Source organism: Seriola aureovittata, chromosome 2, assembly GCF_021018895.1.
Source record: "Seriola aureovittata isolate HTS-2021-v1 ecotype China chromosome 2, ASM2101889v1, whole genome shotgun sequence".
Taxonomy (NCBI): Eukaryota; Metazoa; Chordata; class Actinopteri; order Carangiformes; family Carangidae; genus Seriola; species Seriola aureovittata.
In genome coordinates this window covers 30,794,682-30,866,770 of record NC_079365.1, presented here as the reverse complement: position 1 = coordinate 30,866,770, position 72,089 = coordinate 30,794,682, and the positions used below count along the sequence as shown (strand labels likewise).

Sequence of the window (72,089 nt, the reverse complement as noted above, 5' to 3'; positions counted from 1 at the left end):
AAAATGTTTAATCACAATGTATTCAGTGGAGGAAATTCTGGAAGGTCACTTTCACCTGTGGGCGGAGCCTATTTCATCTCACCTGTGGCGGAGCCTGTGTGTTTATAAACGTGGGGAGGATCGAAGGTTTTAACAGGAGGGACTCAGTTTGCGCACGCTACCAGACCAGAGACCAGAGATACTCAGATGACATCACACACAGAGGGGGTGTGGCTTCCTCAGGATGTCATCACTCCACTATATCTTTACTTAGAAAACAGTTGTTTACTGATGTTTTATTGTTTAAAATCTAATTTACAGAAACTTTAAACCAGTTTCTAAAAACTTTAAAACCACCTATGAATACTTGTGCATGTGTATAAACAGTTAGTAAATGTTGTACTGTGTTGTACAGATGTAAGAAACTGCGACATGCAGGTCAGGGCTGTTCTGGAAGACGTTCTCAGATTGAACCCAAAGTGGCTCATAAAAAGTTAATGACACGAGTGGAAATGAAGAGACGTGTTTTCACCCTGAGTGACACAAACTTAGACCAAAAACCACATCTGCAGAAATGAAAAAAATAAAAATGTGGCGCTTTTGTAGATGTGTAAAAATGAAAACTTGAGAGAGGCCTTCACGTTACACCTGCACACACCTGGTCAGGTATTGTGTCAAGTCTTGGCTTGATTGTGGAACAGCTGTGGGAGAGACGCTCGTCAGTATCGTGGCGGCCGACACCTCGCCTGCAGCCGCCGAGGGAGACCGAGCGCCGTCGCCTCCATCTTCTGTTTCCTGCTGTTTTCTTGTTAATCTGAACTTTTTGAAGCTGCTGTTTTCGTGTCTTTATCCAGGGGAGAAGAAAAGCTGATGTAACTCTGTGTTTGGACGCATTGAAATGCAGCTGCATCCTTCTGCTGAGGGAATCGATAAAAGGACATTTTAAGATTCAATTATCTTTTCTTTTTTTTAATCCTCCTTTCCCTTCTCACTCTCACTCCCTTACCACTTTCTCTCTCTCCCTCTCTCATCTAGAGCTCATTTCCTTTTCCCCCTCCATCCCTCTCTGGCTCTCCGCTCACCCCCACCTTTACCCCACTACCAGCTCCACACACACACACACACACACAGACACACACACACACACAAACACACACACACACAGCTCTTATCCTCTGTGATATTGCTGAGCTCTGGCTTATGTAGTGGAACTTGCAGCAGGATTTTGGAGTGTAATGGAGAGAGGGTGTAGCAGAGGAGCGGCGGGGAAGATGCTGCAGTAAACACCGGCGGGTCTTCACACGCTCTCATTCACCAAACACTTTAGAAACTGGAGCCGAGTCCAAACTCAAGGGGCCGCGTCTCGACCAAGGTGTGGCCCTTCGTAGCCGTCGTAGACCGTGAAGGCCGAACCCAAATGAGACAACAAGTAACCTTTTCACAATTAGTTGTAATCCTTTCCGTCGGTGTCGTTAGCTGCCATATATTTTTTATTAATGGTGTGCGATGAACCTTGGGATAGGTCGGACCACGGAGGATCCACCTGCTGGAGTCTTTGTTGCCAAGGGAACGAAGGTCGCCTTTGAAGGAAGTTGCACAATCACTCCTCACATGCAGCCCCTGAACTCAAACTCAGTTTATGTTACTAAACTGTCAGGGATCAGATTTTGGATCAGTCCATGAGGTTCACGTCGGGAGAAGAGACTCATGTCGTGAGGCTGAAGATGAAGAATCAAAATGTTGATGGAGCATCGAGTGGATGCAGTTGTGACGTCAGACATCAGCGTCTCCATCTCATCTCATAACCGTGATCTTTCCCTGAGCTCTGTGTTGTGGTCAGGACGGGCAGAAACTGAGACCTTTGGAAACGATGACGTAGACACACACCTTTGCAACCTTGCCGTTGTTGTCCAGTTAAATTCTGTATTTTAACATCACAGCTGTCTTTGCCGTTTCCTCGACTGCAGGCAGCTCGTGTGTGTGTGTGTGTGTGTGTGTGTGGGGGGGACTAATATGTGCAGAGTAGAGACAGGAATGCTCTGTGCTTATATTTGTATTGTAATAGATCATTTTCAAACACGTTCACCTTCAACGTTCTTAAACATCATCCCTCAACTCGACTGAATCCTGGGTTTTGATGAAATCATCCAATATCAACTTCCTGTGTGGAGCCGGGGCGTGGGAGGGGTTTGATGCTGTGGCAGGACAGCGCAGAGGGGTGGCATCAGGTGTAGCCAAGCACCTGAGCAGGTAATGCTCGGTGCAACAGCAGAGCAGACGGGTTTACAGGACGATGGCGGGACATGAGAGGCGGCACGGAGCTCAGTTACAAGTCGCTTTGTCACTTCTGATATTTATTTTTTTTCAGCCTCACAATCGAGACACTTTGATCAGTTATTTCGGGTTGGCGCAGCCACTGGGATCGGCAGCTGTCAACCACTTTCACAAACACTCCTCATCAGCAGCCCATCAACCCCTCATCAAACAGCATGCATTACACATGCTGTTATTCAGAAACCAGGTAGTTACGGGGGGGGGGGGGGGACAATGGGTGGGTGTATCCGGGGTTCAACAGAGCAGAGGACAGGGTGCAGCAGAACAGGAGGTTTATCAGATAATTACAGGGTGTAGAAGCAGGACGTGTGGAAGCAGCACGAGGCGGGAAGGTGTGATAGAGGGCACTGCAGAAAAGTGGCGTGGACGTGGCAGGATATTGCTTTAAAACAGAGAGGGTACAATAGGGTAGAGCGGGGCAGCGGCGGAGGAGGAGGAAGAGGAGGAGGGTGTGCACCAATTTAAATTTGGGACACAGCGAGGACGAAGCACCCGCTCAAGACAAATGATTGTCTCTTCCAGAAGATAATGACAGCAGAGATGCAGATAGACTGAGAGGCACACAGAGATACAGGCTGAGAGCAGTGTGTGTGTGTGTGGGGGGGACTAATATGTGCAGAGTAGAGACAGGAATGCTCTGTGCTTATATTTGTATTGTAATAGATCATTTTCAAACACGTTCACCTTCAACGTTCTTAAACATCATCCCTCAACTCGACTGAATCCTGGGTTTTGATGAAATCATCCAATATCAACTTCCTGTGTGGAGCCGGGGCGTGGGAGGGGTTTGACGCTGTGGCAGGACAGCGCAGAGGGGTGGCATCAGGTGTAGCCAAGCACCTGAGCAGGTAATGCTCGGTGCAACAGCAGAGCAGACGGGTTTACAGGACGATGGCGGGACATGAGAGGCGGCACGGAGCTCAGTTACAAGTCGCTTTGTCACTTCTGATATTTATTTTTTTTCAGCCTCACAATCGAGACACTTTGATCAGTTATTTCGGGTTGGCGCGGCCACTGGGATCGGCAGCTGTCAACCACTTTCACAAACACTCCTCATCAGCAGCCCATCAACCCCTCATCAAACAGCATGCATTACACATGCTGTTATTCAGAAACCAGGTAGTTACGGGGGGGGGGGGACAATGGGTGGGTGTATCCGGGGTTCAACAGAGCAGAGGACAGGGTGCAGCAGAACAGGAGGTTTATCAGATAATTACAGGGTGTAGAAGCAGGACGTGTGGAAGCAGCACGAGGCGGGGAGGTGTGATAGAGGGCACTGCAGAAAAGTGGCGTGGACGTGGCAGGATATTGCTTTAAAACAGAGAGGGTACAATAGGGTAGAGCGGGGCAGCGGCGGAGGAGGAGGAAGAGGAGGAGGGTGTGCAGCAATTTAAATTTGGGACACAGCGAGGACGAAGCACCCGCTCAAGACAAATGATTGTCTCTTCCAGAAGATAATGACAGCAGAGATGCAGATAGACTGAGAGGCACACAGAGATACAGGCTGAGAGCAGTGTGTGTGTGTGTGTCTGTGTGTGTGTGTGTGGTGTGTGTGTGTGTGTGTGTGTGTGTGTGTGTGTGTGTGTGTTGTGTGTGTGTGTGTGTGTGTGGGGGGGACTAATATGTGCAGAGTAGAGACAGGAATGCTCTGTGCTTATATTTGTATTGTAATAGATCATTTTCAAACACGTTCACCTTCAACGTTCTTAAACATCATCCCTCAACTCGACTGAATCCTGGGTTTTGATGAAATCATCCAATATCAACTTCCTGTGTGGAGCCGGGGCGTGGGAGGGGTTTGATGCTGTGGCAGGACAGCGCAGAGGGGTGGCATCAGGTGTAGCCAAGCACCTGAGCAGGTAATGCTCGGTGCAACAGCAGAGCAGACGGGTTTACAGGACGATGGCGGGACATGAGAGGCGGCACGGAGCTCAGTTACAAGTCGCTTTGTCACTTCTGATATTTATTTTTTTTCAGCCTCACAATCGAGACACTTTGATCAGTTATTTCGGGTTGGCGCGGCCACTGGGATCGGCAGCTGTCAACCACTTTCACAAACACTCCTCATCAGCAGCCCATCAACCCCTCATCAAACAGCATGCATTACACATGCTGTTATTCAGAAACCAGGTAGTTACGGGGGGGGGGGGGGGACAATGGGTGGGTGTATCCGGGGTTCAACAGAGCAGAGGACAGGGTGCAGCAGAACAGGAGGTTTATCAGATAATTACAGGGTGTAGAAGCAGGACGTGTGGAAGCAGCACGAGGCGGGGAGGTGTGATAGAGGGCACTGCAGAAAAGTGGCGTGGACGTGGCAGGATATTGCTTTAAAACAGAGAGGGTACAATAGGGTAGAGCGGGGCAGCGGCGGAGGAGGAGGAAGAGGAGGAGGGTGTGCAGCAATTTAAATTTGGGACACAGCGAGGACGAAGCACCCGCTCAAGACAAATGATTGTCTCTTCCAGAAGATAATGACAGCAGAGATGCAGATAGACTGAGAGGCACACAGAGATACAGGCTGAGAGCAGTGTGTGTGTGTGTGTGTGTGTGTGTGTGTGTGTGTGTGTGTGTGTGTGTCTGTGTGTGTGTGTGCGTGTGCAGGAGATGAGGACAAAGAGCAGTGTGTGTTTGTTGTGGTTATGCAGTAGAAAGAGAAAAAAACAACAGGGAGAGGGGAGGGCTACTGAGTGTGTGTGTGTGTGTGTGTGTGTGTGTGTGTGTGTGTGTGTGTGTGTGTGTGTGTGTGTTAAAATGACAGAAAGCTGGAGCAGGTAGCAAAGCAATGACACAGAAATAAGATTGATCAATAGAAGCGTCTCCCGGGGGCGGCGTTCCTCTGGGTCGCAAAACTTGGGTCCTAATCTGTCATTACCCGTCATTATAATTTACATATTTAATGATAATGAGGTGTTTCCTATTTAAAGGCATTTAATTGTCAGAAACAATGAGGATTATTGTGATTAAGCGGCTCAGAGAGAAAAGCAGCGACAGCGGAGGAAACTGAAACTGTGTGAATATGAACAATTTAACTAAATTAAACAATTACAATTAAAATTTGAACAAATTATTGACAGGAAATTAAGCTGAACTCAGTTGACCTGCTGTTGTTCAGACCTTCCTCCGTGGATTTAAACTGGGTGCAAGCGTCACTGGAAATGGCCGCCAGGGTTCCCGCCCTTTTGTAGAGATCATTTCCAGTGACGGACAGGAATCTCAACATACACCTGGAACACGTATCTATGACATCATCTCTTATATTATATGAAGCTGCCGCCTGAGCACCAATCACACAAACAGCGGGCCTACAAGTTTCCCTAGCAACAGGAAGTGACGTCTTTGACGAGGTTAACCACACCCACTGTGAGCTACTGCTACAACAGTTAAACATGTCACGTCATATTATGGTCTGTTTTACATGAACGACGCAGCATCGGGTTTGAAGTGTACGCTAACAAAAGATGCTAGCAAAGTAAAAACAGCCGTTAGCGAGTGTTTAGCCGGTGTTTGGCTAACACACAGTCGGGCTGCATTCAGCATGTTGACCCCGGCTTCACATTTATTATCATCAAAGGAGAATGTTAAAATTCTTTTCCAGGACATTTTACTTTTACTCTCATTTTCCAGGTTTTCTGGTCGACTGTTTTCCAGTTTTTCCAGGACGCCGTCTGCAGAGGGGTCGCGGTCAGAGACCTTCTGTTCCCGTCGGCACCCGGACGGCGTGACGCGCTGGCTCTCAGGGGAGTTCAGTTGCCTCACAGTGACAGACGGCCTCCAGATTTTTCCCTCATTGTTTAAAAGAATTCAGACAGAAAACATTCAGTTAACGCGACTCCTGCCCTGGAAGTTGATCGGTTTAACCAAACCCGTTCCTCTCCGTCACTCTTTACTACGTGTCCGTCTGTAGAAGACAGACGCCGATGTGGAAAGAGGTAAGAAAGACAGAGGAGCAGAGATGAGGCTGGGAGATTGATGAGTGGATGACCTTGTCGACAGGATAAACCGGGGCCTCAGTCTGCGCCGTGCAAGGACTTGAAATGTCTGCAAAGCAAATGGAAAGGGCTCGGTGAACCCGGGCCGCTTGATGAGGAGTCTTTAGTCACGGAACAATGCTTTACACCGCTTTTAAAAAGCTGCCATCTCGGTCATGCGCTGACAAAAAACCTCATTCTGAGACTCATAAATCTCTCGTCCGCGGGGACGAGGCTAATCTCGGTGTGGCGAAGGAAAAACCACATACCTCTGCAGAATTTTTTCTTAGAATAAAAAAAGAAAAGAAACTTGCAGACGGCAGTGTGTTTGTAAGATTCGACAATATGACTCAAATAGGTTTCAAGGGCCCGAGGATGATGAAACAAATCAACAAAACTGCAGCTGCTGTTTCTACAAGCGGCGCTGAGGTGACCGAGCAGCGCCGCAGAAAGCAATCAGCCCAGGACAAGCACAACAAACTTTAATCAACAACGGGGGCGCAGAGACAGACAGTGGGTCAGCTGTGGCGTTACATCAACACAGCATGTGTGTGTGTGTGTGTGTGTGTGTGTGTGTGTGTGTGTGTGTGTGCAGGTGAGCAGCACGTGCAGACGTGATGGAGAGCAGGCGTCTGTCTCATCCTTGTATAATTGTCCCTGCAGCGTCCTACTTGGGTTTTAAATGTGGGCCAGTCAGTGTGAACAGAGGGAATGTAAAGACGACCGAACCACAACCTGCTTCCAGACCTCAAGAGCAGCTGTAGTGTTGCGTTCACTGACGGCTGTTAATACTGTAAAACACTAACCCTGTAGAAACGTCATACGGTCGTTATAGTTGTTGTATGACGCGGTTCAGGTTGAACTATTTGTAAAACATGAATGTCTTTTTTTTATTATCTAATTTATCTATCAATTATAAAAGAAATAAATAGACTTATTGTCCTCACCCACAAAATTAAAGCGGACTTTCCAGTCTAAACTACTGCCACACTGTTGTCATGTTGTTAACAGCCAGAGATCAGTTCTTCTTCTTCACTGCTCTAAACCAGCGGCACAACTTCCAGTGAAGGCTGCAGCAAAGAAGAACTGATTTGTGGGAAACTGGTGTTTTATCCAGGTGTATGTAGGGGGAACATACACCTGCCTATTGGCCGATTCCAGATCCAGTATTTTGCGTAGTATCAGAGGCATTTCTGACGGCAGTCTCTGTATCACAACAACTCTGTTGGAGAAACAGTCGGACAATCAGAGAAAAATGGTCACAAAAGTAGATGATGTCGAGACTGTGCTGCATTTCGACCAACAGATAAGAGCTTCTGTAACAACTACTACTCTCCTCAGCTGTCAGTGAACTTTATTTGCTGACGGGAAACAGGACATGAGGTCAAACGACCGAACGCTCGATAACGAATCAGCCAAAATCAATCGTTTCAAAACAAGAGACGGGACACGATGTCAGACTAAACGAATGAAGTGAGATGAAATCCCGCCAGATTGTTAAGCCAAGATGATCCCAACAGACAAATATCATCCAGCTCTGATGCATCAGAAAGAAGCGAGAGGTTGTTTGATTAATGACAGGAAATAAAAGTCCCTAAGCGACGATTCGTCCATCCAAGTTCAGCGAAACAGAGTTTGGGTGGTGACGATGATAACAGCAGAATACACTACATTTTGTTTTGCTTAAAGTAATCTCTTGGCGCTCGATGTATTTATGGTTCTATACCACTGGACATATATTTGCTGACTCAATCAGACTCTTTGGCAGAGAATGAGGCATCATCGAGACATTCCTCCTAATTCCAAGAATGAATTTTGGCTGGTGAAACACTGAACGAGGCAAAACAGCCGCTATCTGCTGTGGGCAGGAGAGTTAGTGTGCAGCGATAAGAACAGAATCAAAACCACGGGGGATTAAAAGAGAAGTAATACAAACGGAGAGGAGGAAACAAAGTATGAAGACGGCAAAATAATCTGCCACAGGAGAAGAAAGGGAAAAAAAAAAAAAAAAAAACGTGGGAAGAAGCAATGAGACAGGAAGAAGACAGGAAACACGAGAGAGAAGAAAAGAAGAGACAAAAGTAAAGCAACTAGAGGCGAACAGATAAGATGCAAGAGGGAATGTTGCATGATGAGATAAGAAAAGAGAAAGATGAGGAGGTGGAAAGACGATAAAAAAAAAGGGAGAGGACAGAAAAAAAGAAAAGAAAAAGGAATCAAAGGAGACGAGGAAAAAAACAGAGAAGAAAAGGGAGAGTGAGAGGAGACAGTAAAGAGGAAGAGATGATGAGAGGAGGGCAGAGAAGAGCGTTTGTTGTTTTTGCTCTGCATGAGTCATCGTCAGATCCTATTATGACTGAAACAGCGTTACCGCTCTCGCCCACTGCTAACCTACGGCTACATGCCTTCTACACACACACACACACACACACACACACACACACACACACACACACACACACACACACACACACACACAGAGAGAGCTTACCACTGCTGTTTTCATGAGGACATCTCTCGGTGTTTTCTCATCACAAAATGCCAAGGTAACAGCTTCTTCTTTCAGGGTCCACAAAAACACATTAACGAGATTACAATTTACAGATACACTGCACTACAAATAAGATTAGGACTCATAATACATCGCATTGTGCAACGTTCAACACTTTGAAATATTTCCTGTCACTTTCATTTGTTTTTTTTTTTCACCCTCGAGCCTCACGATCCGATCGATGCGTTGACCTACACCAACCGATTCAGCGTTACAGTCGACGTATGTGAGCCAGAGTCAGACACACTCAGATGGGAAGCAGCCGTTACAGAGGGTGTTTGAAATGAAAGTTGCATTGTGGGAAGTGTAAAGGACCTAAAGGTCTCGGAGGTTTAACCCAAACCAGGGCCTGAAAGTCGGGGACAGCTCGACCTGGGGCCGGTTTCACAAAGATAATTCAGACTAGAGATGTTAATAATTATTATTGAGAGAGCAACGAGACGGGAAAGAGTTTTTCTTTTTGTTGTTTCACTCTGAATTTCCAAAGTAAAACATCTTGGTAACTGTTCAATTCTTCTGAAACACCGACACACAGTTGAGCAATCGGCTGCGGTTCCTCTGTCGGCCATCTTTTATTTTGAAATAAGTCTGAATTCATTGTGCCACAGTCCGGCTTAAGATAGTCAGGAACTAAACTGCTTCGTGCAACAGATGAATTCAGTCAGTCCATCTGAAGTCTGACTATTTGTCGTACGCCACAATCAAAGTCTGTCTTTGTGAAACTGTCCCCTGATCATTCTTCATGTTTCTTAATCAACTTTAGGTTATTATGACATCATAGCTAGGTTTTGTTGCTAGGCGACATCTAGTGGTCGTCCAATGACGGGAGCGAAGGGGAAAAGTGTCGGTGACGTAGTATAAAGAGAGACAGAGTCCACGTCAGGAGGAGGTGGTGGATGGATGAATGTGACAAAGGAGAGCCGTGTGTTCGATTCCAACGTGAAACCAGCTGTTTATGTTGTTACTATGACGACAAAGATCGTCTAATGTTGAGGAAGTTACTTATTTTAACCGAAATCATCATCTCACGAACCTAACTAAGCCATGACCGTTATCATAGTAACCATGGCGACGAAGGTAAGGCACGCCACTGTCGGTGCAGTCCGCCTGTTTATTACTGTAACCATGACAACCAAGGTCCAGTACGCCTGCCGCCAAAGCGGCGCTAAATCAGGAGATGCTCCTGTGGGTCGTTTCAGAGGGTTGGAACAAACGACCTGTTCCGGTTGGAGGACTGGTTGCCCCAGTAACAAGCATGACTCCCTTCAGGAGGAGGTCGGGGGGGATTGTTCGACTTTCAAACAAGAGTCTGTGGTTTTCATCCCGTCTCCTTCCAACACTGGTTTATTTTTAACCACAATGACGGTCTCTTACTCTTTTTCTAAACTCAGTCGTTTCAGTTGCCTGAACTTCACCAGATCAGAAGGAGCTCATACGGTTTTGGATAAGGATTATGGGTATTTGTGGAAGGTGCTGACAAAACAAACTATTAGTCATTCAGCTGGGTCACGCAGACCTTTGAGGTAAATCTGTAGATTCATCAGGTAGAGTTCGGAAATAAGACTCGTAAGGTCGGAGAACCGTTTCTCACCTGGTCACACTGAAATAAACACATTATTTTAATCTTTACCTTCTCACCTCCTACCTTTCTCTTATTCCTTTATGAAATTACAAGTTTCTCACAGATTGATCGCCAATTACACACACACACACACACACACACACTTTTGAACCCCCCCCATGCAAAACATTCAGGAGAAGCATGGACACAAGCTGTCTCACTGCAGAGACACTACAGGGACAGATATGATGAAGCCATGTGCCTACAGGCGGCCTGCAGATGACAGGCAGTGTGAGCTGCTCTCCTCTGGTTGAGGCCAGGGTCAGAGCAGGGAGCTCTGCTCAAAGCAGATGCGTCACTGTAAAGCTCAGGAACAAGAACAGATACAAATCTGCTGAAGGAGAGCAGCCACCACCGCAACGCACCCTTCTAGGCTTCGTGGTCGAGTGTACGCCCGGCTCACCATGCGAAAGGTCGGCAGTTTTAAAGATTGAATACTGGATGTGCGACACTGAAGGTGTTGCCGTCGCAAGTTTCATTGTCACCTTCTCCACAGGAAAACACTTCTATAGACACTACGTTGTCTGCTCTTTGGTGTCAGAGTAAATACCATTTCACTCCCCTTCACACAAGTACACTGAAGGATGACAGTAAGCCATCTTGAATCTTTAACAACCCACACACACACACACACACACACAAGTGCCAACGAGATACCCTCCGTCTACTCTCCGATGCTTGAGATTTTTCCATCACACAGCAACACTCTTTATTCCTCCGCCACTGTAACACAGAGCTGCCTCATTCAAATCCCCTTCTGATCTGATGTCACACAACATTTTGTGTTTGTGTTGCAGCGTTTCTGATCCTGACGCTTAAGAACAAACGCAGACACACAAAGAGCGTGTGAAGCCGCTCAAACAACTTCGCCGTTTCATCCCTTCATTTAAAAAGGAGAGTTCAGATGAACCATGGTTGCTTTCTTTGCCATGTCTATGTAAGTACATTTCAGCATGTACAAACAGTGGGAGCATTCATGTGACCTTTACAGCAGAAGGTGCTGCATGTGGCATTTTCAGACATCGATATATTATTGGAAAATTGATTGTTATATGATGAGATATGACTGCTGCAAACATGAGATGTGGGAGGGGTCAGGGTATCCAGTCCTGCTTTACATGGACGATTTCAGGGTCCTGAGGATCGGTTCGGTGTGATGTGAAACAGCTTGAAGTCCGAGGTCGATCTTAAGAACTCGTTCAGCTTCTTGAAAGCTGCTCGAGCTTTCAGATCCTGGATCAGTCTGATCAATTCACTAACTATTGTGCAGTGTTAAATTACTGACTATAAAAAAAAAGTCTCTGTGAATATTCTACAAAGAAATAAAATTCAATGGAAGTAGTTTTCTTCATAGTGATATCCAGTCTCGCTCAGGGGTACTGCAGCTCTCGTCATTTCAGATCCTGTCAGTCCCATCTGCCCCGCAGTACCCCCGGCCTTTCCTGCCCGCCCACCTACTCACCCGTTCCTACTCCCCCTTTTACTTCCTGGTAAAGATACCTCTCCATTTCCACCTACACTCTGCCAGATTGTCTATTGTGTCCTCGCTGCTGCAGCTTTCCAGTCTTACTCACCTGTTTCCGCCTGTTTCCACCTCCTGCTTGTCTTTTTGGCAACGGAAACGAGTGAATAAAAGTATACTCCTGCATGAGGCGGACTATTCGACAAAGCTTTTTCCACATTTAAGTCACATGACATGACATGTAGTCACACCACATCCCCAAAACACTGCATTATCTCCCAAAAACCCCTGATACATGGGCGCTGCCTTCGCAGTCGTCCCAATACTGAGCGCCATGTTTAATTGGATATCATGAGGAGAAAACTCAACTTTATTTATATAATATCACTCAATGGAAACACAGACTATTCACAAGTGTGTTTTATTGATTTTTTGAAATAAATAAAATAACAAATCACTTGTATTTTGCGTTCAACTGCTATGGAAACCTACCGAGTCGTGCATTTCCCCTTCAGGCCTGACCCAGAACTGGAAGCCAGAATCTAATTATCTGAAACTGAAAAAAGCAGCAATTACTCTCATTTGAGAATCTGCAACCAGAAGCTGTTTGACATGTTTGCTGATAAATTACTTTAACGATTAATCAGTTAATCGAAACTGTTGTTCTCACTTTTCCGTCAGGCTTTTTCCTCCTTTAGTGAGGAAGTATTGAGAAAGCAGGGAGCAGGTGTCTCACATCAGAGCAGCCTTATTTTCTGTTTGTGTCTCAGAATAATAAATGATGAATTAATTATAAATGATTTATTAAATGAGCAGGTCGCTAAAGGAAAGATCAGCTTGGGCCTCGTGTTTGCAGTTAGCTAATGTTGCAGGTAGCACCTTGAGTGGTGGGTCCTGGACTCTCCTCCTCCTCCTCTTTCTTCATCCTCTCCTGTCTCCTCCTCTGACCTCCCTCTCTCCTCCTCACTCCTCTCCCCCGTCCATCAGCGATAACACAACTAAGCCTTATTAAAAAGGGTTTTTTAGAGGGTTGGAGCTCAATCACACGCTCAGTTTATTACACACTTGCTCTCCACTAACCAGCGCATTATTTGATCTTCTACTTTCCTGATTAATGGGATCTCCCCCTTCAACTGATAAGGACTCAGAACCAGAGCTTTCTATCTCTCTCCTTCACTCTCTCCTCTGGTTTTTATTTTTTTTATATCCTTCTCTTATGGTTTTTCCCTCTCAATCTTTTCATTTTGCCTTTTTGTCCTCTCTCGTTCTCTTTTCCTTCTTTCTCCACGTCTTTCATGCAGATCACGGCGGCCATTATTATTTGTGCCCTTAAATTTCCCCCCATCGTCAGTGTGATGGATGAGTGTTCTCCAGCACGCGCACGCACATACATACACACACACACACACACACACACACACACACACACACACATTGCTTATCCACTATCTGTCCTTCAACAGGGGAATGAGATGTTTTGATCAAACAACTGTTACACATCGGTGGTGAAGCTACTTATAAATGCATTACACGGTGGTGGTTATTTCCTTCTAACTACACACACACAAAGACACACACAATGTCCTTTGTATCATAAATTTTATTTATCTCTCTGTGTCTCCATCTATGTAATTTTTATGTTTGGCAGTGGCTCAGGAGTTAAATAGCCGTCCATGAACCACAACGCTGTCGGGACTCATCGCTCTTCCCTCACTTCCTGTCGTCTACCTACCATTTACAATCTCTCGTAAAGACGTGAAAATGTCCTCCAAAATACAACGTTAGCTCGTGTACAAAATACAAACAACGAACTGAGAGCCGAGAGTTGCTTTTTACACTGAGGTGAAGACAATGAGGATTTAAAACTAGAATCACTTCCTCGTGGTTGTATCCCTCCGCCAACCAGCCGAGTTGCAGAAAACATGGCCACAATCCCTCCCTCCTGACTTACAGCACGAGTGTTTTCGCAGAACGTTATGATGTCACAATGAAGTCGACCTTTTGGATATAAAATGTCATCACTTCATTTTATCCTTATAGACATGTGAGTTTAATTGTGTCACAACTGGTGTATGAATTCGTTAGTTATGGCCAAAAACGTGTTTTGTGAAGTCACAGTGACTTTGACCTTTGACCTTTGACCATCAAAGTCTAATCAGTTCATCTTTGAGTCCTAGTGAATGTTTGTGCCAAATTTGAAGAAGTTCCCTCAAGGCATTACAGAGATATCACAAGAATGGGACGGAGAGACGGACAACCTGAAAACCAAACATCTCCGGCTCCGACTGTCGGCGGCGCAGAGACATAAACATCGATCAGAGACATCAAAGGTCGGCGCCAAAATCAACAGGGTTAAAAAATAAAGAAAGGTGTTTAGAGTAAAACTGTAAAATGTGAAAGAAGCCAGTCGACCGAGGAGAGGAGACCAGGAAGTCATTTACACGGTGGAGAACGACCCCTGTAGTGAGTCCAGACGCTCGTCCAGGAAGTGGGCGGACATCTTTCTTTGTCAACAATCAAGACTACAACCTCAGAGGATTCACCACCAGACGTAACCCCCCCCACCCCCACCCGCATGGTGAGTCCAGGCCGCAGTTCACAAAAACACACAAAAAGAAACCGATAGAGTCGACCCAAAGCCTCCACCTCATCGGTCAAACGCGGTGCTGGTTCCGTTCCGGCCCGGGTTTGCACGGCTGCCCCGGTGGAGCTGGCATTTACTGATGAGTTCGCCGCCGAATAAAACAGCAACGTGACGAACGCAGAGGTCGGCGGGATCAGGTCTGAGGCTCGGGGTCGGACAAACACGTCGAAACTCATCGCACGACATTTCATCTTTCAGCGGGACAGAGATCTGAAACATAAGGTCAACGCAAGCAGAGAGCGTCTCAGGGCGAGGAGGCGGAACGAGTCAGTCACCTGACCTGGACCCACCTGCTGAAGACCAGACTGATGACCAGACCTCGCTACGAGCAGCAGCTGAAGGAGGCAAAGCATCAGCAGGGAGGATAGAAAAGGTCTGAAACCACCGATATTCACAATAAATATTAATTATGACTCTGTCTTCTATCTATATTGATCAAGCTGAGTTTGTTCTAGCTGCTGATGCTCAATCAATACCTACAGATCAGGTCTGGAGGCGTTAACCTCTGACGGAGCATCAGTCGAGTAAAGTATTATAATTAACTAATGTACTTTAATTTCAAAATCTGATCAGATAATCGCAAAATGATCGAGGCACAAACCGACATTTAAAATAAACACACTCCTTAAGACTTTTACTTTGGAAAACTGATCGATCATGGAGCCGATACCTGCAGCGGCGGCCGCACAATCTTACTAAGAGCTTTGATTTTAGCCTCGTCAGGAGAAGTAAAATGAGATGCTTTAATTTACTGGAAACTAAAACAACTTGGCCAACAACAGGAAGTTCTTCCACACACACCTTCAGTGTCACACTTTCATCTGTCTGTTCTGAGGTTTGTGTCGTTTCTTATTGATGAGGTTGATTCAGTTTCTTTTCTACAGCTTCATTTATTTATTCATTTATTCAGGGCAGGTTTACATTATGAATCTTTATCGACTCTCGCTGTCACGTTCTGCACACTCACACCCCTGGAGTAACGTTTCCTTTTCCTGCCGCTGCACAGCTGGCGGGTCGGTGCCTTGCTCAAGAGCAGGGCATCAGGTGCTTCAGGCAGGAGAGGACGCATTCACCTCCTCCACACGGATGTTTTTACCCCGTGCAGTCGGTGGAGTGTCTGCCATTAAAAATGAAGGACTGGTGCAATTAGTTCTCTCAAAGCAGCCACTCACGGGTCCATAAGGCCGTTATCATTGGACAGCAGGGTCACTGCGTCTCCGGCATACTGATTTAAAAGCTGCATCTGTCGCTCAAACACAAACACGCCGTGAGCAAACACTGTTCTCACACCACTTCTCTCTCTCTAACATCATTCTTACTCTGTCACCTCCTCTCTCTCTCTCTCTCTCTCTCACACACACACTCGTCTTTTCCACTTAGTCGCACACACATTAATACAGCCTTGCATCTCACACAAACACCTGCATTAACACACACACACACACACACACAAGCTCTGGCATCAATGCTGCACATCTATTCTGACTTCACCATTCTCCCTCTCTCTCTCTCTCTCTCTCACAGATGAAGTCAGCAGAGGATTCAGTCAGAAGACAAACAGGCTCCCAGGGTTAGGATGGAGGTCTGATCGCTCTCTTCCTGCAGCCATGATGGAATAAATCTCTTCAACTGCTCCGAGGCTTCAGCTTCAATAACGACACAGTGATACTCGCACCTGAACGTAGCACCTCATGTGACTATTGAACATCTCATTCAGCACCTCTGGTATTCACCAGCAGCCCCCGCTCCCCCGAGGCGGTCGGCTGCAGGGAGCATCGGCGAGCTCGGCCTCGATGTTGCGTGATGAGACCTGGAGCCTGCGGCTGGTTTTCCCGCTTCATGCCAAAGATCTTTGCTAAGTTCTTCCACAACAAGCCGAGGAAACCATTTGTTCATGGACCCGGCTTCGTGCACAGGGGGCGTTCAAGAAACTGTCTGAAGTGTTACGGTGTGCTGCAGCATGAAGAGTCCCAAACGTCCCTGGTGTGGACAGTAGTGTCCAAACCCAGGCCACATGACAAAGCTACACATCCATTATGTCGACACACGAATCTGAATCAATCTGGTTTTAAAATAAACGTCACATTCACAAATGGTTTCCTGCTGCAAAAAAACCTTCATAGTTATTCAGTTATTAACGCAGCTCAGAAAAACTTTGGTTTAAGCTTTTAAAGAGTGAAGAGAACTGTGGGAAGAAAATGCAAATGAGGTGGAGAGATTCTCTTCCAGAAGGTTAAAATAAGGAATTTATAATAAGGATTTTCACATGAAGGTTTGTATTTTATCTTATTTTCAAGTGTTTTTTTTTTTTTTTAAACACACGTTTTTTTTTGACAAATATTACAAATAAGCAAATAATTATCTCATAAAAACAGAAAATAAATAAGATGCCACAATAAAAGTTGTGTGCCGACTTTAACCCACAGAAACACCGGAAGGTGTTAATGTAGAAAAACACTCCCGTCCCTCTGTCAGCACCACTCTGTCTCTGTCACACGCGGACACACAGTTTCTCAGCTGCACGAGCACATTCACATATGCGCACCATCACGCACGCACGTGCACACTGTAGCTGACCAACATCATCACTGTCTCCCTCCTCCTGTGTTCATGCTGCAGGACCGACACGCAGCCTCTCTCTTGTTCTCTTTCTCTCTCCCACACACACACACGCATGCACACACGCACACGCACACTCTGACCTGCCAGCATCAGTAGCCTCGCGCAATCTCTGCTGAAACGGCGGAACAAACCCGTGGTGACACGTGTGCGCATAGCGCGCAGCTCCAACAGACCAAGCGTGTCCACGCACACTCATAAGCTACACACACACGTAGAACGCATGCACGCACGCACGCGCGTACACACACACACACACACACACACACACACACAATCACCAAAGCTGCAGGTGCTTCTCAATCAGCTCAGTGAGCACATGCGCAAACAAGGCGCGCGCACTCTTCTAGTGATCCAGAAAACTCCAAACACATGAAGCAGAAAACACAGAGATCCAAAGTGTCTCCACAAACAAACTGCTCACATCCAGACCGCGGCAAACACACACTGCCCGTGCGCGCACGCGCACACGCACCGGGGCAAACATTTTTACAAGCGCACATTTAATTTATTTGTGTTTTTCCTACCTTCCTCGTGCATCCTCTGCAGACAGAAAGTGAGGTTCCTCCGCCAGCCCGGCATGGTGATGAAGGAGAGGAGGAAGAGGAGGAGAGGTCTAGATGATGAGGAGGATGAGGGTGATGATGATGATGGTGAGGGATGATGAAGAGGAGTGATGATGATGATGGGGAGGGCAGTAGATCCTGTCCGAGTCGAGGTGATGACACGAAGGCGACAGCAGCAAATATAACGACTCCCCCTCTTTCTTCTTCTTCTCCTTCTTCTCCCTCTTTCCTCCTCCTCTGGGTTCCTTCCTCCCCCGGTGTGTCTGTCGGTAAACGGCGGGTAGCGGCTGCTCTCTCCGGTAACGACCCCGCTGACAGTCCGTGTGACAGTCGGTCCCGCTGCGGCACCAATGGTCTCTCTCTCCCCCTCTCTCTCTCTCTCCCTCTCTCTCTTACTGTCTGCTAACAGAGTCCAGTCACCCCTCTTTCTTTCTGTCTCTCTGTATTTGCCTCTCTCTCTGTCACCCTCTCTCTCCCTCTCTCTCTCCCTATTTTCTTTCATTTCCTCTGTCTCTCTGTGTCCCTCACTATTTTGTCCCCCTCCCTCCCTCCCTCTTCTTTTCCTCTGAGTTCATTTTCAGTTCAAAGTTTTTTTTTTGTTTTTTGTGTTTTGCTGTCAAGACAAAACGTTTCAGTTTCGCACCAATTTATATAAAAACATTTGACCTGTGTGTGCGCGTGGACACACACACCTGCGTTTCTCAACCTTTAAACGAGCAGCACCCGCACAGGTGATTTGAGGTGTTTCAAATGCCCCCCCCCTCGCCCCCCCGCTAAGGTTGAAGTGGGGGCGGAGCTACGCGGGTAGTCCCGTGACTAACGCTGCGTTCAGGACGAGAGAAAAAAGTTACTTGTTGTCAAGGTTGCTAGGCAACAGGAGGGCAGGGCACAGCTAACGTAAACCGTCTCCCGCTGCAGTTGTTGTCTTTACCAGGAACACAGAAACAAGTGAGAGCCTCTGCCTGAGAACAGAGAAGTGAACCAAGTCTGGTGACTTCACTAATATATTAAAACATATCACATGTATGTCAACATACCACATCACAATCATAAATGAGTTGCCTAATTAAATGCTGTTTGTAATATTACCGCCCTTACCAGCCATGATGGACGACGCCATGATTGTAGCTGTTATCACGTTAAGTTTGGGACCTGAACTTCTGCACGAGTTTACAAGCATAAAAATAAAGTGACCTGTTCATGCGTTCAGATGATTTCTTTCAGAGTCAGAGCTTGGAATTTCCAACTTTTCGACGTGTCATGAACGCAGCATAATAATGACATGAAAGTTGTCCAACCCAAACAAATGCAACAAGAGGTGTTCTGGTGAGAGGAGGTCACCTGTGTGGACCATGACTGTAATTAGCTGGGTTTAGACACAGGTGTAGTCTGGTTCTCACAGACGGGCCTCCTGCCCTTATATGATGAATATTATTGATATTTCTTCTTTAAACTGTACATCCACTTCTCTCTCTCTCTTTGTCTCCCATCCAGTGAATATTTTCTCCTTTGACAGAATCACATGAAATAAAAATAAAAAAAACCTCTTACCTATTAAACCAGAACGGTATTCATAGAGCGCAGACCTCTGTCAAGGCCACTGTCAAACAACGTGCACCAGACTTTATAGAAAAAAATTAAAAGTCATAGTAAATGATCCGGATCTGCCCCAAAAATTAAGGGGCTCTTCCCTGACCCATGTCCCCTCCCTCCACCAAGTTCGGTGTAATTCGGCTTGGTACTTTTTGCGTAATCCAAATAAACACAGGTGAAAACATATCCCCCTTGATGGAAGCAATTACTGTTTCATTTTTACCTGCTGTAATTCAGAAACTTGACATTTATCAGGTCTGAATTACAAATCCCTAAAAGTGCAAAAAAAGAAAAACACACACGATATAAAACCTGAATACTGCACGGACACGGTGAATGAGTGTGAAACCAGAGAGTGGTTCGTAGAAGTGACACCACAGTAAATGTCCTTGACTGTTCCCATGCAATTAAAGGGAAGCGGTGCTGTTGACCTTGTGCCATATGTGACAGCGTCTTGTGCTTGTTTTGTTAATTGAATTGTCAGAGTTCTTACAAAAGTGTCACCAAGACTAATTCCCAATGTTGTCCCTTAAAATATAATTAAACGAGTGCAAACTGTGGCGTGCGGGTCGCACAGCGTGGACACTGAGAAAAGACACATTGCTTCGTCTGTCCAGCATTAATGGGGTTCATTGAAAATAGCCTGTAGTGGACAAGTGGTCGGTGTCAACTGTCTGAAACATGAAACGTCAGCTGATACACGTTTGGAAAGTCGTTAAAAAGTTTTGGCCAGTCACTAAAACTTTCTGTTTTCATAGTGTTTTGGCATTTAGAATGAGCTACGACTGTTGCTACGTAGCTAACGTTAGCATTAACAGCTATTCATTTACCAGTCTAGAAGAAAACATTGTGAGTTCAGCATCAAACTTCTTTCCTTTACTCACCAACAGCTTTCTCCAGAGGTGGAAACAACTATTGTTTTGCTTCTATTTCAAATCACTACTACTGAAGTTAGCATACTAACCAGCTAGCCCCAGCCTGTCTGGCCCGCCTCGTCACTTTCCGATACCGAGTCACTGTAGCATCTGGACTTTCCTGAAGATGTAGCTGCTTACAGGACGTGTTATAACCTCTTGTCTTGTAAATGCAATAGTTGCAGTTATCGGCAAGCTTGGTAAGATGCTAACGTTTGCTATGTAGCATAGCATAACTTACAAATAGCTCTTTTAACTGCACTTACGTTTAGGCAGGTTGAATTAACTTCTTTTAAGTTGCACATCTGCCAAATGAATGTGATGCAAAGTTTTGGAAATGTTTTCTGATGGTTTTCAACAGTGTAACTTGGATAATTAGGGTATTGCAGGTGCTATATATTTTAATATTTGATTCATTATTTCTGTTCACTGAACCGACAGGTAGTTACATAATTAACGCAGCTCCAAGAACGTGAATCAACCTCCTGGAGAAGGGAGTACTAAGTGAAAGGCAAATGCATTTTCTGTTTTAGTTTTGAAGACGTTCTGCCTCAGTGAATCACAACTGATATCGACTTGTCAACTACTGAAAGAAATGGTCTTCGTACTGCCAGAGAACTTCATGTACCTCCCAGAGAACGTGCAGTTTAACCCAGTTGTTTTGGCAGCGAACACCGTGTTGAAGGATACAGTGAAATCTTCTGGAAAACCTTCCCAGATGTGGAAGTATACGGGCCAGACTTGGCCCGAGGACCCAGGCCAGAAGTTTCTTTAAAGTTTCATATTCACCAGGAACTCCTTTTACTGTACAAAGTTATTCTGACTGACAGACACAGACAGTTTCTGTAACTTTCCAAAACTGAAAATCTCGACACTCGATGCAGAAACTTGCCAGGTGTGAAAAGGTGTGAAAAGGTGTGAAAAGGTGTGAAAAGGTGTGAAAAGGTGTGAAAGAAACATTTGCGCTCCCTCTCTTCCGTCCAGTCATCCACCAAAATCTCAGCGGTGGTCAGTCCAACACACGCGGTCTCACATTCCTGTTGGATTACCGAGTGACGAGAACGACATTCAGTTTTAGGCCTGAACTCTGGACGAATCGCAGCGTTGGTGCTTCATCTGATCTGTTGTCAAAACAAAACAATATTGATTTCTGACACTTTAAGCTTTTTTTTTTTTTACCATTTAAGGCTCAGAAGCAGAAAACAACCTTCAGCCGTCAGTCATCTACTGTGTGTTCCCTAATTCAGTCTCTGGAGCTTCAGGGTGACATCAGAGTGACATCACAGAGGAGGCGGCGGACCGGGCAAATCTCCTTCCCCATTTGGTGATAGCAGACTGAAGACCGGTACGAAGCGGACTGCACTGAGGCGTAGGAAGAGCACATCCGAATGCACATTTCCCTCTCAGTGGCTTCAGCTGGGGGCTCATACTGTAACATGACAAAGCACACACACTATAAAACACACACACACACAGTCACACATGCTGGAGTGTTTCATGTTCTCTGTCTCACACACACACTCTCAGTTCGGTGGCTGTGGATCAGGACGTAGAGGGGGTCGAATCAGAAGGTCGGTGGTTCGATCCCGGGCTGTGGAAGTGTTCTTGGGTCGGGTTGGGAAAGATACTGAACCATCAGATCAGTGCGAGTTTGGCTTGTAGTATATAGTACTTAATAATCCACTCAGAGGGACGTTAACCATCAGTGAAGACACAGACGGAGGGTGTGTTTTCTTCACAGTCCATTGAAGACGAAGTGTCTGCTTCGTTAATCACGGCACTTGTTGCTGTTCGTTTAGGTTGATTGATAACTGAACATTAGCTGATATTATTAGCGACATGAAGCTAATTCTCCCATTTTTTTCCCCCTTTACTCCGTTAGCAACAGACTGGATTCACATTTATGTATCCTGCTAACCATGCTAGCCTAGCAGCATGGCTCAAGGGATGAGTGTTGGTTTACTGGTTCACCACTTCACCACATATGTCTGGACTGACATATCATCAACTATTGATTGGATTTCCATTACATTTCATACATTCATGGTTCCAAGACAATAATGATTCATTTTTCATATAGTGCCATCACAAGATCAACATTTTAATTTGTCCAATACTTGGATTTGTGAGTGAAAACCTGCAAACATCTGAACATGTAAACAAACCAACACTGGGCATTAAAACCTTCAAACATCCACCACAGGACTGTAACTGCCCACAGGAGACCAGAGTCAGCAGCTCGCTCAGGCTGGTTCTGTGGCGGGTGAAATCTTCTTCCTGGTTGGACACAAAACACACACACACACACAAAAACAAGATATCATGAACCTATCAGAATAATGCATTAACCATTAACTGAACCACCAAATCTTATTGTTTTCCAACTTCCACTAAAAAAAGACAAAACATCCAGTTTCATTGACCAGGCTCAATTCTTGTAGTACTGTTATAGCCTCGGCATAATGAGGGGATACACACACACACACACACACACACACACACACACACACACACACACACACAGACACACACACACAACCTCATACAGATGCTGTGTATGAAAGTGGGAGTGCTGTTTGATGGAGGAGTGTGACCTCTTGTGGTCAGTCATTGGAGGTGCAGTGCAACCTTTTTTCGCCTCTCAGTGTGACTTCAGTCAGAGCTACCTGCATCACAAACCGCTGACTTCATCAAACACACACACACACACACACACACACACACACACACACACAACACACACACACACACACACACTCTTTACTGCAGTATTCCCTCTGAACACACACACATTTTCACCTGCAGTCTCTAATTTTATGGAAAATAACTGAAAATTTTACAGTAATTTTCAGTTTAAAAAAAAAAAATATGGTTAACAAAAGTCTGTAAAATGACAGAAATGATCTGTGAATTAGCAGCCAAGCTATTTTAAGCATCATGCCAACAATAATGAATTACATTTATTTACCATTTCTATAAAGACAAAATACTGTATCATTTATACAGTATTTTTTCTGCTTTCTTAAATTACATACAAATCTATGTAAAATGACAGTAATTATCTGTAATTAAAAATGTAGCTTGTTATTATAAAAGTTAATGTCCATACGAACAATTTAAATCTTCTCTGTAATTTCAGGGTAAATCTTATTAATTTTATATTTATGTGACTTCTACATTCAAACTTTGTGATTCTGGATGAAATGTAACAAACTTTTTTTCATCACATCAAACATTCAAACTTCAAACAAACAAGTTTGAAGTACTGGAATGTATCCCAGCATGCACTGGAAGGAAAGCACATGCCCTAACAGAAGTTGATCTGCCACAGGAGTTTCAGGTCACCTTCCTCTTCCTGTAGGCTCTGGTCCTGGGTACAGGTAGTCCAGGCAGAGGAGGTGATGAACAGAGGAGGGGAGTGGTGCTGGAGCGAGGGGAGGACCAACAGCACTGGATGAGGGGCCATGCTGTTCATCGTCTGAAGGAAGAGGAGGAGGAGGCAGATCCCTGCTCCTCCGGGACATTGAAGTTAAAGGACTGTCCTTGTCCCACCTGGACCAAGGACAGACCCTTTGCTGAAGGGAGAGTCTGGCCAGCACCTCGAACACACAGACAAACACAGAATGTTTTAGGATTTTCAGCTTTCATTAAAAGATAAATCACAGAACAGATTCCAACACACCAACAGCTTCATGACAAACTCTTACCACTGAGTCCTCAATTCAATTCAAAGAGCTGGATGTTGGTCTGAGCCTCATCCTGGGGCCGGCCAGCACTGCCTCTCTGATGCCACAAGATCCTTGAGAATGAATGACCAGCGAGTCCTCACGGTCCCTCTGGACCACATGGCCACCGGGTGAAGACGCAGAGCCGGTTGCAAACGGCCTCCACCAGGCGGCTAACACTGGCCCAGTTTGCAGGGCCCGAGTTCAGTCCAAGAAGACAGCTGAAAGATAATCAGAGAGCAGTGTGTGTTAATGTAGATCTGATATTCATTAGAGGAAACAGTGATATCTGAAGTGAATCTCACCTCTGGAGACTCTCCTTCCCAGGACAGGAGGTGTTCTTCCCCGTCGCTGCCTTGAACTGTCACCTGGGCTGCCTCTCCTGGTCTCTGGGAGTGAAGACAACTCGCTCTTCCTCCTGCTCTGTCTGGCAGGTGTTGCCAGGAGCTTGGAAGTACTTGGCACTGGCTTGAGGAAAAAGGTTCTGGATCAAAAATTAATGCATGAAATGATAATACACAATATACTTAATCACAAGCTCTGAGACACACGCATGTACCTGGGCTGAAGTGGTTAAGGTGGAAACCAGAAGGCTGACCCCGCCCCTTGTCAGTCTACCAGTCTCTGTACAGCTGCACCTGCTGGGTCCTGGATGCAGGTGAGGCGGCTCCTCTGTGTCTCCATGTGTCCTGGATGCAGAGAGAATCCAGCAAAGAGACGTCCTGGGTGACGTGGAGATCCTGGATGAGGAGGAGGACGTCTCCTCTGCCCCATGTGTCCTCCTCCAACAGTGGAGCCTCCACTCCTCCCAGGAGATCCTCTGGATCACCTTGGCAACAGTCAGGCCGAACATCCTGTGCTTCCCCTCCAGTGAGGACCACTATGCCTCAGTGAGAGAACAGGAACCTCCGGGGGTCCACCTCGAAGATGTGGCGTCATCAATCCGGCCGCCATCCTGGAAAGCCAACACACCAACATTGGTAACCAAGGCAACTGTTTCAGAAGCAGCATCAGCAGCTTCTTTGTCACCTGGAGAGAGAGAGAGACAGAAAGGTTTCAAATGTTAATATTAATATTTGTGTGTGAATTTAGTACACACACAGCCGTGGTGTGAAAGCAGCTGTAAGAACATGTACTGAATTACACCTCATCCTAGAGAAACTCCCTGGTGGGAAAGAAAAGAGATGGCTGTTGGACAGATCGATCAGTTAGACATACAGTGCATTTAGAAAGTTTGCACTTTTTTACATTGTTTTAGTTTGAACAATCTCACAAATTGTTAAATTCATTCTTCAATGACCAATCCCAGCAAGCTAGCTGCTAATGGTAGCGCTGAAGAAAATGGGGGGCAGCTCTATGTACTGTACATGCACACGTTCATTGCTGCCATTATCATCATTATCATTTATTGCATCATTTATTATAATATATCATTGTAAGCATTATAATTGTTATCAATAGTCTTGATTGATAAAATATGATTTTTACAATTATAATTATTATTTTTGCTATTATTGTCATTATTATATACAGTCAAACAAAATGTGACTTCATATACACTTTATCACTTGTCTATCGTGCTTCATGGTTAAAATTTAAACCTTCTGTTTGCCCGTTTATCACCAGTGAAGACGTTAGCTATCCCCCACCTGTTTTGCATTTTTATGAAATTGTTAAATTCATTCGTCAATGAACAATGCCAACAAGCTAGCTGCAAATGCTAATGAACTACCCCCCATGTTGCCTTCGGCTTGTCCGCTTTTTTTCACCAATTTAAAAAAAAAAAGAAAAAAAGAAAAGATATTAGGCTTGGTGTAGTATCCAATTAACGTATTCATAGGAGAGACTGAAAAATAAATAAATAAATAAAATACTGCAACAGTCAAATGTAAATATACATATAACACAATGAAAACAATACTACACAACTATGTACAAAAGTGTTTTAGAATGACAAAACTCCTGCTGGGCAAGATGTGCAAAAGCTATTGATTAGGGGATGTGCAAAATATCACAGTAAAGACAACATCTGTCGTGTGCAGGGATAATACCTCAATGTGTTGATGTAATGTGGTTGATGATTGATGAGGCCAGATGCAGAAGAAAAGGCAGGTGCTGGTCCATCACTGGTGATTAGACTGGACTTCTGGTCCTGATACAGACAAACATGTGATAGCACAATTCCTTTAGATCATACAAGTTCTTCATATTCAAACATGTTAGGTCTGTTGTGCAAGTATATTAAATTGTGAGGATAGATATGAATATGCAAAAATAATTACAGTATGAATATTATGAAATGTAAATGCAAGGAAATGATTAAACAACTAGAGGTGTGATAAGAATTAAATGCACACACACTATATAACCAACAAATGAAGCAATACAAATATGGACATACTGTAAAAATACATAACCAGTATAGACAGTGGTATATTCATTATTAAGAATCAGCAGTATGAACATTAATACACTGTGGGTCTGATTTAATCACAGTGGTAAAGACAAGTCTTACTTTAAAAGTGAATGACAGCATGTTACTCACCTGGACCCTCCTCACTGTGTCTGGACTCTCAGGTGTTGTTGAGACAGGTGGAGGCGGTATTGCACCTGTACTGGCTCAGGTCCTGATAAAGACAGAGGGATGCTGAAAGCTCCTGAGAAATGTAAAGACCTAGTGCACTTTCAATCATGGCTGATCTCCTAACAGTAATGTAAAGTGGTTACAACATGGTGAACCGATCGACGTGTATTGACTCGGTCTACCGGCTCCATACAATCTCACGTTACAGTCAGTTACAAGATGAGCCTAAAGTTACTGACGTCACTAGCTGCACAACAGCCGAGAGCAACAGACACAATCCTACTAACCGCTAAAACGTCTGTCCACAACGTCAATATCACCACCTGAAATGTTTGTCAGTCCTTGCAGTGATTAAACATTTAGCTAAAGAGCTAGCATTGATGCTACTCACCTGGCTAACAGGAAAGTTGCGAGCTCGGCATCAAACCGCATCTCTTTCCTCTCAGGAGCTTCTCCAGCGGCGGGAAGCCACATCCAGATTTACTCGTGTCGCTTCTTTTCTTTGCCGTTGAACGTGGTTTCTTGTCGGGAGCGGTCCTTCGGGACGCAGATGAATATTACCTTTTAGCAGGTTCAGCCATTCCTGTGCTTCTGTGATGCTAACTTCAAGCGCTGCCGGAAGTTGTTCTTCTTCGTGGGACTGAGGGCAGACTTGACGCGCCACTGACTCACACAGCGTCTAGCGTCACAAAGTGGTATTACAACACAGGACAGCGTTAATTAATTTTTTGAACATTTAAAACATTTTTTTAACATATTTTTCCTTTTTACAAAGAAGATACAACAGCCCGGGAAATTTTACTCACCGAGTTTACTGCGTAACCAGGAGGGTAAATAAGTAAACAAATATACTAACAAGGCAAGAGGATAGAACTTAGTGTTAACAGTGACAGCGGGTTGTCAATGTCGGTAAGTCACGGTCACTAAACGATCCCGTTATTACAGTGAACTGGCGTTGAGACACTGACGTCAGCACGTCAGCACGTAAACGGTCACTCACTGCCTTTAATGAAAGGTGATGTACTCTGAGTAAACGTGTTACTGCGGCACATTTTTAAAAGGGGAAGAGGAGGGTAAAACATCTTATATGGGGATGATAATAATAATTTATAATAAAAGTATTAAACAATATCATTAGGCTGCCAGGGAGCCAGTATCAGTTCCCAGGTGATGCACACAGCTGATAATTATTAATGTACAATCAGTTGACAAGTTATTAGGAACATCTAGCTAAAACTGATAGAAGTCTAATCCAACAGCCCTGTAATAAATAATCCTTCATGAAGATTATACTGTTTATACAGAGGTGTTTCCGTTATTTAGCCTCTTTGTTGATATAAATGGGTTGGACAAAATAATAGAAACTTATGTTAAGTTCTATGTGCTTCTATACATTACATAATATATACAGTTCCTCATACTATTTGCCTTTTAAAAAAAAAAAATCCTAACAAGTAACATACATTATGTTTAATCATAATAATTTAGGAAAAATCTGTAAAATAACAGTTTTTCTCTGTAGAAATATTAATGAAACTTTCTGTAGATTTATTGTTTATACACTTTATTTGAATTCGGATATTTTACTTTAATTTTACAGTTTTTGTTTGGCAGCCGCTGCTGCCAGCCATTTGACTATTTCTTTTACAGCGAGTTTGTACCTGATAGAAGTGACAGCCAGGAATTCAGCCGAGATAAGAGAGGACAGTTTGTGATAATACAGCATGTGATTACAGTGAGAGGACACGCTGACATGATGATGACAAACGAAGTAAATGAGCAGAGCTGTTGGTGACAAACGTGCGGGTCAGCAGAAGTTTTGAAGCAGATTTTGCAGCGTAGGCAAAAATAAAACAGAGAAGTAACGGTGAGTCTTTTTTCTTCACTGCAACTTCTCCAACATGTCGGGAGGGGAAATGATCTCAGGTCTGTTCCTCCTCACAGCTGCTGCAGCACAGTGATAATCTGTAGAGAACAACATGACTCTTCCTCACACAGGCACAAAGGACTGGATGTGTTTCTTAATTTGATTTGAAGCTATTTTCAGAAGTTGGGACGGGCACAGAAACTTTGTCACAGAGCGACTTTTTACCTCAACATTCACAGTGTCTGTCAGTTCAGTTCAGTTCAGCTGACATTTTCAGTGTGCTGCCAAAAGCATGTTACAATCATTCAGTGGAATTAAATGAAATCAAAGATAGAGAAATGTCAATAACAAAAATAAAATACAGTGTAATTATTAATAGAATTAATAGAATAAATTGATAAATAAATAAGGAAAGGAAAAAAACAATAAAACTATATACATATATACACATATGTACGTTTATATGTGTATACAGTCTATCTATCTAAGCTTATATTGTTGATGAAAAATGGGGCAGTAACTGATCGATGTGCTCATCACATTACTGTTGACGGAGTGGAACATTGTTTTTCTGTGGAGAGGGGGAAGGCCGCTCTAGTTGATGTAGTTCTATGTAGGGGGAAGAAGTCCCGTCTAGTTCATGTAATTCTGCTTGGACAAGGTGTTTATGTTGTTGTCACCGGACTCCTGGGTTCGGGGGAGCCGGGGAATCGAACCACCAACCCCCGGGGTTCAGCAGCCAATCCGCGTGACCAGTCAAACCGAGTCATGGTTTTATAAAAGCTAAAATAGATGTTCTGTTTTAGTTTTATTTTCTCATCTGCATGTTTTCACTTCTGTGGACTCAGTTTAACTGTTTCCATGGAGCCGGACACGCCCCCCTGCAGCTGTATATTCTACCTGAGCTCCCTGTGTCTACCTGTGAACACGGAAGTGTGTGATTTGACTGGTGTGCAGGAGAGGAGGAGGGGTGTAGGTGTGGGTGGAGGGGTGGCTTCTTTGGCTGACGTGTGTGTGTGTGGAGTAGAGATCCACACGTGACTGACTGATGCTCTTATACAGGAGCCTGGACGGAGGTAAAGGCACAGATAAGAGGAGGACAGCCTGAGAGAGGAGAGTCTTCAGCCTTCAGTCACAGCATCATCATCATCATCATCATCATCATCACCACCACCCGGAAGGCAGAGTCTTCCCCTCCCGTCATCCCTGCATCTCCAGTGGCTTCGTGTTTTCATCCCGCCCGGTGTCGTGGATGTATCGGCCGGCTGCAGCCGTGTTCGCGGCGCTGACCGCTTGGCTCTGGTGCGGTGCGGCTGTGTGCGCGGTGGCGGGAAAAAGCCAGCCGCTCAACCAGCGACCCATCATCGGTAAGATTGAACGGCCGCTTGTGTCTGTTGTCCGTCCGCGCGGAGACCCGCTGGATTATAACAGCTCTTATGTAATTGTCAGCGAGAATGTTCGAGAAAAGGTGTGTGTGTGTGTGTGTGTGTGTGTGTGTGTGTGTGTGTGTGTACTATTATGTCATAAATTGAATACCACTAGTCAACGCACATCATAATGAACCTCGTGTCTTCTGGTACGTGTGTTGCTGTAAACGCATCCCTCCATGTGCAGGCTGCAAATATTATCAGTTAATACTGATTATCAATGATAATCAATAAGAACTACATTTCCCATATCCCATGTGTATTTTCAAGAATGTTTCAACACTAAAATAAGACTAAAATACGTGTAAACGACATTTAATATAAGTATTTACATCATTCTCTTGTGCCATGATTCCATGAATCAATGGATGATTGTATAACTGGTGATTGATCGATCCTTTAATTGTCTTAATGATAATGAAGGTGATAGTTTGTGTCAGTTTCCTGTAGAATCACAGTCAGTGACACGTGATACCTGCCCAACCTGTAACACCTCAGACTTCAGGGAGAACCGGTTCCAGGCTGCGACGGATGGTGGTCACAAGTCGTCTGAGGTTTTGATCTGTGGTGATGAGGAAAGCAGGAAGTGCGCTGACATCACGTTGCGTTGTCGTACCGAGGAGTTTTCATTGTGTCGCCTCATTCAGGTTTTTCTTTGGCAGCAGGTTTTCAACAAGAAAAACAAGGAAGAGTTGATCCATGTTGGGTTTAGTTTTGAGTTTGTTTGATTCTTTTTCTCATGAAATATTGAAAGTTCTTGATTTTATAAAAACATGCTTTACCTTGAGTTTCTATCTCTGTATTCAGATGCAGATTTAAAGTTGTTTCTATCCATCAAACCCACACTGACACTGTGTGTACTGAAACTACTTCCTGATTGGCCTGCTCCTCTTCACTGCACGTCTGATGACACGTCGCCTGATGTGCAGCATCATGTAGCTCCTGTCTCCTCCCCTCAGGTGTGCTGGCGCAGGAGAACCTTCCAGGAGACCAGGTCGCTCAGGGCTCCTCCTACATCGCCGCCTCCTACGTCAAGTACCTGGAGGGAAGCGGGGCCAGGGTCGTTCCCATCAGGTACTGCAGCTAGCTTGAGTCGACCGTGTGCCGTACAAAGGGACAGTTATAACAAATAAAGTTAATGACTGACTTCTACCTGTACAGCACTGTCCTCGTGTGTTTTTCCGACACAGCAGGAAAGTACTGGCTGTATGTTCACTGATTAATTATAGTTTGCATATTGATTTCTTTAAAGTTGGAAATTATTTTTGCACATCTTCAGCTGGACTCCTGTTATAGGAATCCTTCTGGAAAATTACTCAGAGAGCAAAACATCCTGTCTGTCGTCTTTGTCGAACCGTGACCTCACTGTGAGTGACAGCAGTTTCAGTCATGGTGCCGGGCGTGGTCGGATGTGGGCGGAGCCTGTGTGAATGAGAGCTACGTCACTATATGTAGTTTATCTCTCTGGGTTTTACAGTTTCAAACACAACATCCTCTGAATGTCGTGTTTACATTCATCACCATCCGTCGTGTCTCAGTTCTCCGTCATTCAGGCTGATCTCTCCTGCGTGTCGACATCTTTAATCCACAGTGATGGAAGCTGATATTTTTTTCTGTTTGTTCACAGAATCAATCGAACAGAAGAAGAATATGCGAAGATATTCTCCTCAATCAACGGGTGAGTTAAAGAGCCTGATAGTGAAACTACTGTATCTCCCTGTGTCTTACTTTACTACAGGTTTCTGTTGCTCATGTGCCGGCTGCACAATTTCTATATGGAAAAAAAAAGGTGATAATAAAACATTTCACTGGTTTGTTTTTGAACGTTTAGCAGTTTATTGGTTTGTGACAGAAGCTCCAAACAGTTTAACATCTGAATGTCCACCTCAGCCAATCAGCACAGTGGATATAAACAGCAGGTTTCTCTGCAGGACCGATGCAGCTGCGAGTTTATACGACACACTGTGTTGGCTGCTGTTGTAATAAAGACAGCGGGAATCATCTGGCTGGTTATCAGGAACCTTTTTTAGTTTCACAGTTGCTGCTGCTTCTTATACATGAAGAGGGACAAAGATTGAAATCTCCTTTACGTGCGACTGAGCTGCAACAGGGAATACGTCTTGTAGGAAGTGTAATATTTCAGCTGGATTGTGTTCAGAGTCAACCTTTGTTTTTGTGACTGAATGAAAAGCTGCAGCGGCGTCACCAGGAGGTCTCAGTTCAGGTGTCGCTCTGTTGTGTAAAATGTAGGATTATTTGTTTATTTGCTGTTACACAGACTTCATAGCTGCGTTTCCCAGCATGCAGCTGACACGTCTAACACGGGCGCTCTCTCTTCAGGTTGTTGCTGCCGGGGGGCGACGTGGATCTTCAGACGTCGCAGTTCAGTCGAGCCGCAAAGATCTTCTACAGCTTGGCTCTGAAGGTAATTTTTACATCTGACTTGTACAAGCAGCTGCTGAGGTGAAGAGACGCCTCAGATTTATGACACTGAAGCAGATCAGAGGCTCGTTCTTTATGTATCTGCTTTGATTTGTGCTGTACATGCTCCTCCTGTCCCGACTGGCTGATCCCCGTCTGACTTGGACAAATCAAGTGGCTTCTTTCCAAAGACACACACTTTATTTAATACCAATACAAAGACTTGATTAGTGTCACTCAGGCTGCTGAAGCGTCACGCGAGCTTCACCTGGACTTCAGGTTTGTTTTTGGATGAAATGCTGCTGCAGCGTGAAGGGGGGTGTGGGGGTGTGTTAACGGTATGAAATCGAGGCACTTGGTTCGCAGCTGAAAGTCCTCGGAGAAATAAAGGATTAAACTTCCTCCACACATGGCATCCCCTCTTCCTCACCCTGACCTTCCTCCTCCTCACTCTCGCCCTCTACAGGCCAACGACGCCGGGGACTACTTCCCCATCTGGGGGACGTGTCAGGGCTTCCAGCAGCTGTCTGTCCTCACGGCCAACAAGAACCTGCTGACCCTCACTGACACCAAGGCCGTGGCTCTACCGCTCAAACTCACAACAGGTATTCTTTCACTTCCTGTTCCTGTTCTCCACTCGTTTCTTCTCTCTTCTGCTTCGACCTCACATCAGGAAGCGTCTCTTTTCTCAGCTGTGAGACATGTTTCAGTTTTCTTGCAGCTTTGTCTTTGTTGAATCTTGGCCCAGAGCTCAACACACCGGTGTTTTCACATATTCAGGATGATAATCAGGCAGAGATTTGTTGGGGCAGGAGCAGAAAACTGTGCTCGAGTGTTACACTGAACTCTGTCTCTCTCTGTACTTGCGAGGTTACAGGTGTATTTAGCCCCGCCCCCCTGCCCCTCGTCTCCATAAGGTGACAGGATTGGTTCCTTAGGTCTGTGACGTATGAAACCCTGAATCTGCGTTTATGAGACTGTGATGGTTCCCTGCAGTTCAAGGTGGAAACAGTGCTGATGATTATTTCACTCATCATCTGTATTATATAAAAACATGTGGATGTTACACACTGGGGTTTAAAGGCATGAATGGGGATCGAACCCATGATCTTTGGTTTACAAGACCAACGCCTTACCACTTGGCCATCACGCCTCTGTGAGAGGGAATCAAAAGGACAGTAACTCAATATCCAGGGCATTTATGTGACCTGGTAACCATGGTGATCTACTGAGTTGTGATGTCGTTCATGTTTGATGTAAAAGTGGTAAAGCCTTTCTCTATCAAAAGTGAGTAGCACCTCATTCAAATGAATAAAGCCTGAAGCTTTAATCCTTATTTGATCACATTCATTATTTAACAGAAACAGGTAGAGTTTAAAGGCATGGACGGGGGTTGAACCCATGACCAATGCCTTACCACTTGGCCACCACGCCTCCATGTGAGGAGCTCAAAGGGACACTGTGATACCTCAACTTGTGTGTGAACTCGTAGCCATGGTAATCTACTGAGGTCTGATGTCATTCATGTATGATGTCAAAGTGGTCATGTGAATTTCTCCATTGATATCAGTTGCAGCCGCAACTATATAAACATCAGCTCTTTGAACCAACAGAACTGCAGCAGAGTGACAAACCCTGGATGCAGACAGTCAGTAGGAAACACTGAAACACTTCTCTTGGTGCAGATAGATACAACAACTACAATATCTTCTCTCAAATGTCTCTCATATATCACTTGCCTTATTATTTATTACGAATTAGAACGACCTCATTCGGTCAGTCACTTGGATCCACTTCCATTTGCGCAATAATGCAAAACTGAAAACTCCCCATAAAGTTCCTCCTGATGGGACACAGCATGAGTTAAATGTTAAATGTCCCGGCAGCTCTGATTCATGACGACGGCGGCTGTGAAACATCGATGATGTGAGTGATTCAGCAGTAAATCTGTTGTTGGGTCTGACATGTGAAACAGCACAAAAGGCCGTTAGACCCTGGTGCTGTGTTTCGCATGTTTAATTAATTAATGATGTTATAACTTCTTTGAATAAATCCCACACTATGTCAAACATTAGTTGTATCGTTAATCCAACGCGGCTTTATTTGCATTAATGGTTGTATTCTGGTAGCGATACTAGAAATGACCTTTGTATGCAGCTGAAATGTTTTTCCAATCACGTTGTGATGGCAACGCAGTCACTTTTTTTTTTTAATGAGTGAAGCTAAATTGATTTATAACAAATTCAGTTTTCCCGCCCTGATCAGGAAGAGCAGAAGTTCACTGTGTGGTCAGTCAGCTGTGGTGTGTCACCTCTGGGAGTGAGTTCAGGTTTCTAACACTTCAGCATTATTACAGAATGTTTTTGCACTAATATATATATTTGCATATATATATCATTGTTATTATTGATTTTAATTCCACATTGAAAAAATAACTTTCATTCACATTTGGTGGAAACAAAATAAAAAACAAACAAAATAAACAAAAAAAGAGAAGAAAATGAAGAGAAATAAAAGTATCTCATCATAATGTCTCTGTCCTCCCTCACAGTGGGTTGTGCAACTCTGCAAAGGTCGTCACGGCGATGAGTTACATTTACTCATTTATCAGACGCCCTGTGATGACATAAACACAGTTTGAGTAACATCTCATTCAAACAAATGATGATCAGAGTGAATGAAGCTCTGGATCTGACAAGCATCTTCTCTGAATCAAACTGACGCCTTAATCCTACTCAATCACAACTTTTCATTATTAATGGTTAACATCTACAAGGCAGGGGTGGGAGTTGAACCCATGACCTTTGGTTTACAACACCAGCGTCTTACCACATGGCCACCACACCTCAATGACAATGAAAAGGGAACAAAAGTGATTCATGTGACTGTCAGTCATCGTCCTGTTTGACCGTCTCCTCTTCATGTCTAAGTAGAGACTGTGATTGATCACATCTGACAGATAATCACTGGTCAGTAATTGCTAGTAAAAGTTAATTAGTTATGTTTTGTAACAACACATTCTAAAACTATTCTGTAAATGAGATGGACCTTTTATTTCTTTACTAAATTTGTGGCATATTCATTGTAAACAAAACATTTTACCCATTAGTAAATTTTTTTAATTTTCAACACATAAATGGGGGATTCCTATTATAGGAATCCTTCTAGAAAAACAGCTAAAGAGCAAACTATCCTGGTGCTGTCATGTTTTAAAGTGGGATCTGTATTCAGGACACAGCTCCATCACTCATGGTGCTCAGTGTTGGTGGGATGTGGGCGGATCCCATGCTAATGAGCTCACACTCAGCAGCATACCAGTCTGTACAGAGGAGTGACTGAGCTCTGTTCAGCTTCTAGCTCACTTACATATTACCTGAAGTTTAAGGAGCCATGTGTGTGAGTCCAATGACAGATTCCAGTTTTAATGAACACCGTTAATGATGCTTAATAACTAAGCTCAAGTCTAACTTCCTGTCTTCTGTGCTCTCTTCTTCTTCTTCTCTTTACCTCGCTTCTGCCTCGACACAAATCTGTGTCCGTCCTCCAGCGGCCAAGTCCAGCCGTCTGTTCCAGAGTTTTCCCAAGGATCTGCTGCAGTCTCTGGCCGAGGAGAACATCACCTCCAACTTCCACAGCTGGAGTCTGTCCATTCAGGTATTTATCGCTCTTCTTCTTTGTTCCTCACTTTTTTTTCTCTGTTCTGTTCCATTGATTTTAAGTAAAACACTATGATGCAACAAACCTTCATGGAAAAACTAGATTGTTCCTCCCCTGCGCATCTTTAGTCTGATTGGCCAACACATCACTGACAGCACTGTGCCCACAGACATCATGTTGTATCCCAGAACATATTGAAGCAGACTGAGCAGATCACATCAATCCCTTAAGTCTTATTTGACTTTATCTACTCTTTTCACATTCACTGTCTAAGGGACTCCAGTAGAGTTTAAAGGCACAGTTGGGGTTTGAACCCTTCAGCTTTGGTTTATGAGACCAATACTTTACCACCACACCTCCACAAGAGTGACTGATTATTTCACTCATGGTATATCTTGCATTATATAAATAGCATCATATGGATGTTAACACAGCTAAACACTTCTTTTTCAATGGAGTGGGTCTTTAATAGATACACTTTAAAGGCATGGATGGGGATCGAACCCATGATCTTTGGTTTACAAGACCAACGCCTTACCACTTGGCCACCACGCCTCTATCAGTGGTAGTCAAAGGGCTGTGATCTCTCATCTACAGAATCTAAAGGGCATCGCTCACAGGATCCTAAGTTGAACAAAGTTCACAGTATTTTTTCTTTGTTCAATGCAAAAGGAGCAAAGCGCTGCAACTATATCAATATCAAATCTTTGAACAAACAGAACTACAGCAGAGTGACAAGCCTCGAACTTGGATGGGGATCGAACCCATGAGCTTTGGTTTACGAGACCAACTCCTGGTTATCTTCTGGTAGCATAAAAACGGTTGATAGCACCTCATTCAAATGAAAGGGTTTTCTGACAAGCACCTTATCTGAACCATGCTGACATCTTTGATCTCTTTGTTTAAGTTAAACAGACACATCTTTAAGGCATGGATGGGGGTTGAACCCATGATCTTTGGTTTACGAGACCAACGCCTTACCACTTGGCCACCACGCCGCCACAAGATGATAAAAATGGCTGCCATCTGTAATCTACAGTAACTGAATATCAGGGGCATTTCTTACAGGATCCTCAACTTATATTTATACATTCATGTATGATGTCCAAGTGTTTCGCTTAATTGATATCTGTTAATTTGAACTTTTTTTTTTCAAAGTACACGTATTTTTTCTTTGTTCAATGCAAAAGGAGCAAAGTGCTGCAACTATATCAATATCAAATCTTTGAACAAACAGAACTACAGCAGAGTGACAAGCCTTGAACTTGGATGGGGATCGAACCCATGAGCTTTGGTTTACGAGACCAACTCCTGGTTGTCTTCTGGTAGCATAAAAATGGTTAATAGCACCTCATTCAAATGAAAGGGTTTTCTGACAAGCACCTTATCTGAACCATTCTGATGTCTTAGTTAAATAGACACATCTTTAAGGCATGGATGGGGGTTGAACCCATGATCTTTGGTTTACGAGACCAACGCCTTACCACTTGGCCACCACGCCTCCAGAAGATTAAAAAAAAGTTCAAAGTACACGTATTTTTTCTTTGTTCAATGCAAAAGGAGCAAAGCGCTGCAACTATATCAATATCAAATCTTTGAACAAACAGAACTACAGCAGAGTGACAAGCCTCGAACTTGTTCAGAATGAACACAGCCTTAACTGCTGTGCAAGGATATAACAAGTATTTTATTTGAAACACACTAATGACTTAAACCGAACGAGGTACTCCAGCATTTTAATGGGATTTACGTTATTCACAGTCATTAGTTAACAGAGAGACTTTAAAGGCATGGACGGGGATCGAACCCATGATCTTTGGTTTACAAGACCAACGCCTTACCGCTTGGCCACCACGCCTGCACAAGACATAAAAACAAATGCGATGGGAAAATTAATCACAGGGTTAGGGTTAGGGTTAGTTGGCTGCGTTGTTTAATCTACAGTAACTGAATATCAGGGGCATTTCTTACAGGATTCTCAACTTATATTTATACATCGATTTCCAAGTGTTTCGCTCAATTGATATCTGTTAATTTGAACTTTATTCAATTCAAAAATGGATGCCATATGTAATCACAGTCACTGAATATCAGGGGCCTTTCTAACAGGATCCTCAACTTGTATGTGAACTGGTAACCATAGTAATCTACTGAGGTGTGATGTCATTCATGTATGATATGTGGTTTTCTGACAAGCACCTTATCTGAACCATGCTGATGTCTTTGATCTCTTTGTTTAAGTTAAATAGACACATCTTCAAGGCATGGATGGGGGTTGAACCCATGATCTTTGGTTTACGAGACCAACGCCTTACCACTTGGCCACCACGCCGCCACAAGATGAAAAAAATGGCTGCCATCTGTAATCTACAGTAACTGAATATCGGGGGCATTTCTTACAGGATCCTCAACTTATATTTATACATTCATGTATGATGTCCAAGTGTTTCGCTTAATTGATATCTGTTAATTTGAACTTTTTTTTTTCAAAGTACACATATTTTTTCTTTGTTCAATGCAAAAGGAGCAAAGTGCTGCAACTATATCAATATCAAATCTTTGAACAAACAGAACTACAGCAGAGTGACAAGCCTTGAACTTGGATGGGGATCGAACCCATGAGCTTTGGTTTACGAGACCAACTCCTGGTTGTCTTCTGGTAGCATAAAAATGGTTAATAGCACCTCATTCAAATGAAAGGGTTTTCTGACAAGCACCTTATCTGAACCATTCTGATGTCTTAGTTAAATAGACACATCTTTAAGGCATGGATGGGGGTTGAACCCATGATCTTTGGTTTACGAGACCAACGCCTTACCACTTGGCCACCACGCCTCCACAAGATAAAAAAAAAGTTCAAAGTACACGTATTTTTTCTTTGTTCAGTGCAAAAGGAGCAAAGCGCTGCAACTATATCAATATCAAATCTTTGAACAAACAGAACTACAGCAGAGTGACAAGCCTTGAACTTGTTCAGAATGAACACAGCCTTAACTGCTGTGCAAGGATATAACAAGTATTTTATTTGAAACACACTAATGACTTAAACTGAACGAGGTACTCCAGCATTTTAATGGGATTTACGTTATTCACAGTAATTATTTAACAGAGAGACTTTAAAGGCATGGATGGGGATCGAACCCATGATCTTTGGTTTACAAGACCAACGCCTTACCGCTTGGCCACCACGCCTGCACAAGACAAAAAAACAAATGCGATGGGAAAATTAATCACAGGGTTAGGGTTAGGGTTAGTTGGCTGCGTTGTTTAATCTACAGTAACTGAATATCAGGGGCATTTCTTACAGGATTCTCAACTTATATTTATACATTGATTTCCAAGTGTTTCGCTCAATTGATATCTGTTAATTTGAACTTTATTCAATTCAAAAGTCAAAAATGGATGCCATATGTAATCACAGTCACTGAATATCAGGGGCCTTTCTAACAGGATCCTCAACTTGTATGTGAACTGGTAACCATAGTAATCTACTGAGGTGTGATGTCATTCATGTATGATGTCCAAGTGGTAAAGCGTTTCTGTCTATTGATGTCAGTTAACCTGAACAAGATTCAAAGTACACGTGTTTATTCTTTGTTGAATGCAAAAGGAGCAATGTGCTACAAATATATTAATAACAAATCTGTGAACCAACAGTGACAAACTCTCTGTACTCCTTCATGGTGAGTTGAATAACTCTGTAAAGACCTGCCATCATCATGTTGTGCCAAGATCTACGTACGTATGTTAAGCATTTACATAGCATACGGATGCCTTTGAAGTTTAAAGGCATGGATGGGGATCGAACCCATGATCTTTGGTTTACAAGACCAACGCCTTACCGCTTGGCCACCACGCCTCCCTGTTCAGAACTTAAACAGTTCTCTATATCACCAGAACTGTTCAGTGGAAACCCCACATTTATTCCAGATGTTGCCACATAGAGTTTCAAACACGGGTTAAAGTGGGGTTTGACAGGTGGGGGAACCCTAAGGGTCGGTGCAGCGAACAAAGATCAAAGTACATGTATTTTACCCTTTGTTCAATGCAAACATTAAACCTTTGAACCGACAGAACTACAGCCGGAACGCCAAGCTGAAGAGGTTTTACAAGATCCTGTCCACGAACAATGACGGGAAGAAAGAATTCATCTCCACCATGGAAGGTACTGCTCCTCGTTTGTTTCATTTTAATTTACTGATGTTGATTATTCAGATTGAGATGATGTTGAGAGTTGCTGCAATGATGAAACAGATGAAATGATGACGTACCTGAGGAAGTTGTTGCCTCCTGACTGACTGTTTCTGCTCCTCTTCAGCCAACCGGTATCCGTTTTATGCTGTTCAGTGGCATCCAGAGAAAAGCCCCTTCGAGTGGATAGATAAGCCGGGAATGGTCCACTCCACGTCTGCTGTCAGAGCCAGTTACTACACGGCCAGCTTCTTCGTCTCTGAAGGTAACACCTGGTTCTCTGTTTCTAGCATAATATCTCCAAAAGACAAGCTCATTCATTTCACTTACGTTTGATTCGTTTGTCTCAGACCTTCTGAAGCAAAAGTTATCACTTTTTATAGTTATAACTATTGTTTCTTTCCAAATGCATCACAGGGTTTCTTCTCCTCTTACAAATTTCGATCATTCTTCATATGATGAGCCTGAAAACTATCAGTTTAGTTGTTGTTCTGGAGCTTTCAGTCGCATCACATGATCTTCATTGGCAGATAGGAGTTTGCCCAGTGCTCACGGAAATGTAGTTTCACTTGCAACTGCCATTTTTTTCTGAGTCCTCGAAGGATTTCCCGTCCATATTGTCTTAAAGTCAATTAAAGGAATTGATTATTTTATTGTGAGTTATTACCAGATTATAGATTAGATATAGATTTATTTGAACTAAACTGCCGTAATGCTTGAATTTTGCAGCTGAATTTCAATGACACACCCAAATATCAACTCCTGCAAATGTTGACGGCATTTCATTTATGGGAAAAAATCATCTGTTGTTCACTCCCTCTCTCTCTCTCTCTCTCTCTCTCTCTCTCTTCCTTTCTCTGCTGCAGCCATGAAGAACCAACACCACTTCTCCAGTCTGGTGGAGGAAGAGCGAGCTCTCATCTACAACTTTTCTCCGGTCTACGCCGGCATCCACGCCGTCTTCGTTCAGAACTACTACTTCGATTGACGGACAGGAAACAGACCTGATCTCAGAATCTCCAGTCGGAAAACATCTTTAAAACCAAACTCCATGGCGTCGTCGTGCACAGCAGCCTCCGACATCAGATCAACAATTAGCAGTTTAGCTTAACCGATTTGCACAGTTACATTAAAGTGCCAACAGTGCAGCGATTAATAATACAAGATAAATATAGTCTAATATCATAAAAGTACAAAATCAAACAATGTGCCAATGTGTTTCCATGGAAATGAATTTATATTTCAGTCTCAGTGACATCGCTCCTCAGTTCTAAACATAATATCTATGAACTACATTTATTCATTCAGGATTTTTATACATCCATAAAATACAATGATTAAAAGTCAAATATCAGTTTACATACACTTTTTGAATAATAATAAAACAGTTAAGATTTAAAGTCAACAGTATAAAAACACTGCCACATGATTCACATTAATCCTACAGCAACACTCTTTGATTGAATTCACCTTACAGTGTTTTGTTTACATGCAGTCTGACTCACCCGTAGATGAGCAGTAGGAAAGTATATTTTCACGACTGCTGTTCATTCCATACAAGTATATATGACCAATTATGACAAATTAAATTAAAATTAAATGTAAAATGCTGGTGAATTCGCAGTCGCAGCTTGTGTCTCAGATCAGTAGCGTCACCACTTGCACTAAAATGTACTTTCACGTGTTCAGAATGCTTTAAATTATATATTCGACTCGTCTTTGCTCGTCTTGTAACTACAGTGTCTCATGCATCCACTCCGGAGCCAGTGTTTCCCAAATCACTGCCATTTAAATTTGTATTAATGTCAACATGTTTTTAGATGTCGGTCAGAAATCTTGAGAATCTGAAGAAAGTTAAACGGACTCACCTCTCATTAGTCGGCACCAGCGTCGCTCTTCAGCCTGAGTGAATATGAGACTCTCTAATTAGATTTACCCAATAATATGCAATTACTAACACGACTTTTGAAAACCAGTGCTGATGTTCGCCGTCTCTTAATTTTAAAACTTCTCCGGCCAGCGGCGTCGTCACATTGCGAGTCTGCGTCGGTGCGACACGAGCACAGAATTTCATGAGATTGCACGTTGCCCTCTGCTTCACTGGGAGCTTTAGCCTCTTTTTAGCTGCTGGAAGTCCAGGAGGTTGAGAAAAAGCGGGAGCCTTTGTGCAGCCGAATTCTGACGGAGAAGCCACTGAAGCCTCGGGCTTAACGTGGATCACCAGGAAACACCGACTCACCTCGTTTCCCATGTTGCATTTCATCATCAGCGAGAGATTATTGAAGTTCAGAGAGATTATAGCAAAACTGCTGTTTCAATATCAGTGTGGAAAAAATGAATGTTCTGTAGAAACGTTAACACACTTTTCTCCTTCTTATGTTTTTCTCTGCACAACATCCTCATGCCTCAGTTTCTAGAAGATAAACAGTGTTTCTCTCCTCAACGTTTAACAGACAAAAACAGATAGTAATAATAATAAATCATAACTCAGAGTTGAGAAACAGTTTGTCTACATGATTGTATTCTTGTGCGTTGTTTTTTTTAATCCTCAAAAGGAAATGAAGTATTTTGTAAAACGTGTGTCAGAGGGGAAAATTTAAGGAATTAAAGTCTTCACACTGACACACATGTATTTTATTTTTTTAATTGTACTCATCCACTTTGTATAAACGAGGATGGAAACCTGAAAACATCACGAGGTTTTCTCACCATGTTCCTGGAGAAAATTGATTGTATGTCTGAAAAGTGAAACCTTGAATGTTTAACGATGTGATATTTATCAGCCACCGTCCTCACTCTCCGAAACCAATACGGCTCGTCGTTTTATATCCTTCTTTTGTTTGTTTGTTTGTTTTTGTTTTTGTTTTGCTTCACATTTAAACGTTTCTTGTGAAAAATGCAGCCAAAGTCAAAATAAATAAATGGATAAATAAAATTCCTCTGATTCCATTTTTTGTTTTCATTAAGTAATGACTCTTACAGACTGACCACTCCCTCACTCTGAACCATTCATCATTATATTTACCGACTCAGTGACTGGTAAACGGGCTGAAGCTACAGCTGCCAATCAGGTGCCACGAATCCTGTGCAACAACTCATTTTAAACACTGTCACGAAATCAACTGTCTCAGAAAACCTCCAGAGCCTGGTTGGCCAGAGGCTGCTAAGCCCCGCCCCCTGGATCGACCAAAATCTAAGTACATCAATTATCACCTGTTTATCACAATATTCAACTCCAGTGTCCGTCTTCAGGTTAAACCCATAAAACTTATGAACAGAAACACCATGTCGAACACCAGGTCAACAACAGAACACGTGACCCAGTGACACATGGTTCCATCTGCCGTCAGCACACCTGTGCAGGTAGCTGCTGCTTCTCTTTAAGGCAGCATTCTGCAGCTGCTCTGATTCAGACCCAGGGACTGTGGAAGGGAACAGCCTGACCTGACCTGAATAACCTGTTATGTGGTGTGTTTCTCTGGTTAAATATTTTACTGCAGGAGATTCCTGTAGAGTTCTGATTGTGGTTTTGAGGTCTTTGTCACAGTAAAGAACTCGTGTCATTGTAAGCAAGTCATGTGACATCTTCATCCAATCCAATGGGATTAGATGAAAGTTTATTTAGTTTAGGATTTTACCGCAGAGTGATGATCAACACCAGTACAGTTTGAGTTTGATAACTTTTCTGAGAGAAACCTGAAGCTCCTCAAATCTGGAACAAGCTTCATCTGCACAACGGACATATAGAAACTTTTAAACAGCATCAGAATTCAAGAAATGAAACTTAAAACTCCAGCGCACAGGGCTTTTAAATTATACATAGGTCAAGATTTTATATTAAATATTAATAAAAGCACAAAATTAAAGCTGGCAGAAGGAAAAGACAGAAGCTTGTGGTGTTGATGCAGAACCTTGTGACTCACAGTAAGAAGGTGTTGTGTTCAGGGCCCTGGTGTCTATAGCTGCAGTATTACTGTAGGGATTCGGCAAACATGTACAAAGAGTCTCCACCAGATGGCGCCATGATACCACTGAATGTCCGCCCACAGTCAGGAGCGGCGAGGGTGGAGGGGTCACTGTCGGCGTGCGGTGACTTCACATCCAGGATTTCAACAAACAGTCCAACAACATGTTTTTACTTTCTTTCTTCAGTGTTATTAGTTTAAGACTTCTGCTCTTCAGTGAACGTGACTCATTTTTTAGGAGTGGTCAAAGGTCAAAGGTCACTGACCTCATAAAAACACTATTCTGGCCTCCAAATTTACCACAAACATTCACTTGGGCTTGAGGACGAATTTATAGATGGTCAAAGGTCAAAGGTCGCTGTGACTTCACGAAACGCACAAATTCAATCAATCAATCAATTATGACACAATTATGGGAAATTTGAAGACGTTCCCTCGAGGCGTCACTCCGGCCCCCGACTGTCGCCACGACGACCGGCTGAGAAAGAAGTGTGTGGTTCAGTCAAAAGCTCCAGAACGGCTACTAAATGGACACTGTGGCGAGGTTGTTTTTGTTGCGTTAATCCCAGAAGCCTTTGCTGCTGTTACATGAATCCGATTCTTTGGTCAGTTTTACAGTTTCAACACAAACAAAAGAAAAACGGTGAATTATTATTTCTTTCACTGGACACTGAATAAAATATTTATTCAGACATAAACTGCTCTTTGGTCAACACTGATTTATACATCACACACTGACGTTCTGTTGTGGATCATTTCCTTTTGTCTGATTTGCTGAAGCTTCAAGGATCTTCAGAAAAATAAATGTTTTTTTATTTTTATTTCAAGACGTCTTGAGTGGAGGGAAGAGGACGGGAGGAGAAAGAGGAGAGAGTGGAGTGGATCGGGGGAGCGAGAGAATGAATGAGGCGAGAGGGAATCAGGCGCCCAGCCAGCACGGCATTGTGGGACACGCTCGAGTTGGATGGGCCATACAGGCCTCATGTGTGTCTGAGGTTAATGGGGCCACACTCAGTTACAAGCGGGGGCCCCTGGGCCTGTGTGAGCAATGATCCCGAGGCTCCGCACGGGCCCTTGTTTGTGTTGTTACAGTGTGGGGGGCTAATTGATTGTGGGAGGGCAGAAAGCATCAGGGTCAGAACCGCCCCCCAGCGGGATATCTATTGTTACCTGGGGTAAATATAATATAATATAAGACTTGGATTTGAATACTAAGCAAAGAGCTTATTAAAATATCTAGTCTAACAAGCTGTTCTGGGACTTTTCCCTCCGTTTCTCCTAAACACACGTTTTGCACAAGGTTGAACACAAAAAGATAAATGACCTCAAACATCCTGATCTTCTTCTAAGAGTCTGATTAATAAGTAAAACTATAAGATAAAATAAAATAAATAGAACAGATAAGAGCAATAACCTTTGAAAGTTATATGTTCGGCCACTTTGTGCCTTTACAGAGAGAAGGGGAACGACATGCAGCAGAGCCGGGAGCGGCGCGGCGACGGGCCTCAGGATCTCGTCACAGTATTTCTTGTATTTTAACTCCTGAAGAACGAGAGAATCATAATGAGTGAAGCTCGAAGTTCGTACATGGCAAAAGATTGAGTGTCTGTTTCCTAAAGACTATAAGTCTAATTTGAGGCTGAGCTCTGCCCCCCCCCCCCCCCTCTCTTTTTGCTATTGTATCTATTAAACAGGATTTCACACAAATGTAAATGTACTATGGTATTTGATGAATGACGCTCAGTGTTTTTAATTAAATAGGGAATCGGAGTAAGGACTGCAGCCATTTTCATATTTGTTCCCTGAGACTCATTAATTACACAGAGTTTCCTCTCATCAATTCATGAAATAACTCAATTTCCTCTACATTATTGAGGCACAAGGACACATGGGAGCCAATCAGAATACTTTCAGTTTATTAAATGATTGAGCGTTGTGGGCTGTGATGCTGCTATAAGCGGGGTAATCTTCATCAGACACGCTTTATGAGTAACTACGGAGCTCCACTCAGCCCGAACCGCAAACACGCTTATCATATCTCCCATCAGCCATCAGCCATCCACACACACACACACACACACACACACACACACACACACACACACACGCACCTACAATACACACAGAGTAATTCCTATCATCATCATCATCGTCGCCATTGTCGTGGTGATCATCATCTTCCTGGCAGCATTTCAACAGCAACATTCATCTTCACGCCTCGTTGACCGAGAGACAGGGATGTAAGGATCATCTGGAGGCGCAGGCCTCGTGCGGGATGCACGATGTGCACAAGCCGACGATCACGCGGACGAACACACTCCACCTCCAGCACTCAGACACCTGCAGCGTGTGGAGCCGTGCTGACCCCCCCCCGTCATTATCTGTGTAACATGTAATCTCTGTAGATTAGCCTGTATTACACGCCGTCCACATCATTATACGTCATGGGTCTGCGTCTGGACATGACTGTAATAAAGTGTTAAAGATCTGCGGCTGCATTCACAACAACAAACAACTTTCATCAATGGAGGGAAAAGTAATTATCCCTCCGCACATCTGATATACGTTTTGTTAAAAACGTTGGCACTTGTGAGGCGGGTATGTCATAACTGCAACTCATTTCTATTCAGGAAAAACCTTGGACATTTGTTATCATTCTCTCTCTCTCTGTGTGTGTGTGTGTGTGTGTGTGCGCGCACGGTAAAAGCCACAGGCGACGTGCTCATCTTTGTTGCCGCCACAGAAAAGAAATCAGAAAACGATGTGAGGAATCAGACGGAGAGGAGCAGGAGAGGAACTCCTCTGCTGGGTTTTTTCCGGCCATGCCTCAGATGTGTGGAAGGAGTAAACCACACGACTGCAAATTGAAAAACTCCTGATGTTTACTTACACGGTGAAAGTGCGTGCGCGTAGACAAACAGGAGGGAATAGATTTTAATCAAGAGGCTGGGATCAGGCAGGTCTTTCTAGTTTGACTGTGAAGAAGAAAATCATCTTTTGAGAGTTTTAATATTCACAAAATAGATTGTAGATGTTTTAATAGATGTCCAATCAACTGGTTTGGACTTTTTTCCTCCCGTCTGCTTCCCACATAAATCTTGTAAATTCAAGGCCAAACCTTCACTTCAGTCCTGAACCGACAGCTTCACTGTCTCTGCTGCTTTCCTCAACAAACATGCAGTCAAAAGCAGGAGTCTTAAACAACTGCATCAAACCCCGAACAGTGAGCGAGCAGCTGCAGAGATTCCTACTGAGTCCACCTCGCCAAGTGCCCTGATTTATGGAGCCCTCATTAATTATTCAAATAGGAGAAGAGGGACCAATAAAGCTTAATTTAAAAGCTGAGCCAGATGATAGGTGAGAAGCAACTCGGTGCTCGACTTCAACAAACTCAGTGAAGAGTTTCTGTGCAGTGACAGAACGAGTGGATCAGCGTTCGATGACTTTGACCAGTGAGATAAACAACGTGGCGACGGGTTTGCTTTAAATCACTGTTAAAGATTTCCCCAAAGGTTTTATTCTTGTAAGTGGATTTGGTCCTAGTAAGTGTATAAATACAGGAAAACAAGACACAGACACACACACACACACACACACACACACACACACACACACACTCACATATATACACACACACACGCACACACATATATACACACACCAGGCATCCCGCTCATCCAGGCTCTAAGTCTGGATGAGACGAGATAGTTTGGGAGGTAATTGCAGCTCGTCTTGCCGGTGAAGAGAGGTGAAGCATAGGTCGAGTGAAGTAAGTGTGTGTGTGTGTGTGTGTGTGTGTGTGTGTGTGTGTGTGTGTGTGTGTGTTGTGGGGTAGACCGAGAGAGAAAAGCCAGCCTGTAAGAGTCAGTTTAATCTATGAACCAGACTGACACCTGGAGGTAAACCTCACCAACTGGAGAAACCAGAGGAGGGAAGACAGAGTGAGGAGGGTGAGGAAGGAGGAAATCTTAAAGCTCCTCCAGCGTAAATGTCTGTGTCCATGTGATGTTTGATTATAGATCAGCTCTAGCTTCTATATTAATACTGTGAAAGTATCAAAGCCTCAGTCCACAGAGAAATGCACACAGCCTGTATTCAGAAACTGAGCCTTAAAACCAGCCGTCAGGACTTCTGGAACTTTGTGATGTCACAACAAAGCAGTCACCAAGCCCCGCCCACCTGGACCCACCATCCAAACCTTTACAGGATTTGGTTTCTCTGAGTGTTTTTGCCTGAAATCTGCTATATTTTTATTGGATCAGTCAGAAAACAGTCAGCCAATCAGAAGAGAGACTCAGGGCCTCCTCTCTTCTGATTGGCTCACCGACCTGTTGTTACTAGAGCTGCAGAGAGAAGCCTGAGAGAGGAGATGTAAAACTACACTGAGATGGTTTTTGGTTCTTAAAACCAAAACTACTGTATTCTACACTGTACACTATATTCTGCTGCAAGATGATTGGATATTTTGGCAAGAAGCAAACACGGCACCTGAGCAAATACCAAGCACACATTTCTCCTCGCTTAAACACTGTAAACGTCACTGTTAATTCAACTCTAAAATGTGCTGAACCACAAACAGCAGCTCAACAAAGTAAAAAAAAAATAATTTTTTTTTTTAAAAGTGCTGTGCACTGATTTGGTGAGCAACGCTGCACCTGTGCAACTTTGATTTGATTACACCCACTCAGTGTTTCCTGGTCATGGGAAGTTTAATTTGAAAAACTGCAGGAATAAACATTCCCAAAAATGACACTTGGAGAACGGCTGAAAAGCATCACTGGGGTTGATGGTGCGGACTGAAGTGTTTGGTTGTTTTATGTCCAAAAATTCAAAACCACAGCAGTAAAAAAAAAAAAACAACATAATTTGCAGGTTTATGATGTTGATGCTGCAGACCGCAGACCACTGCTCTCAGTGTGAAGAAGGACATTGGTTATTTCCATTTTCCTCAAGTAACTACGTGTATTCTAAGGTCACGAAGTAAAGTCTGAGGCGCTGTTAGAAAAACCACCAACAGTGAAACACATGGAGGCGGAGGCGTGTTTTCAGGCGGGATAGTTAGAGACAGACAGAAGCTTTGCAGTTACTGAGACCGAATACAGAGAGCAGAGATTTATAAGCTTTAAGATTTACATTAGCAGCTGTTTACTTACTGGTCTAGAAGAAACGTTGTGAGTTCAGCATCAAACTTTTTTCCTTTACTCACCAACAGCTTCTCCAGACGTGGAAAGAAACCGTCTTGTTTTTTGTTTCTATTTCTATCACTTCTTTCTTCTACTGAAGTGAGCATGCTAACCAGCTAGCACCGGTCTTAGCTGAACTGTCTCGTCACGTTCCGATACTGAGTCACTGTAGTGTCCCGAAGAAGTAGCTGTTCAGAGGACATATTGTAAACGCGACAATGGCTGAAGCTCTTAACTAGACCGGAAAATAAACAGCAGCTAATGCTAAAGTTAGCTACATAGCAATAGCAAATCTTACAAATAGCTCTTTTAAAATATGATCAGATGTTCGTCTCAGTTACAATTATGAACAAACTCATTGTACTTTAACCAATAACACACAAACTGTTGAATTGTTCTCGTCCAAAGTCAATGAACTTAGTTCCTTTCAAAGTTAAAGTCATATATTAACCAATTACAGGCAGGCATGATGCCAAAATACACTTTACATTTGTCTACGCCTCTGCAGAGGACGTACATATAACAGCCTTAACGTTAGCTTACTCAAGGTGAGGCAGCGGAGGCAATGCAACAAAAAATGGCAGCTCAACAAAATAAGTAGTTTAATGTGGTTTATTCACATTTATTTTAGGCCACTTTAAGCCCCAGTTACACATTTTTCAACCAAATCCTTCCTGATTATACAACACAGGAAATTAACAAAAAAAACCAGACATTTTTCCATCTCTTTGTCAACAAACAACAAAAAAAACAGGTCAAAAGGTTAAATGAAATGATGAAAAAAATGTTTTAATAGCAAACGTGACCAGAACTGAACAGAAAGACTAAAGGAGAGAAAAGATAGAGAGAAACTAAGGGTGAAATAAAAATAGAGCTATAGAGGGGGAGTGAGAGAGGAGAGGGATTATTGGTAATTGAAAGATAAAATGGTAATCATCCAGAAGGGGCGAAAGATTAGAGCTCTCCTTTTTCATTTAGGTGGCGGGCACACGGGAGCGACGGAGATGGAGAGGAAAGAGAGAGGGAAGTGGAGCTAAGTGGCGGGAAGGACTGGGAGAAATTGAGCAAGAGAACAAAGAGGAAAGAGAGAAAAAGTGCGAGAGACAACTGGAAGAGCGAGAGAGAAAAAGAGAGATCTGCTCAAATTTCACTTTTCTACCACTCATCCTTCTTCATAATAGAACTGTCAAATCAGCGTGGGGCCGAACGCCGAGCTGCTCTCCTGCCTCTCTCATCCATTTATCCCTCCTTCTTCTACTTCTCTTTCTCACTCTTCACCCTCCCTCACAATTTAGTCACTCCAATCCTTTTCCATTTGTTTTTATTATTTTTATTAATTAGATTTGTGCATCTCTGAGCTCATCTGACATCCGACTCGTTTCCCATCGTTCATGTATTCATTTCATTGGAGGAAATGTGGCTTTAAGTTTTATTTTTTCTTCTTCCTTTTGCCACTTCCTGTTAGTTCCTCCACCTCTCCCATTATCACTCCATAGCTGTCGCCGAGCAACCGTGACAACACGTAACCTTTCCTTCACCAAAGCTTGAGGTGTTAAGGTCCTTGGTTTGGACGCTTGTACCTTTGTAGCTGCTGAACTGAGCTGCAACACAACACTTACAGTAAACAGTGTATTCCTCAGGCTCTGTGTGAGTGTTATTTGCTGCTGTGCTTATTTTCACTACAGGTGCGCAATGAATCTTGGGAGATGCTGGGGCCATGAAGGATTCGCCGGTTGGAGCCTTTGTTGTCCAGCAGAAGAAAGACGGGACAGTGTGGTCGCTCTGCTGTGGCGCATCTGAAGGTTTCAGCCCCCGAATCGACACACGGCTCATAAACTACTCGCCTTCGCTTCCTGTTTTGACTTCCACGTATCACGTAGTAACCTTCCTTCTTCCTGTATTTTTCTGTCTTCGTCCTCTCCCTCTAAATGATCTCCCTCTCTTTAGCGTACGTACATTTTGCCTATAACTTGGACACTGACCGTCTGCGTCATGAACATTTGACCCAGGACACATCTGACTTGCATGCATGTTGGTGTGCTGCTAGGTCATGATTAGGTTTGGGTATTTATGGTGGTTTGAGTTAAACACATGGACCTTCACTGTCACGGTTACAATAGAAAGTTCACGGTTCAGGTTGTGGAACGCCGACTGGGTCCATCCACACCAACGCCTCGCTCCATATATTATGTCACATTACTTCCTGTTTTGCTCCCATCGTCAGTCTTGTGAATTCCCATCTTGTTTTTTTTGCCCAAAATTTCATTTACAGTCTGTTTGTTGTTTATTTATGAACAACAGTTGGACAAGCTGTGCACACTAAACTCAGAATACATCCTTTTAGAGTTTTCCCAGAAGCCTCCGTCCATTTTGCAGAGATGACTCTCACAGCACCTCCATCATGTTCCTTCACACCAAGGCTCTCAATAAGTTGATGACGAGACTTGATCCAGCTGTTTACACCCTGGAGCCGAGCCTGTGTTAGCTCATGTCCAGAACCCAGACCCGGTAATGAGAAGCTCTCTGTTCAGTGCTTGGGCGGTTTTTACAGGACGGGAGTTCGCTGATGCGTCGAACACTGGTCATTTGAAGGTTTAACCCGCTCAGATGATGAGAGGAAGAGGAGCAGGAGGAGGAGTGACATCCTCCTGCCTCCTCCTGCTTTTCAATTCCTCTCTCTGTGGGTTTGCGTGGCAAAAACATTATGAAGAATATTCTCTCTGTAGCGAGCTCTCTGCAATAATCCTCGCTGCAGGTTCACTCAGGCAGAGTGATTCCTCTCTCTCTCTCTCCATTTGTCTTCACTGTGGGCTGACAAAAGAAAAATGCCACAGAGGAATATTTTTCTCGCCGTCTTCTCTTCTTCTTCTTTCTGCTCTTTTACATATCTCTTCAAGAATCCCTCAGATTAACACTGTTTGCTCGACTCTATGAATTCCATCAATACCAATATCTTTTACAAATTGCTTTCTTGGCGATGGCCTTGAAAGTTCAAAAATGTAAATGTAAAAATCTCAAAAGGATGAATATGACTCAAGTAACAAAGGAAATCACTGGTAGTTCACCTGCTTGTTAGAACGTGTGCAGTTCTCAGTGGAAAACAACACGTCCAACCTCCAACAGCAGAAAACCACGTCAGGTTCCACTTCCTGTCACCAAGAACAGAAACCTGAGACTCCCCAACCCCGGAGCAGCTGAAGGCCTGTTCTGATGGATCTGGATTCATGCTGAGGCTGACTGTCCGAGGACGACGTCACAACAAAATCAGCTTAAAAAAAACACAGTGACAGTCTGCAGGTAAACAGGAGAACGCGTCGATGCTTCACGGTAAACACGACTCTTCTTCCTCTGAGAAAGTTGAACCAGATTCAACTTGTTTCTGCACGACGCAGTTTTTTTTGGGAGGGACCTCCTGTGGTGCCGCCCCCACGGTGCAGACAGACCCCCCGGATGTTTGTTGAGTTGTGTTCACAACATTTCTTCCAAAAACAAGGAGCCCACAGCGCTGTCAGAGCTCAACACCAGTGACACATTGAGTATGAACAGCGACAGATAGAAGAGAGAATAACAGAAGCTCAGACGACAGCGGGGGCGAGATCATCGTCAATAACCATCATGCATTTACAGGTGATGAGCTCAGGTGCTTTAGTGAACGTCTGACTGTCTTCACCTTTATTATTTAAGACACTTTAAAGGCGTGGATGGGGATTGAACCCATGATCTTTGGTTTACGAGACCAACGCCTTACCACTTGGCCACCACGCCTGAATGAGCTGAGGCAAAGTAACTGAAGATCAGCCTCCAGATGTGGATCTGGTAGACCACCTCTGCAGATGTGGTAGAAGAGGAGATCAGAGGGAAGAACGTGCAGCTGAGAAATCTGCTCAGGGAGTCTCAAAGAACTCAGGCTGTTTTATACTGTCTGGATATTACAATATTTACATGCTGTTCAACATGTTGTTATGTTCCCTTTTGTCGTCCTGCCTCTCTTCTTCAAAGCTCTGTCCTCTGCTCAGCATCTGTTCCTTTCACAGCCCGACTGCACGGAAAGATGTGCTAAAGGAAGATTTGTGTTTTTGTGCACGTGTGGAGCAGAAACCTTGTGTGTGACATCACATGTGTGACATCACATGTGTTAACCAGGCGGAGTCAAAGGTCTCTGTCTGTAAACTCATGTGTGATAAACACATGATTTAAATTCAAATTAAACAATAAATAACATATAATCTTATATCTAGACAACTAGACTGATGTGGACCAAGCGCCCTTCCTTTCCTTCCCTCTCGGGTGATGTCATCGCTCCCCGCTCATCACCTGACTGCTGCCATCACCTGCTACTTATCGGGAGATGTGTGGAAAAGAGCTCTGACCTCCTTTCTAGCTTGATACGTGCCCTGGAGTCCAGCTGACGTTGCGGTTTGTTTTGGTGTTTAGCAAAAGGCGAGTTTATACTAGAGAGCGTCAGCGAGGACCGACACCCTGTTCACGGAGCGGACTGTGGTCATCAAAGGTAAACAGGTGGATCCTAAAGGCGTGGACGGGGATTGAACCCATGATCTTTGGTTTACGAGACCAACGCCTTACCACTTGGCCACCACGCCCCTATGAGACACAGACACACACACACACACACACACACACACGCACACACACACACACACACACACACACACACACACACACACACACACACACACACACACACACACACACACACACACACACACACACACACACACACACACAGATTCACAAACAGAAACTGTAGCAACACAGCATCCTCAGGTAACCGGTAACCATGGTAATCTATGGACTGGTATTCTGATGTTATTCATCTATGATGTCCAGGTGATCAGGTGTTTCTTTTAAATTTGAATGTGTTTATATTTTGTGGTATTTCTCTTCCGTGTGCAAAGATCTTGAAAAGTGTTGTATAAAAATGTCTTATTATATTATATATATATATATGATAAAGTAATTTGTTGAGCGTAAAAACGCTCTGTCTCGTCACCTACCGTTACTCCAGATGCAGGTTTGTACGGTTTTGGTTTTAAAGAGTAAATCAGCCGAGGCCTGATACATGTGAGGAAGGAGTGTGCAGCTCTTTCCTTCTCACACACAAATGTGCTAAAGGAAGATTCTGTTTTTGTGCATGTGTGGAAACTCCTTGTGTGTGATACCATATGTCATAGCCGTGCACAATCAAACGCTGCTGTCTGCATACTCAGCAGGCGTGTGTGTGTGTGTGTGTGTGTGTGTGTGTGTGTGTGTGTGTTCCCACCCTGCCGTTTAAATGCCAGCCTGGAGAGAGGATGAGAATAGGAACCAGGTTGCTCATTTATTTCAGAGGATTGGGATTGTGGGGAAGAAAAAAAGAGAGGAGAGGCAGGGAAACGCTGAAAGAGGAGGAAGATGGAAGAGGAAATGGAGCGAGCAGGGTGGATAAGTCAGGATGCGGTGGGGAAGGAGGCATCGCAAGGAGGGAAGAAAGGAAAATGGAAATGGGAGATGGAGTGGAAATCAAAGCGAAAAGCAGGGAAAAGGTGGAGAAGACGTCTGCAGGTAAAAAAGACTTAAAGAGGAAGGAGTGAAAAGTGACGAGCTGAAGGAATCAGTGGAGCATTCAGCCAGAAAGCCTGAACCTCCTCTTTTACTTCTCTCCGTTCTCTCATCCCGTTATCAAGTTCCACAAGACGTGGGTGCATGAAGGGTGTCGGCCGTGTCCGTTACCTGCAGTCACGGGAATTAGACAGTGTTGTTAAAGGATGTAATCAGACCTCTCCCAGAGCTTTTATTTTTGTTCTTTAACATTAATAAAGGAGAGAAAAAGTGATGCCTCTGTTGTATGTCTTGTAGTTCGGTTAGTAACCGACAGAACCTCGATGTTTAAGCAGCGGTGACGTATTTATTTACTTTATTTTTACGACCTTGAAGGCAGCAGAACACGTGAACATCTGATGCGTGCAGCGGTAAGTCCAGCAGTCACCCAGTTCCCTCCTCTGCTCTGGTCTCCACCAAGCGGCGAGGTCCGGGGCTGTGATGAACCTCTGTCGTCTCATGCAGACACTTGTTACAGACATAAAAGCTTCAAGAATCAGGACTGGACACATTGATGACGGGCCTGTCTGTGGGAGGAATGGAGCGACATCAGTCTCCCAACAGTTCTTACAATATTTAGAGCGAGGGAGATTCTGAATGTAAGAAGTATGAACCATAATCACACTCATCATGTTTCTGGTTATTTCGCTGCTTTAAATGCAACAAACCAACAAAACACCTGCAGCAGAAGCTCTCAGACCTCTGTCCTCTCTTTCTGACCTTATATATATATTTTCCTCCATGTTTTTACAGAATAAAACATTTCAGAAATACTTATATACCAAAGTAAGTTTTCTGGCTTCACTCAGGTCCAAGGTGCACTGCACCTGAGGCTCCTTCATCAGGGTCGTCATCACAAAACACGCCGCAAGTTACATTTGAATAAGAAAAAAATATAAAACAGCCAATCATATGTGAACACACGCATCATCAGCGTGCGGGGGGCGTGTCCAGCAGAGGACACGGGTGCCACCATGTTTAGTTCACAGCCTGGAGACGTGCACCTACACAAGGGGCGTGGCAAATCAAAATAATAATAAAAATAATAATAATAAACGTTTTGAAGTGGTATATATGTGAAAGGCAACAAGATGCAACATAAAAACTACATCATTAAAAAGTCATAAAAATACATAAATGCATCCAAACTACTGCAAACCCAGATAACTGAGATATATAACACTGTGAAAAGTAAATAAACACTATAATATAATATAATATATAATATATAATTGAGAAATCCTCATTCATGCCGCCTGGTTATAAACTTTTCAGATAAAAAAATCTAATTTGCAGCATAAAGGGGCAGATGTTGGAAGAATGTTCTTGAAAGAACCTCTAACATCTGTACGTCAGAACCCCCCGTGTGTTCTGAGGGACGTTCTGATCAGCTGTTGTCAGCTCGTTAACACATGTAGCTCTGTTCAAGGCCGACGTCTGAACTGATGTGTCCAGCTGCAGACGCTTTTACCGATGGATGATCACATCGAGACAAATCAAACATTTTGCATTTACGTTCGCGTTGATGTCATCCTTCAACCTTTTCACTGAGCCTGTCTGTCCACGCCGCTCTCACCGCCGAGGGTAATGACCTGCGTCTGTCCGTTAATGAGCCAAGTGTGTGTCTGTGTTTTTTTCTTCTATTCTCGACAATCATCATCTTCAAGCTTCAGGTACAACAACTACAAGTTCTGCTGCAGCTGCTCGGATCAGTTTCATGTTCATGTACTGTGTTAATTTCACTTTGTTTACAATTTAAACACCAATATATAATTAAAAAGAATCTAACTTTCTCTAACCACAGAGCAGTTTTATTTATCCAATGCACAATAATTTATATATATATATATATATATATATATATATATCTTTCTTATTTACCTTAAGGGCCTTTATTTTATAATGCACTCTTCCTCACTTCCTTCTCCTCCTCCTCTCCTCCGGACGCTTCTCTTCGTCACAGATCATTAAAGGTAGGGATGGATGAGAGGATGGACAGGTAGGTAGATGGATAGGTGGAAGGACGAGGAGAGACAAACATAAACACACACCAGTGAACACGTCTCCTCCTCCAACGTCTCATTTCTCTGATACAACCGAGGGAATCTTTATCATTTTGGGTTTGTGTGTGTGTGTGTGTTTCATGTTGTGTGTGTATTTTCTGAGCATGTGCGTTTGTAATTGTTTGCATGTGCACGGTTTGTGTGAAGATGTGTCTTCAGATTTGTCACCTCTGTGTTTCTGTGGTGAGGTTCATCCACTCTAACCTGCTCTCTAATGTGTTTTGGCTCATGTCGTTTTGTGGCAAAAATATATTCACCCACCTGTCACTCAAAGAGGCCACGCCCTCAATCCGCCACATAATAAAATGTAAACAGGTGAGTTATATAAACAGGTGAGTTATATAAACAGGTGAGTTATATAAACAGGTGTCATGAAGGAGGAAATTATCTCCAGAGACCAAAACAGTTTTTGTACCAGGCTGTAAACATGTTTATTTCTGCTGTAAAGTTGGACATTTTAACATGGGAGTCTATGGGGACTGACTCACTGTTGGAGCCAGACTCTAGTGGCCGTTAGAGGAACTGCAGCTTCTGGTTCTTCATTGCTGATGCTTCATTTTTTACCACTTGTGTTGGATACGGCCGGTTCTATGGCCCGAACCTGGCCCGTATACAGCGTGATTCTCAGATGCTACTTCCACATCTGGGCCAGTTTTGGCGCACACACAATCAGCCGATAACCGGAGGATCACAGCCGGAATCTGCCCAGATGTGGAAGTATATGGGCCGGACTCGGCCCGAGGACTCAGGCACATGTTTTGTTTTGCTATCTATGTCGTCTTAAACTGCATCCAAGCCGTCCCACAACATGATATGTGGCGTTGCCCGAGACAGAAATACAGTTTCCACGTATCTGCTCAGTGACGGCTCAGTATGTGTCACAGAGCAGGAAGGTAACAGTCAAGACAGTTATGAAGTAATGAGGAATTGCTCACCTCTTGTACCACCTGCAGAAAGAGAGAGCGAGAGTTAAAATCATGAATGATTAATCAGCAGCCAATTAGTCGTTACTAGCTTGTGCTAGTTAATCAGCAGCGACTTATTATAAGACAGCGGTCATTACTCCGCTTCACACATCCTGAACTATTCATTTCCTAATGATTCATGAACACAGTTTCTCCCAGTCTCAGCTACTGACATTTTTTTTTAACCTTTTTGTAAAGTTAATTGCGTGAATTAGAACACCAGCTTTTACTTAAGTGTTTATAATATTTTCTCTTTTATTTGTCTCTCTCTCTTCACCTCTAGAAACTTCCTGTATTCATCATTTGTGTGTGTTACAGTCCTCCCCTCCCTAACAGCCCCCATCAAGCCTCTTTGTGGTAACAACATAGTACTGTGTATGTGTGTGTGTGTGTGTGTGTGTGTGTGTGTGTGTGTGTGTGTCGCCTTAAGGGTAGTAGTGATAATACACGGCAAACAGCGTCCATTATTGCTGCATGAAACCTTTTGACACATGGGAGGGAACACACGCTGCCTTCATGTAGGGCTGTTATATGACTTCACACACTCATAGTCTCTCTCTCACACACACACACATACACACAAACACACACACACCACACAGACAGACACACACACACACACAGACACACACACACATACAGACACACACACACACACACACAAGTCAGTCTCCCTTTAACAAAGCCTGTTCCATTTGCACAGGAACACACATTCCCACACATTTGCATCACGCTGTGCTTTTGTATAAAACATAAACACGCAATTACTGCCGGGCCTCCTGTGGCGGCTTGTATTTGTAACGTTTCCTGTCTGAACTGCACAGGGCTGCTGCACCAGGTCTAAAATCTAATGAACACACACACACTCACACACAGCAGCAGCAGCAGCAGGGAACATCTTTCATATTTGTCAACAGTTATTGCTGTGCAATTAGTCCACACTAAAAACTGTGTTTTCACATAACAGAATGACTTTTTTTGTGTCTAAGTTTGTCACTTTTGGAAACAGGACGCAAACTCTCAAAACACTGGAGCTGACACAAGGTTACTCACCATCACCAGCTCCCCTGATCTCTACTGTTTTACAGGGTTGACAAGTTGGATTAATGTTAAACTAAAGTTAGAAACTAGCTAACATTAGTTAGCTAAAGTGTAACTTAAGGCTTGTCGCTACCCGATCTGCGGACCTACCCGATTTGCTGAACGGCCCGTTTGCGCATGCGCAAACCATCTTGTATGGTAACTCCACTTGGACAAACTTCATCATACAACGGTAACTCCACTTGGATATCTTCGTTACCATGGTTACTACCCGATAGCGTCTTTTAAAACACACTCAAGTTTACACAGCGGATTTCTACAACTAAAACACAACAACTTCACACACGAAAATGAAGGATTTCACACATTACATCCATTCGAAATACTTCCTTTGTAACGGTGTATTCATTAACCACAGATTCCTTTTATTTCTGTTGTGATCACCATTTAATGTTAGTATCTTTTCACAATCAATGTCAATAAAATAAAAGCAGTTGTGAGACCTATCTGTGCTTTTATGTTAGATGATATTGTCCACATAAAAAAAAGAAAAGAAACAAGTGGTAATATATAGACGATGCGAAAATCATCAATAACAAGCATTAAATGTCTAAACGAATAACAATACAGTTAAAACCTCCAATATGTGTGTGTATATATATATATATATATATATCACAACAAAGCTATCATAATATTTATGTAGGTATATATATATGTTTTAACAATATTGCTCAAATGGGCTGTTCAGCAAATCGGGTAGGTCCGCAGATCGGGTAGCGACAAGGCTAAAGTTAGAAACTAGCTAACATTAATTAGCTAAACTGTAACTTAAGGCTAAAGTTACAAACTAGCATTCACATTAGCGTTCATCTGAAGATTCTTGACACGATCTTATCCAGAAACTCTGAACTTAAGAAAGTAAAGTGTATAAAACAAGTTAGATAGAAATGTTAGTTAACTTACTGCTACTTAAATTAACGTACAAGTAGCAGATGAGGCGTTTACCAAGGTTAAGAAAAATTGCACGATCCGCTTTAGGGGTGTCTGAAATCGTATCATAAGATTCTTATATGGGAAATATATTGTAATATTTACAATTACAGGTGAGAAAAAATGTTCCCAAACTGTTGTTTTTACCTATTTTGTGGTGGTCCAAGTCTTAATCAGTGGGTCAGATCCCCCGACCGCAGCTTCAGTTAACATTAGTCATTAGTCAAGAGTCTCTTGTTGTTGTTTTGGCCAACGTACAGACTGAGCTACAGCTGAGGAAATTTGCCAGTGAGAGTTGCCATTATTGCGTTCACCTGCAAGATGCTGTTAATTATGCAAGTCACGTGAAAACATCCGACAGTCAGCACTCTCTGTCTGATGTTCGACCCCCACCACACTCGTTTCACTGCTCAGTCACTTTCAAACAGCACAGCAGCTGAAATATCTTCAAGGTAAAAGAGTCACATCAGTAATGTGACTCTGTGTGTGTGTGTGTGTGTGTGTGTGTGTGTCGCCTCCAGATGGACCTGAACATAGTGTGGAAGGTGCTCCTGCCAGAGGCACTGGCTGAGGACAGATCGGAGCAGCTTTCACACAAACACCCTGAAACCTGCTCGGGTATTACAAGGCCACAAAGGGTTTCCAGGCATCTGCTGTCTTTGTGTGTGTGTGTGTGTGTGTGTGTGTGTGTGTGTAATATAGTATATGTGTGTTTGTTTGTTTGTGCACATAAAAGACAAAGAGAACACAGATCTCTCAGGCTTCTGAAGAAATCCTTCCATTCCTCCTCTGTTGGCATGTGTGTGATTCTAATTGTAAATTTATATGATCTGCTATTTTGGACTCAGTTATTTTGGGGAACCTAATGCACATGTTCTAGCCTGTATGTTTACTGTGATTTGACAGCAGCTATTCACGTCCATGTCATTAACCCATTAAGACCTGAAGCTCTCGCTGAAACCTAACAACCTCGACTTGGCGTTCACTAAAACCTTTATTCCTCAGCCTCTGAAGCAGATATAGAAACATGAAATAAAAACCCAACGAGACCTTAAACATTTGGTTTTTATTATAAATCACTAGCTTTGCCTCGGGAATTTGATATTGCTGGAAAATGAGCACATTTGTCAATATTTTCAGTTCAATTCAAATTTTCAAACATTTATTGATTTTTTGTTGTTGATGAACTTAAGGGGAAGGACAATTATTTACAATAAAGGTCAAAGGTTTAAGCTCCCAAATGGTTTTTATTTCATGTTTCTATCTGCTTCAGAGGCAGAGAAGTAAAGGTTTTAGTGACAGCGTTGCATCAGGTGAATCAACCAGCCATTGTCTGAACCTCGACTTTAAAAACTTTTTTATAAGGCTAAAATCACCAGGAACACAAACAAAATACATTTCCCACAATGCATTTCACCTCTCTGACATGAATTTCAGCTACTCACAATGCACTTCATCAGTCACATGTCTCACACACGACAAAGTCATAAACTAGGCTTGTGCGTCTCATCGAAAGAGCTCATCAGTTTAAGTCAGTTGTTCCCTACAGCTGTAGGATCAGTGTATTTGTAGATGTGGATGTAAACACATCAGACACTTCACTTACAGATGTATGGTATAGTCAGGATATAAATCCTGTTTTAGACATAAGATGTGTAACCTTTCTGGTTTCGTCAGTGGCTCGTTGTCATTCAGACGTAGGTGTCTTTATGTAGATGATGGTTTGTGCTTCATTCAGGCATGAATACTCAAAGAGCCACAATGCTGTCGGGACATTTGGCATCTGATGTGCGGGAGAAGGGAGCGGTGGTGCTTCTGAAAAAGCTAATGACATGAAGGAATAATGATGTGTTTTGTTCTGTCACTGGCTGAACTGCACCTCATTAAGTCACGCTGCATTTGGCGACCAGCAGATCCAAAAAGCAATCCACTAAAACCACCACTACTACTTCTGATGCTGAAGAAAACATCTGTGATGATTGAAGAGCTGAATCTGAAGTAATGAAGAGTTTTCATTTGGTTTCTTAATAATTTATGCCGCTTCTATCCAAACAGATGGGGTTAAACTGGTTTTCAATTCAGAGGCCACATCCTTCAGAGGACGCGGCCCACGAAGGTGCGGCCTTTCATGGGCGTCATGTACTGCGAAGGCCGAACCGAAAACAGACGGTCTGATCTACGTAGGATTTTCACTGTGCATCACCAGCTGGGCCCCGTGGCGCCGCAAAGCGCCTGTCGTCTAGCAACCTGGACAACATGTAACTTTTTCACAAAAGCTGGAGGTTTTACGGCCCTTGGCTTTAACAGTTGTACCGTTAGCTGTGGAGCTGAGCTGAAAGGCTCTCTGTCGCCGGTGTTCGCTCTCATTACTGGCACTCAATGAATCTCGGGACAGGTTGGGCTACGAAGGATGTGGCCCCTGAACTGAGACACAGCATCAATGTTTCCAGCTGCATCATTGTGACATCACTGTGCTCCAGTCTGATTGGTTGTTGACTTTTGGAAAAGCTGATATTTTGAAACAAAATGCATCAATGAGGTTGAAGGTTAGGCAGCAGTTTGACCTTGCAGTCGATATTCCTCGGTGCTGCAACACATAACCAACACAAGGAAGAATGTGTCTTAATGTGTCACTGTCTTTACACTATATCCAGTATATATGTGTGTGTGTGTGTGTGTGTGTGTGTGTGTGTGTACTGACTCACCTAGCTGAACTCGTGCCGGCTGTTGCATCATGTTTGGCTACGTGTCGTGTTTCAGCTCCGGTTTGTAAATCCTTCAAATCCTCGTCAGTCCTGGACGCCGAAGTCAAATGTGATGTGACATTTTAATAATCACCCAAAGAGCAGAGCGTAGGTGTGCCCAACGGATTAATGTTACACCAAATGTGTCAATACACACATCTGAGAAGAGTTACACATAGGCGAAGAATGCGAGGACGAGTGGGAGGCTAATTGTGAATGCGTATGCATGTGTGAGGGTGTCACGGGGCTTACAGGCTTTACAGCCAGAGAAGGTATCACACGAGGGGTCCAGATTATGCTGGCGTACGTATAGTATGTTCTAAAGAGGAAATGCACATAACATCAACTCTTTAAAGCTGAGCTGAAGTCTTCCTGAGGGCTTTATGGAGCTTGAAGACGCCCACCCGCTGAGATTAGAGGACAGGGAATGTACAGTATATTAATACATCCGTGGTAGCCGTGGTCTCAGTTAATCATCTGTGCTGTGTTAGAGGACGTTATTGTAGTTCACCGGGAGATTTAGTCCGAGAGATCTGGAGGTTTTATTAATACCAACAAGCAACCACACGGTGTCACAGAGAAACAGCCTCATGCTGCGAGTACAAAAGTACAACATGGAACAGATAATGAGTTTAGAGTTTTGGAGGTAAACAACCTCACAGTTCGTCTGTGCAAGCAGCTAATTATGACCGATTGTTCGGTTTTATCAATAGACGACCTCTAGTGGCCGTAGTGATTATAACAGGAGCAGCGGACGGAGTCAAGTGACGTTGTTGCTGCATATTTCCTGTTTGAAAGTGAAAGAAATCAATCTTTCCTTCAGCCAACCTTAACTGCATGTTCATAATTGTAACCATGACGACAAAAGTCTACAAACCTTAGGGAAGTAAAATCCTAAAATCCAGAAACTTTTTTTTTTTTGCACCTGACAGTTTTTTAAATGTGTTTTTGGTTAAATGACAGAAATAAGGTCCGTGTTTAACACAAGCTTTTATGTCTGTTAAAAAAGGCCGGTTGCTAACAAGCGTCTAAATGAGACGACAGAGGTTGTCGGGGATGTTAAACGCCGACACGGCGAACCGATGAAACCTTTTACTCACCAGTCCACCTCTACAGCCTCGTTGTCGTAAACAGCCATGCACCAAAGACCTCTTTGCCCATATTTGGATTAGCTGGGAGTTAGGGGTGGAGTCAAGACACTGCCAAGATGGCGACAGTGGAGCAGCTCACTCTAAGCTTCAAAACTGCTCTTTAGGGACATCACGGATGGTGAAGAATAAGGTGTTCCGCAAAACTACCTCTGGATAAACGAAAGATAAGGACCGCAAATGACCTTGAAAGTAGCACAATCAATCGCTAAGATCAAGAATAGCTAATAGACTAACACAGGGAGGGCTGCACGGCGCACCGCAAACAGAAAAGTCGACCACAAAGGGGTTTGAGATGTAGTTTTTCTGGCACAAACACTTTATTCACGAAGCATAAAATGTGAGAAAGAGCACAACAGAAACGAGATGACAGACGTTTTTCATCCACACTGAGTCTTTATCTGTCTGCCAGCAGAGCGACAAAAATCCTTTTTGTCCGGTTGTTGTTTCCACTGACTGGAGACTCTTCTCTTCATTTACTTCATTTGGAGACATTTATTTCTCCAGGTATGAGCTGATTTAAACAAGCTTATAGGTACGCCATAAATGAGTCAAATTGTCTCATGCTACTGCTGAAAAGAAAAACTTAATGCTGATTTAATGCTTAATCCTTGAATAAATTGCTTTTCTTATTAAATTGAGTTGTTTTTCTGTCTCCATTTCCTCACAGGTGGCCGGGGCAACCTAGTTTTCAGAGTTCATCTCCCTCTAAATGAATTAAGCCGTCTCTTTTTTTTCCTTTTTAATTGAAATGAATCCTCCAGGTTCATTTTTTTATGGAGTAGCAGCAGATGTTAATTTAAAATCAGTCTATAAAAGGCTGAAGGAGGGAGGGAGACGAATCCCTGAGAGATCAGAGAAACAGGTTGTGTGTGTGTGTGTGTGTGTGTGTGTGTGTGTGTGTGTGTGTGAGGGGGACTGTGGGCAGAAAAGATTGATTGTATCTCCACATTTGCCATATTTAAGTTGTCTTAATGTTTTAATGGTTCCTGATATTAGATTTAAGACTAACCGAAGAAAAATAAAACAAACATGAGTTTTCAATTAAGTATCAATAAATCCAAATTACACAATAACCAGAGTTACTGCCTCCTGGTTGTTTCCTCCACCAACCAGCCGAGTCTCTCCTTCCCGAGTTACAGCGTTGAATAATGGCCAGAAGTGTTTTTGCAGAACATTATGATGTCACAGTGAAGTTGACCTTTGACTTTTCATCATCAAAATCTAACCGGTTCATCTTTGAGTCCAAATGAATGCTTGTGCCAAATCCCTGAAGGGAAAAACATTCGTCCTCACTGAGTTTCATCTAAAGGTGCTGAATCAGTCTCAGTTTAATTCGAGATATTCAATACAACACAGCTGTATTACATTTGGTGCATTAACATTGAACAGAAGAAAAGTCCTCAAACTTTGTTGAGAACAAGCAAAAACATGAACCAAAACAGGAAATCTACTGTAACATGTGCTCGACGGAACGTTAGCAGAACTGAGTCTGTTGAATCGGGAACCAGGTTTCTACACGAGTCATTTTCAGTTCTGTAGCTAAAAATCCCTCAAAGTCACAGTCAAACTTTACAGCTTCTAAAGCTGAATGTAAATGTCTTTTTAAAATTGCAGATTTCCTTCATGAGAAGAGGTGAATCGTGTTCCTGAGGTTTACGATCCATACTGTAAAATATTTTTACTCAAGGATGAACTGGTTTGAATTTGTTGGTCAAAGGTCAAATTTCAAGGTCACTGTGACCCACACAAAATACTTTTTTGGCCACAACTCACAATTTCACTCATTAATTATGACATTAATTTGAATTAACTCAAATTTCTATAAGTATAAAATGAAGTGATGAAATTTTATATCCAAAGGTTCAAAGGTCAACTTCACTGTGACATCATAATATATAATATAATAAAGTTTTTTAGCTGTAATCTCAGCTGTCTGTAAAACATTTGAACTATTTCATGCTGGTGAAAATTTACACATCACACTGGGATTTTTATAAAATGGTGTTTCATAAAAGAAATATTTCATGAGTAATGATATTACATCATTTTGAATATTTCACTAAACATTTTAACCCTGAAGTAACAGTTTCTCCTCCCCTCATCTGTGTGTGTGTGTGTGTGTGTGTGTGTTATTGTGTGTGTGTGTGTGTGTGAGTGTGTGAGACTCATATAAATAGCCCAATAACACCAGTGTGTTTCCCTCCCATGTGACAACAGGCTTAATGCAGCAGTAATGGATGCTGTTAGCCTTCCATAATGTCTGCTGCCCTCCAGGCAAACACACACACACACACACACACACACACACACACACACACACACACACACACACACACACACACACACACACACACAGAAACTGGTTTCACTGTTTATGCACAAGTTGCATAAACATTGCAACAGGTGTTTTTTTTAATCCACTGTCTGCTTCGTGCTTGAATGATTAAACACAAGAACAGAATCCATGTTCACCTGCAGAGAAAACGGACAAATAATCCCGATAATGAACAATGACAAAAGGATCATCTAAACCACTTTAACTAATGTGTGTAATAATGCTATTACATCAGGGTCAGTATGACATCATCAGTGGTGACAGGACTGAAGGACAAAAGCACAAACATATGATACAGACCCAGGTTGTGTAAAATTGAAACTTTCCCTCTTAGTTTGGAATATTAGTCTGAAATCTACAGCCGTACTAGAGGTGCACCATCAGGTGAGACAAACCAGGTAACTGCTTGGGGCCCCCAAAGGGAAAAGGGGCCCCTGATGGCCCCCTACATTGGCACATTTTGCAATGACAACTATAAACCCCATTAAACCTCCTGTAAAGACACTGCTGCTCCAAAACCCCCCTAAATGATGGTGTAGCTAGTGTCTGCATGTGAGGCGTTTAGGGGACATCTGTAAATCATAATGTCTGGATTTTGTCTGCATGTGGTGGTGAGGGGTTCTGGGCTTTGATGACCTTCTTTGCCTGAGGACCCCAAAATCTTAAGATCGCCACTGAGCCTTACAAACGAGGCTGAAGGGATTCAGATATGATCCGAACCCGAGGTCGTCCTGTCCTCCTCTGCTTCGCCAGGAATCAGAACTGTAACCCACTAACTTCAACTTTCAATCAGTCTGTCCGTCCTCGCTCTCGCCCAGTCTTCCCTCTCTCTTGTTGTCATGGCGCTGCAGACGTCCAGGCCAGTCTGGCTACTGGAGCTGTTGGCGTCCACCCGGCTCAGCGCCTGGTGCCGGTTTAATGCCGGCCAAGATCCTGTCCAACAGTGTGCAAGTGTGTTTGTGTGTGTGTGTGTGTGTGTGTGTGTGTGTGTGTGTGTGTGTCCCAGTCAAGAGTGACAGGGAGGACCTCTGACAGGGACCACACACACACACACACACACACACACACACACACACACACACACACACACACACACACGTATCATTATATATCATATTATTATTCCTCCGTAAGGTTGTGCTCATTCTCATGGACACGATATCTCAGTAACGCCTTCACATTACTTCTTCAAATTTGGTAAAAACATTCACTTGGATTCATGGATGAACTGATTAAATTTTGGTGGTCAAAGGTCAAAGGTCACCTGTTTTTTTTAGCCATTACTCAAGACAAGATAAACAGGGATGTAACCTGAAACTAGTCTGAGTGGCGGAGGGATACGACCACGAGGAGGTGGTTCTGGTTGTAATGTTATTTCTGCCTAACCCTTCAGAAGCCACAGAGACCCTGTGAACTGGTGTGTGTGTGTGTGTGTGTGTGTGTGTTTTAGCCTGCTGCATGCATGTGTGTGTCCTGTCAGCGCTGTGCATGCATCATATTCATGTGTGTTCATTACAGCACATAAAGCTGGGAACGCAGCACAAGTAATTGCCTGCTCCCTGTAATTGCTTGTCGTTTAGTTTCCTCTGCCGTTGCTCAGGATGAAGTGCCGGAGTCTCAGGGGGCCCCAAAATTGCCAATTGGAAAAACAACAAACACAACAGCTAAACACAGACTTCACTTCACAATATCCAGCTCATTGGAAGCTGTTGTTTGACACGAACATTACCGTCAGAATTAGAATGAATATCCTCTCCGTTTCTACCTGAGATAAATCCTCCTCTCGTTCTGTTTCATAATCTCATCATCCACTTTCTAATTTTCTTTTTCCTGCTCCCCTCATCTTTCAGCCCCCCCCCCCCCCGGCAGAGCCTCAGTGTCCCAGAGTCCACCTGGAGTCCCATTGTGCTGCACCTATAACACTGTGTGTCTCTGTGTGTGTGTGTCAGTGCTTGAGTCTTAATGCCTCTTGAATGAGAACGTGCACAATCATTTCTGTGTGTGTGTGTTTAACCACACAGCTGTTAAAGTGTGTAGTGTCTGTGTGCACGTGTGAAAGCGCACATTCATCCCAGAGCTGCTGAGTTTTACCGCACAATGAAAAGCTCACAGAGAAGACTAATCCAGCGTCGTCGCGGAAACCACTTCTCTCTCCGACGATGTCACACTCAACAAAATGATTCCCCATTTTTCCCTGCACTCCAGGAAGTATTGTGAAGGAATTTCTTCTTCTCTCATTTTGTAGGTCCACACTAACACACCACCAGTCCAGGAAGCTCAGGCCATGAAGACCTCACAATGGCTCACTGTTTAGCTTCTACTGTGCCAACTTTATCCTCCGTTACTATGGCAACCAAGGTGCTATAGATTATAGATATAGGCTGTAGGTGGAAAACAGAAAAAAGCATAACTTATAACTGTCGTCTTCAGGTGCTAGAGGTTTGGGTGTGTTCTAAGTCTCCTCCTCCTCCTCCGCCTCCTCCTCATCATCATCATCATCATCATCATCATCATCATCACCTGGGCTCGTCACCTGGGTTCCTTTTAGAACCGTGTGGCTCAGTTCTGGTCCTCTCTCTTCCCTGACGCACCTGTTTGGTTCGTGTTGTTTGTGTCGCTGCACACTACAACACCGCGCTCACACACTTCCTCACTCATGCACCTGCTGACAGCTGCTGATCTGACAGGTACCGTCCAATATATTCATTTGTTCATGTATATTTAAATGTGAAATGTTATAATTCATTCTGGACCAAACACAACATGTGACACAGTTTTGTTTGGGTAAAGTTTAGTCACAAAGATCCATTAAACATCCTGCACTGTTGCCAGGTTGGCAGTTAAATCCCCAGCTCCTCCTGCCCACGATGTCCCCGCGCAAAACATGATGGCTCACTGTCCTGAATGAGAGGAGACTGTGACTGTGTCCAAAGTTACTCAACTGACAGAGACGGATGTTTTCGAAAGGTGACACACCATCACATCAGTCAGTGTGGACAAATACACACAAATACATATGTAACATTAGAAAGTCCAGACAACATGTGCTGGAAAAACTGAGAGACCTTGGTTCCATACAAGCACACACATGGCCCCACCGACAGTTATGACTACATGCACACACACACACATGTACGTGCGCGCGCACACACACACACACACACACACACACACACACACACACACACACTGAGTGGCGGGGTGCTTCATTAGTCCTGGTTAATAAAGTGTAAAGGATTTTCATTAGTGCTGACGAGCCACCTGGCTGAGGACAGAGCTGACTGACAAGAGGTCAGCGAGGAGGAGGAGGAGGAGGAGGAGGAGGAGGAAGGTGATGGAGAGATGAGAAAGAAAAGACAAAGGGAGTCAAGTTTATTTATAAAGCACTTTAAGAAAGACAGAAAAAACATGAATAGAATAAAGTTATAAGAGGAGAAAAAAAGGAGAAACTTGGAAGGAAGAGGACGGAGAAAGAAACAAGCATAATAGCGAGTGCAAAGTATGAATGGGAGAAAAAGAAAGAAAAGATCGGAGGAGATAGCGGAGGGAAGACTAGAAGAGCCAGGAGGAAAGAGGAGCAAATAAAGAACGTACCAGGAGGGATGGAGGGATCACTGCAGAGGACGGTCGTCAAAAGAACAAAATAAGGAGGGAGGACCGACAAAAAGTGGGGGAAGGAGGAGGGATGATTAATGAGGAAAAAGAGAAAGAGGGAGCGGAAGAAGGTGGAAGTGGTTCGATGTTACAGGGAAAAGAGGGAGGTGGAGGTGAAAGGAGGGACGGATGTTTCTTGGGAGGGGGAGAGATCTGTTAAGTGTCTTAAGATGGAGGGAGGGAGGGAGGGAGAGGGAATACTGAAAGAGGGGTGATAAAAGAGAGAGAGTCAGAGGACAGAGACCTGCTGCTGCTTTTGTAGAGTGAGATTCATCCTCAGCATGTAAACAAACAAACAAACAAACAAACAAACAAACAAACAAACAAACTAAATGCCATCATGTTATTCTGAGGCTTTAACAAACATTTCTATCAACATCAAACAGCTAAGAAACGTTAGCATGCAAACACGCAGAAACTGTTACATGCTAAATGTCAGCAGCCAATCACATACCAGATGCTAATGCTACTGTAAGCGGACATACTTTGCGCTCAGGTGGTAGCAGGAGGGGGAGGAGTCATCTACAGCTGTGTGATGACCTGAGCCACTACATCCTCCATTTTTCATTCATCCAGCACTTTTGCTTCCTGGTGTGTAATGAGCTTCACAGCCTCATGGGGCCACTTAGAAACCTAAAAACATGTTGCAGCATCACAGTGTTTGCACTTTAATCTTTCTTTTTTGGGGGGGGTGGTGGTGTGTGTGAAAAGGCTTTCTTCCTTTTTATATTTACCCTTTCAGTTATGACATGACCCCCCGCTGGAGCTGCGATGTGCGTCAACACTAAGTGGATGACAAAAAACAACCCTGTGCTTAAATGTAATTTTTCCACGCAGAGTGAATACAGAGACACAAACAGTTGGTCTGTATGCATTTCTGTGTCACTACATATTTGACATTTTTAACACGTCAGTGGCAGAGTTAGATTTTGATTAGGGAGAGCTTTGAGCTGTGAGTGTTTCCATCTCACACTGAAATAAACACATCTGTTAAATCTCTGCTATAATTTTCCCTGCAGTGCTCCATTAAATGAATGTAGTTTTTTATAACGATACATAGAAAATCTGCCAGTCTCTCGTTAAAGGTTCTGTAAAAGTGATTTTAAACAATAAAACAGCAGCAAACAACAGTTTTCTATGTAAAGATATAGTGGAGTAACGGCGTCCTGAGCAGGGAACGAAGCCACACCCCCTCTGTGTGTGATGTAATCTGAGTTTTGGAGAGATGAGACCAGAGCACAGGTGGACCGGCCAGTTCAAATCCAATCCATAAAGTTTTTACCAGCTCCATTAGTGTCATTTGAACAGCCAGTCCAGGTAGATCAGTCCAAGGCTGAATTTCTTTCCCAGTCCAACCATGGAGCTAAGACTGGTGCAGCTGGACTCAGAACTTGTTTTTCTTCTCCTCCATGTGTCAGTAACTTGATGCTTCATAATCTTACATGTCTGTTTTCATTAGTAACGGCTACAGTTGACATGCTAACATTAGCTAATTTGCTGTTGCTTATACTATGAATGTATTTGGCAAATGTTGCTATTGCTAGCTGGCTAACTGTCAGCACAACTGTGGAGCGTATTTAGTTAACGCTTTTTTTTTTTTATCTTTCACAGATGAGAGATTAATATAAAATAAAATATAAAAATCAAGTTGCTTTCAAACTCGAGTTCAAGTTCAATTCCTATTATAGTTCAGCTCAAATTCAAATTCATTTCAAAATCCAGTTCCGTTTTCCATTTTCACGTTTAAAAAAACAAAAAGAGTTTAACATTTTTCCACTCAACATTGTGTACATTTACACATGGTCTTCTTAATAAACCTAAAATATCAACTGCTAAGGAGTTTGTAATGTTTATGACCTTAGTTGGCATTCATTCACTCGAGTGTAAACATTACAGGCAACTAAAGGAGTCAAAACTCACCAAAAACAGTAATAGTTCATAAAGATAAGGTCCTCATGGATTACCAACCAGGTAAGTTTTGTTTCACGGGTTCTAAATCAACTTTTAGAAAGTATTTTACTCGTTAAGTTCCTCCTCTGCTCCGAGCTGTGAGCTTAGACTGCTTTAAGGAAGCGTCACTACCATTTATTTCACTTTTAATTGTTCCCATTAAAGGGCTATTAAAACGTTTTTTAAATTGATTCTCTTGATCAATAAAATGTATGCATTTTAACCATTTAAAATTAAAGTTATTTATAGATTTTAACCACTTATTTAAGCATTTTAATGACTTGTTTATGCATTTTAATGGCTTTTATATTTATTTATATCACT

General features: G+C 43.3%; 1 protein-coding gene and 12 non-coding genes across 13 annotated transcripts; 1 reads left to right on the top strand and 12 right to left on the bottom strand.

The window, feature by feature from the left end:
- Positions 1-29,435: 29,435 nt before the first annotated feature.
- Positions 29,436-43,061, top strand: zgc:171566. Its single transcript, XM_056364387.1, has 9 exons — positions 29,436-29,794; positions 30,814-30,928; positions 31,482-31,532; positions 32,195-32,279; positions 32,742-32,880; positions 35,823-35,929; positions 40,007-40,097; positions 40,251-40,388; positions 40,990-43,061. Exons 1-9 carry the CDS (start codon positions 29,680-29,682, stop codon positions 41,109-41,111), a joined length of 963 nt encoding a protein of 320 aa, XP_056220362.1. The 5' UTR covers positions 29,436-29,679; the 3' UTR covers positions 41,112-43,061.
- On the bottom strand, positions 33,357-33,428 carry trnat-ugu (transfer RNA threonine (anticodon UGU)). Its single transcript has one exon. It is a non-coding gene; the product is annotated as a tRNA-Thr (tRNA).
- Positions 35,414-35,468, bottom strand: LOC130162088 (U7 small nuclear RNA). Its single transcript, XR_008826225.1, has one exon. It is a non-coding gene; the product is annotated as a U7 small nuclear RNA (small nuclear RNA).
- Positions 36,416-36,487, bottom strand: trnat-ugu (transfer RNA threonine (anticodon UGU)). The gene has a single exon. It is a non-coding gene; the product is annotated as a tRNA-Thr (tRNA).
- Positions 36,859-36,930, bottom strand: trnat-cgu (transfer RNA threonine (anticodon CGU)). The gene has a single exon. It is a non-coding gene; the product is annotated as a tRNA-Thr (tRNA).
- On the bottom strand, positions 37,362-37,433 carry trnat-cgu (transfer RNA threonine (anticodon CGU)). The gene has a single exon. It is a non-coding gene; the product is annotated as a tRNA-Thr (tRNA).
- On the bottom strand, positions 37,719-37,790 carry trnat-ugu (transfer RNA threonine (anticodon UGU)). The gene has a single exon. It is a non-coding gene; the product is annotated as a tRNA-Thr (tRNA).
- On the bottom strand, positions 38,193-38,264 carry trnat-cgu (transfer RNA threonine (anticodon CGU)). The gene has a single exon. It is a non-coding gene; the product is annotated as a tRNA-Thr (tRNA).
- Positions 38,696-38,767, bottom strand: trnat-cgu (transfer RNA threonine (anticodon CGU)). The gene has a single exon. It is a non-coding gene; the product is annotated as a tRNA-Thr (tRNA).
- trnat-ugu (transfer RNA threonine (anticodon UGU)) lies at positions 39,053-39,124 on the bottom strand. The gene has a single exon. It is a non-coding gene; the product is annotated as a tRNA-Thr (tRNA).
- On the bottom strand, positions 39,720-39,791 carry trnat-ugu (transfer RNA threonine (anticodon UGU)). Its single transcript has one exon. It is a non-coding gene; the product is annotated as a tRNA-Thr (tRNA).
- A 9,903-nt stretch (positions 43,062-52,964) lies between the features above and the next one.
- Positions 52,965-53,036, bottom strand: trnat-cgu (transfer RNA threonine (anticodon CGU)). The gene has a single exon. It is a non-coding gene; the product is annotated as a tRNA-Thr (tRNA).
- A 764-nt stretch (positions 53,037-53,800) lies between these two features.
- trnat-cgu (transfer RNA threonine (anticodon CGU)) lies at positions 53,801-53,872 on the bottom strand. The gene has a single exon. It is a non-coding gene; the product is annotated as a tRNA-Thr (tRNA).
- Between the last annotated feature and the right edge of the window lie 18,217 nt (positions 53,873-72,089).

Bases quoted from the DNA above. Each gene is read 5' to 3' on its own strand.
- zgc:171566 (XM_056364387.1), top strand. From the start codon at position 29,680: ATGTATCGGCCGGCTGCAGCCGTGTTCGCGGCGCTGACCGCTTGGCTC. The intron at 29,795-30,813 runs GTAAGATTGAAC...TCCTCCCCTCAG, and splicing joins CAACCAGCGACCCATCATCG to GTGTGCTGGCGCAGGAGAAC. The intron at 35,930-40,006 runs GTATTTATCGCT...TTGAACCGACAG, and splicing joins GCTGGAGTCTGTCCATTCAG to AACTACAGCCGGAACGCCAA.